Source organism: Camellia sinensis, chromosome 5 (genome assembly GCF_055761805.1).
Source record: "Camellia sinensis isolate YWXY chromosome 5, ASM5576180v1, whole genome shotgun sequence".
Taxonomy (NCBI): Eukaryota; Viridiplantae; Streptophyta; class Magnoliopsida; order Ericales; family Theaceae; genus Camellia; species Camellia sinensis.
In genome coordinates this window covers 156,505,398-156,577,486 of record NC_138965.1, presented here as the reverse complement: position 1 = coordinate 156,577,486, position 72,089 = coordinate 156,505,398, and the positions used below count along the sequence as shown (strand labels likewise).

The 72,089-nt window shown below is 36.8% G+C and overlaps 3 protein-coding genes across 4 annotated transcripts; 1 reads left to right on the top strand and 2 right to left on the bottom strand.

Annotated features, from left to right (window-relative positions):
- Nucleotides 1-37,308: 37,308 nt before the first annotated feature.
- LOC114304147 (protein ALP1-like) lies at nucleotides 37,309-38,877 on the bottom strand. The gene is made up of 3 exons (XM_082872250.1): nucleotides 38,815-38,877; nucleotides 38,018-38,249; nucleotides 37,309-37,922 (listed from the first exon to the last, which is right to left on the bottom strand). Exons 1-3 carry the CDS (start codon nucleotides 38,875-38,877, stop codon nucleotides 37,453-37,455), a joined length of 765 nt encoding a protein of 254 aa, XP_082728376.1. The 3' UTR covers nucleotides 37,309-37,452.
- A 115-nt stretch (nucleotides 38,878-38,992) lies between these two features.
- Nucleotides 38,993-42,514, bottom strand: LOC114304146 (uncharacterized). Of its 2 annotated transcripts, XM_082870242.1 has the most exons (3): nucleotides 41,916-42,514; nucleotides 39,943-40,269; nucleotides 38,993-39,852 (listed from the first exon to the last, which is right to left on the bottom strand). In XM_082870242.1, exons 2-3 carry the CDS (start codon nucleotides 40,267-40,269, stop codon nucleotides 39,238-39,240), a joined length of 942 nt encoding a protein of 313 aa, XP_082726368.1. In that variant the 5' UTR covers nucleotides 41,916-42,514; the 3' UTR covers nucleotides 38,993-39,237. The 2 variants fall into 2 exon arrangements, with proteins under 2 accessions (XP_082726368.1, XP_082726367.1); XM_082870241.1 differs by lacking the exon at nucleotides 41,916-42,514 and having other exon boundaries at nucleotides 39,943-40,899.
- Nucleotides 42,515-52,081: 9,567 nt separating this feature from the next.
- LOC114305714 (Cyclophilin-like peptidyl-prolyl cis-trans isomerase family protein) lies at nucleotides 52,082-58,070 on the top strand. The gene is made up of 2 exons (XM_028250850.2): nucleotides 52,082-52,866; nucleotides 57,746-58,070. The coding sequence occupies exons 1-2, from the start codon at nucleotides 52,194-52,196 to the stop codon at nucleotides 57,952-57,954; spliced, it is 882 nt and encodes a 293-aa protein (XP_028106651.1). The 5' UTR covers nucleotides 52,082-52,193; the 3' UTR covers nucleotides 57,955-58,070.
- Nucleotides 58,071-72,089: the final 14,019 nt, after the last annotated feature.

Below are 72,089 nucleotides of genomic sequence, written 5' to 3'. Positions count from 1 at the left end.
TAATATATAAAAAGTGACTTTGTTATTTTTTGTAAAATGAGAATTGAAAGATTCATTTCACCTCCAATTTCATGAAATTAGATTTGAATATCACCTTCTCCATAGGATTGCTAGTCTTCTCACCATATTTTACTCCTATCTCTAATTCCATGAAACACCAACCATTTCTCCAAACAAACATAATTATTATAGAACTCACATAACTATGAAAAAAACAAACAGGACCTAAGTACATAAGTTGATGGGTTTCTCACCTTTGATGGAAAGCGCTAATACTAATATTATGTGGAATCTATCTAGTCTGTACAATATATAAGACACCACAAAATATGATGCTCAACATACATTTTATTCATTCCTCGGAATATCCAAATTATAACAAAAGTGGCATGTCCTGAAGGTCATGTAATCGCTATATTTTTATTTTGCAAACAGAGTGAATGAGTTACCACACAATTACGTAAGCAGATTAGAAATGCCAAATAATTTTTCTGATTATATGGTCAGTTCCTTTTCATAAATAATGCCAAATTTACTAATCTTTCAACAGAAAAATAATAGAGAGGAAAACACATTTTCAGGCCGGCTTTCATTGTTCTCCGAATTGAGTATATATATGATGAAAGCTATGTTCATTTTATGGTATTCTATTTTCTTAATTTCTCTCTTAATTTTTCATGTTAGGGATATTCCGTGGACAGAAAAGAATGGGCCACAAACAATTACAAAATAGTGAGATTATAAAATACACTTTAATTTTACAAAATTTGATTTAACTAAATTAATTTTACATCGTGTAACTGCCCCAAAGGGCAGTTGGATTGTTATGCTAAAAAAACAAACTAAAAGTTCAAAAATCACGGGGATAAGTCCGATACTCCAAACTGAGAAATTGTAGCACACACATTTCCACAAGGTCCTCAATTTGACCATATTCCAAATCACGGTGTTTGGTTTGAGTTTTCTGGATTAAACTTTTTAAAAATTGACTTTTTTAATTTTTGTGTTTTTTTGTTTTTAGTAAATATTTTTTAAATTTTAAACATTTTTTTTACTTTTTTAGATGCACCTTACTTAGATGTATCTAAAAAGTAAAAAATTTGTGAAAAAATATTTTAAAAAATTAATAAATACATAAAAATATAAAAAATGTACTGAATTCTTGTATTTTTGGTATTTAGTGAATTTTTAAAAGATTTTTTTTACAATTTTTTTACTTTTTAAGTGTATTTATGTTAGGTGTGTCTACAAAGTAAAAAAATTACTTAAAATATTAAAAAAATTCAGTAAAAATAGAAAAAATGAAAAATAAGAAAGTAGAATTTTTTGAAAAATGTTTTGGAAAACTCTAAACCAAACAAGGTGAATAATATTGTTTCGAAATGATATCTTGGAGATATCTTTCGACATGCTTTAGTTGGTTTTTTTCCTAAGGTGGAGATGAACATGTCCCTACATATGCTAAATACTAATTATAAAATTATTTGAAAAAATAAAATAAAATAGTAGCGTACATAAAAACACTTGTATTTATAAAACAAACAAATTATAATTCTCTCCTCAAAAACTTGCATTTATATTAGTAAGAATCAGAGTACATAAAAATCCTTCGAAGCGGAGACACGAGTTGGAGCAGGAGATTCGTCATTGATTCCAAGACTAGCATACATAGGCATTTCCCAACCACTGTGGTTAGCTCAGTGGCTAGAAAAGAAAGAAAAAAATGGCATTTTCCAAGCAGCAGTTACACCTTACAATAGTCTCTCCCAAATTCTACATTTCAATTTCAACATAAAATTATAATCATAAGAGAAATGTACCACCACCAGACAAGCTACATGGATAATAAAAGCAATTTGTGTTATACATAAAACAGTTGATGCCTATTATAGGTTGGTAAGTAAGTATATAATCTGATATAAGTAAATCATAGCAACAACATGAACTGAGCTTTACATATAGAAAATTCCACTTCCTTCTTTTAAGAAGGTGACAATACCAATAGAAAGATAAAAATTTCGATTTTTATTTATTTATTTTTTTAAGTCATGGGCGTGTAATGGAACATAATAAACAGATGGCATGATAAGCAAATTAAAAAAAAGAAAAAAGAAAAAAAGAAAAGAAAAAAGATTTAACATTTAAACAAGAAATCAAGAAAATGATAGTGTAATGTCACACACTGATTCGGTTTCAGTGAACAATCAAGGATGCTATCAGTTCCTTATAATATGACATTCTCATAAATATGGACACGTAACAAGGTACATACATGTGTTTGAAACATATAATTTTTTGTATTTAACATGTGTGTGTCATATATTTGAATTTATTTTACGTTAAATATTTATTTTTATTAAATTCATTAACCTTAGATATGATATTTCAATTAAAAAATAAATAAATATGACACTTTGTGTCTAATTGAAAAATATACATATATTCCTCCAGATTATCCAACATGTGTCCAAAGTGTGTCTATGTCCAACACATGTCGAAGATCAATATATACGTGACCTCTGAAAAGGTATCTGTGCTTCATAAATTACAATGGCAAATAAAGTGAACCCCTAAAAAGTAGAATTTGAGGCTGATGAAATATACCAGGTTCCATACAGGTGTATGAGCTACCACAGATGCATGAGCTAACAATTGGATAAGTCCAATTATCCATGTCCTTTTTTTTTCTTTTCTTCTTTTCACTCTTGAATGCAGGTAAGAAACACCAAACATTCACAATATGAATTGGATAAAAATACTAGCTTTTTTTTTCAAAAGCCCTCTTTAAATTAATCATATCCCGTCTCTCTCTTTCTTTTTTTAAAAAAAATATGTATCATATGTCTATGTCATACCACTCGTCCATATTTATGCTTCATAAATGTACTTTTGCAGTACGCCTAAATCCCAAGTCTTACAAACAAACGGTGTGGTCTTATACCTTATTACGTTTATTTCTATTCAAGATTAAATAATTAGGGTATGAATAAATTTATTTTTCAAACTATGTTAAAGTGTGTTTGGAAGTCACATTTTTCTTGAAAAGTGCAGGCTTTTTACTTGAATGTAAGCATTTGAAAGAAAAATATAATTCAGATAGTGTTTTACAAGAAGTAAGAAACGTGTTTAATAATCACACTTTATAAAAAAATGATTAGAAATAATGCTTTTTAAAAAAAAACGTGAATGCTAATCATGCTTTAACATCGTATGGGAATTAAGTTGGTCTGCAATATCTTCCATTGAAGTAGAGTGAAACTATGGTAGGCAAAGGGGGGTGGACACCGGTGACCCGGAAGAGAAGACCAAGATTCCAACAGATTCACTATAGGGGTGCAGGATTCATCACGGTTTTCGTAGATAATCTGCCGGAATCTATGGTGCCACGAAGTCTATTCAATTTGTTTAGTAGCTATGGTGTGGTAAAGGACGTATTCATCCCAAATAAGAGGAGGAAAGCTACTGGTTCAAGATTTGGTTTTGTTCGGTATGACTGTATTATAGCAGCAAGGGTAGCAGTCCAGAAAGCGGATGGAATATGGTGTGATGACAAGGGTCTGAAAGTAAGATTGGCAGAGTTTGGAAGCGATGCTCAGTATCCGAAGAAGGCAGAGGTTAGGAAAAGGAAGAGCGTACAGGCGGAGCAGTGGATGCACGGTAAAGCAATAGCAGGGTCCCATGGTCAAAGATCTTACGCTGAGGTAGTACAAGGTACACGTAAGGAGAATACTGTGATAACCATAGATGTACAGGAAGTTGGAAATGGATGGCTTTATGAAAGTTTAGTTATTACGCTCAAATCCTTCTTCTCTTTTAATGCTTTCAAAGAAGAATGTAGCACACGAGGCTTGAAGGAGGTTTGTATAAAGGAGGGTGGCGGTCGTTTAGCACTTCTATCTTTCAAGTCAGTGGCACATCTGAAGGATTGGAAGAGTAGATTAGAGGAGTGGATATATGAGTGGTGTGACTCTATGGACGAATGGGCGAAGGGTAAAACCTTTCAACAAGAAAGGTGTGTCTGGTTGGTTTGTCAAGGCATTCCTTTTAATCTCTGGAATGACGGCACCTTCAAGGCGGTGGGTAACATTTGGGGAGAAGTCGTTCAACTGGATGAAGCCACGAGTTCTTTGGAATCTTTAGCGAGCGGCAAAGTGAGGATCATAACTCGTAGGTGTGAGTTCATTAATCAAGTGATCACGCTAAATTGCAACGGGCAGCAACACCCAGTAAGGGTGATTGAAGAGTCTTTTTTTCCAGATAGTCTAAGATCGGGGGAACGCAGGTATCAGCCTCCTGAGGGTTTACCTTCCAGTTCCGGCAGCCAGAGTGCCATGAATTCTGGCGAAAAAGATGGTAGGGTGGAGGTAGGCATGGAAGGTGGTAGTAGGTCTGACGAGGCAGAACCTAATGAGTTGGTAAGCATAGTGCAAGACACAGTTGAGGGGACTGCACACTGCATGGAAGAAAGGGACAGGAGGGTGTCTCCACCCAGGGTAGGCGTGTCAGGAGCTGGCTTGGAAAATTCAAAAAAAGGGGATGGTAGTCATGTCGAAGCTCTGAAGTGTGTTGGCGAAGTTTCAAAAGAGGTGGCAGTGCAGCCTCAATTTCTAGTCGGAAGCAATCACACGGATGGGTTTTTGATGAGCACTAGTGGGCCTGAAATTATAAGGCCCAAATTTAATTTGGAAGTAGTGATTCCCAGAGCCCAAGTTGAAGATGGCCCTTCTAGGCCAGCTGGGCTTTCTTTATCAAACTTAAGTGACTGTGTGGCAAGTTCACAGCTCCTTGCCGAGAGAGCCCAAGTATGCAAGCAGAAAGGTGAGGGCAGGGCAGATCAGGTTAGGGGGAAAACTGCACCTATCTGTAAAAGAAAAGTTGCAGTAAGGAAGAGTGGTACAGCCAAACAGGGTGGTTCGGCTCTCCAGCAAGGCAGAATTCTACCTCAAAGCTTCAGTAGGGGGGCCATTTTCAGAGCTACAGCTGCGGCAATTTCCAGCTCTCACTCGGCTTTACATGAATCAGGCAGGAAAAAGGGCAATCTGATGAAGGAGGCTGAAGCAACAATACAACTTGGGAAGACGTTAGGCATTGATTTCGGTGGAAAGGAGGATATCGTGGCAAAACAGATTGTACAGTTGGAAATTCGAGACTTGGAGAGGATTTCAGATGGGGCTCGGGCTGGTGAAGTCTGAACACCTAGTGTAGGAGTTTAGGTGCTTTGAAGTCTGTCTTATGAAGATATTGTCATGGAATGTGCGTGGTCTAAGTAGGCTAGAGAAAAGGAGCAAAGTTAGAAATACTTTAAAAGAAAGAGGGGTGGATGTGGTACTATTTCAAGAAACCAAGAGTAGTAATATGGAGGTAAAGTTCATCAAGTCTGTTTGGCCTTACGATAAAATGGAGTATATGGGAGTAGATGCGGATGGTAGGGCCGGAGGTTTACTGTGCATCTGGCACCCTGACAGATTCAAGGTTGTAGATTGTTGTGGCTCCAGAAATTTCATCATTTTATCAGGTATTTGTGGTCAGTCCTTTGAATGCTCGGTGGTGAATGTCTATGCTCCCAACGAAGTGGGTAAAAGAAGTCAATTGTGGGAATCTCTAAAGAGTATGAAAATCTCTTACCCGACTCCCTGGTGTTTGGGTGGGGATTTTAATGAGATTAGATTCCTCAGCGAAAGGAAGGGATGCTCCAGAAGGAAAGAGGTATGAATGCTTTTAATGAGTTGATTGATCAGTTGAATCTTGTTGACTTGCCCATGAAGGGTAGAAGATTCACGTGGTGTAATGCTCTTGACGGGGAAAGATGGAGTCGGATAGATAGGTTCCTCCTGGAAGGTAGATGGCTTGAGCAGTTCTCCTTCAAGCAATGGGGACTGCCCAGATCGGTTTCTGACCACTGTCCAGTCATGATAAAGGAGGATGAAAGGAATTGGGGCCCAAAACCTTTCAAATTCATCAATGCTTGGCTACTCCACCCTAATTTCACATCAGCAGTGAAGAGCTCTTGGGAGGTTCAAGTACAACAGGGTTGGGCAGGGTTTAGATTGTTGAGGAAGCTTGCCTCTCTCAAAGCCAGTCTTAGAAGATGGAATGTTGAGGTATTTGGTCATGTGGAAACAGATCTTAAGAAAGCGGAAGAGGATTTACACGCGTTGGATTTGGTGGCTGAAGAAAGAGCTTTGTCAGAAGCAGAAGCAAAGTCAAGGAGAGTAGTCAGGGGGCTAGTGTGGAATCTGCATAGAAGGAAGGAGAGTATGTGGCATCAAAAATCTAGAATGCTGTGGGCTAAGTGTGGGGACAAGAATACTAGGTTTTTCCACTTGATGGCCAGTTCTAGGCAAAGAAGAAACCTCCTTGATTCAGTGGTGGTTGATGGGGTTAGAGTGGTGGAACCTAACCCAATGAAGCTAGCTGTTCATAGACATTTCTTGAAATTATTCTCAGAGTCGTGGAGTTCTAGGCCTAAGCTGCGTGGCCCTTTCGCATCTATCTATTCTGCTGGGCAGGTAGAATTCTTAGAAGCAGGTTTTTCGGAACAGGAAATTTGGGCTGCAGTTAAAGATTGTGATGGTAACAAGGCCCCGGGCCCAGACGGCTTTAGTTTGACCTGTTTCCAGAAATGCTGGAAGATAATGAAGGGTGAAGTTCTTCAATTTATGGATGAGTTTCACTCTAATGGGAAGATTGTCTCAGGCCTTAATAGCTCTTTCATCACCCTCATTCCCAAACGGGAGGATCCTTGTGAGTTAAGCGACTTCAGGCCCATTAGTCTCGTTAATTCAGTTTACAAAATTCTTGCAAAAGTGCTATCAAAAAGGTTGAAAAGAGTGTTGCCAGGAATTATTAGTGAAGTTCAAACAGCTTTTTTGGGTGGCAGATCTATCCTTGATGGTGTTCTGATCGCGAACGAAGTAGTACATTGGTGGAAAGCTGCAAAAATGAGAGGCATCATTTTAAAGCTAGATTTCGAAAAGGCATATGATTCAGTTAATTGGGAGTTCCTATTATCTATGATGAGGAATTTCGGCTTTGGGGAGAAATGGTTGGGTTGGATCAAATCATGCCTCTCATCATCTAGAGTATCCGTCCTAGTTAATGGATCTCCAACAACAGAATTTGCTCCTCAGAAAGGGCTCAGGCAGGGAGACCCACTATCCCCTCTTTTGTTTAATATTGTAGCTGAAGGTTTGAACATTTTGATTGAAAGAGCAAAGGAGTTGGGGCTGGTTAAAGGAGTTACTGTGGGGCCTACCGAGGTGAAATTTTCTCATCTGCAATTTGCGGATGATTCAATAATATTCTGTGAGGCGGCCAGAGGTGAATTGGAGCACATCAAGAGAATTTTGCGCTGCTTTGAGGTGCTTTCCGGCTTAAAGATTAATTTCCACAAAAGCTTGTTGTGTGGTGTGGGTTTACCTGATGGTGAGGTTAACCAGTTTACCTCCATCTTCAATTGCCGTAGTCAAAAGCTTCCTTTTAGTTATTTGGGTCTACCTTTAGGGGCCAACCCCAGTAGAAAAAGTACATGGCAACCTGTGATTGAGAAGGTGAAAAAGAAGCTAGCTAACTGGAAGAGGAAAGTTTTGTCTTACGCTGGTCGTTTAACTCTGATCAGGTCAGTCCTCTCTTGTATGCCCATTTATTTTCTATCAATTTTTAAAATCCCTGTGGGAGTAGCTAAACAGATTGAAAAGATTCAGGCAGCATTCTTATGGGGCAAATCAGATCTTAAGAGGCAAGTCCACTTGGTGAAATGGGCGGATTTAACAGTGGATAAGTCACAAGGGGGTCTGGGGCTTAGAAGTCTAAGAGAAGTCAATGATTGCCTCCTGTTAAAATGGTGGTGGAGGTTTGGTGTGGAGGACAAAGCTTTATGGAAACAAGTAGTAAGGTGCAAATATGGACTGGGTGCTAGTGGCTGGGTACCTTCCATTCCAGAGTCTTGTTCAGTGTCAAGAATCTGGTCTGATGTTGTTCATCTTGGGGCATCTAATCCTGAACTGATGGAGCACTATTTATCTAATTTCAAAATTCTTGTAGGAAATGGGCAAAGACTTCTTTTTTGGGAGGATAAGTGGTTATCTAATCTATGCCTTAAGGCGGAATTTCCCAGACTATACAGGCTGTCAGTGGAAAAGGTTTGCTCACTTTCGCAGATGTATCATAATAGAGGGTCGGCACTTGAGTGGAAATTTCTGTTTAGTAGATCTCTGTTTGCTTGGGAGGAGGAGGAGGTAGCTAGGTTGCAAGGGGTTCTAAGGGGCACACTTGTTCTTACAGACCAAGCAGAGGACTCATGTTTATGGATGGCAAATCCTTCAGGATCCTACTCCGTGGGTGGGTCTTGGAAGTGGTGGAAGCTGTCTAAAGGTCCAGTCCTAAGTGTCACCGATATGTTGTGGAAGAACTCTGCTCCACCTAAGGTAAAATTCTGCAGCTGGTTAGCTTGGAAAGAAAGACTTAAAACTTCTGTGCTTTTGAAAAGGATTGGTGTGTTGAATCCTGAAGCGAACACAGTGTGCCTGCTGTGTAAAACAGAGGAGGAGTCTCTGAATCATCTGCTGCTGTCGTGTCCTGTGGTTTGGAAACTATGGTCAGCCATGGTTAAATGGTGGAATCTGGTCTGGGTGGTTCCAGGTACAGTCGAGGGTGTGCTGAATTGGTGGGCTGGTTATAAATTTAAGAAGGAGATCCAACCATTGTGGAAAGTTGTCCCCGTAGCAGTTGTGTGGTCGATTTGGAAAGCTAGGAACGATTGTCTTTTTCACCAAAAGAATGTTGAAGGTTATGATTTGGCTGAGTTGGTGAAGGTGAGGATAGCTTTATGGTGCAAGCATAGCGGTGGAGGGTTGCAGTACTCTGTAGAGGACATAATTTTTAATCTCGACAGCATCAAAGTCTGAGTGTGGTTCGCAGGTTTGCAGGTTTTGTGAGTTGCAGAGTTGTAGTTTGTAGGTTCAGTATCCTGTGTTTTGCTGTGTTCTGTGTATTCTGCAATACTGTGTCGTAGTTATGCTTGTATTTCAACAGCTCGTGGGTCTCAGAAGTATGTAGTTGGAGTCTGCAACTAGGAAGCTCCTTGCCGGACTGCTTCTGTTATGGTCTACTAAGCTGTGTTCTTGCTGGGTGTTTCATTGGGTCGAATGCCATTGTGTTTGGGTCTATGGGTTGCATGCACACCAGGATCCTACCTGGCTTTTGGTGGCAGCACCTTTTGTTTTTATAGCAGTACCTTTTGTTTCTCTTTTGTTGGTTCCTCACCAACGGGCGCTTAGAGCTTCGTGTTAGCTCTAAGCTCCTCTTTATTGATGTACCCAATCATACTTTGTATGCGTCATCAATAAATATTTATTTGCCGATCAAAAAAAAAAAAGTTGGTCTGTACACTTACTTGTTTAATTTTGAATATCAATAAACACTTGATTTCTGTGAAACAATGCCAAAACAAATATACTACAAGGGAATTGTAAAGCCTATCAAAGGTAAACAAAGCAAAAACCAAGCAAGATTATCCCCATTCAGTTAAATTCCCAAATATAGAGAAAGCAAAGGGGAGAAGGGAGACTTATCTCTCAAAACATATGTTTTCTGAAAAATGAAAACAGAGAACCAAAAAAAAAAACAAAACAAAAACAAAAATGATACCAAACCAGGCCCATTTTGTCTTAGATTTCTAATTTCAAGATGAATCACAATATTCCAAGCCCTCAAAAATATGATCAACTATGTAAACAATTCAGAAAACAAGCAAAAGACTAGAACTGAAATAAAAACAGAAAAGCAAGCCAGCCCATTGACGCACCCACCCAACTCAAACAAAGATACGACATTTGGTGGACTGGAGAGGAGCCATATCCGACGTATGCTTTTTTGTTCTCACCAGAATAACAGTCAAGAACTGCAATTCTGTCGCAGTTCATTAATCTGATATAAAAAAAAACAATAAAATTTTAAAACATGAACAGGTTTTGAAAAGTCCAAAATGCGTGAAAAGAAGTTTCATGTCCAAAGCATGTAGTTACAACAACCCACTTTGGAATTCCACATTTGCATAGAAATGACCTTTGGAATTCCACATTTGCATAGAAATGACCATCATTTCAAACAAAACAGTGGAAAATGTGGGCCAAACTAAGCAATTAAAAATGAGCAATGGTAGAGGGCCCAAATTTTGTGGCTCAAATGTGGCTCAAATGGCCAAAACGACGTCGTTTTGAGTACAAAACAACATCAAAATGGCCAAAACGACGTCGTTTTGGCCATTTGAGCCACATTTGAGCCACAGAATTAGGGCCCTCAAACATTTTTCATTAAAAATACTACTTAACAACTTAACCTCAAAGACCGATTCCCAACCTTAGGGAACACACTTATCAAAATGATCCGATCCATCCGTCTTTTAGGCTTTTGTGCGTAGATTTTCTGCTTCATAAAAAAAAATTAATTAATCCGATAATCGTAGTCACATAATTTTATTGCATTTGTTGTTAAAAAAATAAATGAATTATTTTTTAAATTTATTATATATTCTTTTTATAATACAAATGTGATGAAATCATATAATTACAATTATCAAATCAATTTAATTTTTTACATAAATAATTTACATACATAAAAAAAAAAAACCTAAAATAAAAATGATTTGAATCAGGGTGAGCGCTCCGGACTGGATGGTTCAGTCCATTCAAACAGAGACAATCTACCTTGAATATGAAAATGAATATTTCATGCAAACAAAACTTCCTCGACTACTATTCCAAAAAAATAAAAATTGAATATTATATCATTTATATTTTTTAGCACATAAACAGAGTACAAAAGAAATTATTGCCACACCAGTCAGGCACAGGCACTCACTTCCTGACAACACATGTAAGACAGAAAATTGTACAAGTTATTTTCTTCAAATCCTTTCCCTTGATTAGTTTCCATTCTTTCCAAGGTCAATTGTGAAAATTTTCTTGCCATGATTTTTTTGTGACCATCCCCAAGTTGAATGTTTACTTGTTCAGACATCTACTCCATTATCTGGTCGTATTTACATTGTGCTTGAACAAATAATTCCTTCATTTTTTCCAAAAAAATAAATAAATTTAGGTAATGTTTGGTTTGATTTTTAAAACATGATTTAGATAAAATAAAAAATAAAAAAGTTTGGTTGGTTAATGGCATCTCCAAGGTATAACTTTTTTTTTTCCCATCAAATTTGAGTAAAAAATTGAATAATGACATGGGTAGGCCCATAAAGGTTATAACCCACCATTTAGGGCCCAATACATATCCCAAATACTAGAGCCCAGCATTGCTGAAGCCTCATGTAACAATAAGAACCAATGATATCAAGACACATGGCAAGAGAAGGGCAAGCCACATCCGCAGACAAAGATTTGCAAAGTCATTGCCACGGCACATCGCCATTAATAAGGCCCCCTTACAGCATTTATTGTGATAACCCCTCTCCGTCGGGACGACACGACCTCACCTTGAACAAAGGAAGCTACAGCATAGACTTTCAGCCAAGGTGACAGGTCGGAAGGGACAACGAAATGATTACCAGAGGATATAAGCAGACGTTGAAGACAAGAAGAAGGTTAAGTTTTTCTATCTCTAATCTTTCTCTACAATCCACTTCTCTTTCTAACTTGCTCGTCAGAGGGTTCGTTGGGGGACAACCCGTTCCCCGTTGAACTCTTGTGCAGGTTCTCTGGTGGGCTTGATCATTCGGATACCGGTTGCAGAAGCGTGGATCAGTTCGACCTGTCCAAGTCTCTTGTAGTATCATCAGTTGGCGTCGTCTGTGGAAATCTCTTACTTTACGTGCCAATTGTGCTCATTGTCGCCGGAGGCCCTTCCTCAATAACCCCTTTCCTACCACCTGCCAAGGTGTATGGTCACGACTAGATCCATGGCTTCTCACCCCAATGTTCCCGATCATCAAGCCGACCCCCCAATCCAAATAACCCACCACCGTATTTCACCGAGCTCACCAACAGCATTAACTGCTTGGCTGAGCAAAACCAAGCCCTGATTAATGCTCTTCTCCAAAGAAACCTTCCTAGGCCTCTTCTACCACTTCCAGATATTCCCCTCAACCAAGAACGAGCCCCGAGCCACACTATCCTGCAGCCTAATCCACCCAACTTGGAAGGCTTACAACCCCTTCCCCCAGGTATAAACCTGCCACCTCGGGGCCCACAGCCATCGATCCCAGTACCGACCCCTGAAGGAGAGGCTAGCAGCGTCCAGCCCCCGCTGCCCTCCGGTGGTGACAACATCCCTCTCTAGGACGCAGAACTCCGAGCCATGAAGCTCCAACTCCAAGGGGTCATGCAGAACATACAGCATAAACCATCTACCACGGCCAACTCCCCATTTGTTGCTTCCATCAGGGACAAACCTCTACCCCCAAGTTCAAAATGCCCATCATCGACTCTTTTGACGGTACGACGGACCCAGTCGACCACTTGGAGACCTACAGAACCCTTATGATCCTCCATGCATTCCATGACGAAATTATGTGTCGCGCTTTTCCCGTGACACTCAAGGGGTCAGCTCGACTTTGGTTTAGTCAACTGCCGGCGGACTCTGTCTCCACCTTCCAACACCTCAGTGACTCTTTCCTCAGCTATTTCATTGGAGCTCAGCGCCAGCGACGTCCGACAACCCAACTCCTCAACATCTGTCAGACCGAGGGGGAGTCGCTGTGCAATTTCGTTACCCGCTTCAACACTGAAGTCTTGTAAGTAGCGGAAAACAATGACAAAGTCATCCTTACAGCTTTCATGGCCGGTCTGCAGTCATTTGACTTCCTCTTCTCCCTCTCAAAAAACCCCGTAACCTCCATGGCAGCCCTACTCTCCAAAGCCCAAAAATACATGAACGCCGAAGATTCCCTAGCCGCTCGCCAAGACCCTGCAGCCAAAAACCCCACCACCAGGGAGAAGAGAAAGGATTCAGACACTAGAAACACCCAATACAATAACCCAACACCTCATTATACCGACCGACCCCCCCGAGCCGACCGGTTAGCACCAGCCCTATCGCCCGGCCGGTTTGAGCGGTACACACCCCTCAATTCACCTATGGAACAAGTCCTCAATTAGATCCAGCGTGACTATCTCCTAAAATAGCCCTAACCATCACGGACTCCTTCCAATCGGAGAGACCAGTCCAAATACTGCCGTTTTCACCAGGACCACGACCATAACACCAAAGAGTGTGTTAACCTCAAAGATCAAGTCGAGGGCTTGATTCGTCAAGGTCATTTCAGTCGATTCACGGAAACCCGCCCTCAGCAGAGACAACGGACTGAACCCATCAGAAACAACCGCCGGTACACCCCTCCCCGACAACCAGCACAACCTAACCAAGGTCATGATCGCCCTCCACAGCAACCTCGGGCACAAGCTAACCCCGCCCCACCTGTTGGAGAAATCAGAGTTATTTCCGGCGGGCTTGCTTGTAGAGGACCATCCTGTTCGGCCCAGCGGGCAGAACTCAGAAAAATAAGGCAGGGCTCAGACAAAGAAGTTGCCACATTGGACCAACCCTCCAAATAGCCTAAGCAGTAGACCGAGCCTATCACCTTTACAGACGTCGACTGCACAGGCATCCGTTACCCCCATGACAACCCTCTCGTCATCTCCGCCTTCCTTTCCAATTACAAGGTTAGACGGGCTTTCGTCGACAATGGCAGTTCTTCAGACATCATCTTCCTCAATTGCTTCCACCAGCTCAAGATTGGAGAAGAAAGTCTGTCCCCTCTCTAAACCCCTTTGGTTGGTTTCACGGGCAATCGGGTGACCTCCATTGGCTCCATCGATCTTCCCATCACAATCGGCGAGTACCATCGACAAACCACCAAGTTGTTCACCTTTCTTGTGGTCGACTGTCCCTTTGCCTACAACATCATCCTTGGCCGCACCGCCCTAAATGCTTTCCAAGCTATCACATCCATTTTCCACCTTGCCATCAAGTTCCCCACCGATCTTGGGGTTGGCACAGTGAGGGGAGACAGACCCTGGCTAGAGATGTCGCTTCACTTAAAGAAGTCAAGCTTAGGGAGGCTATGATCATTGAAGGACTTGACGTCAGAGACGAGGACAAGCTGGTCAAAGGGGAACCAGTGGAAGAACTTGTCGAGGTCCTCATCGATCCCACCAACCCGGCCAAAACTTCCAAGATCAGCAGCCAACTATCCCCCCAGGCCAAGGCCGACTTTACTGCCCTCCTGATTGAGCACAACGATGTATTTGCATGGACCCACTCCGATATGCCGGGTATTGACCTCTTTTTCACCACACACCGTCTCAGCATTGAGCCCCATTTTTGACCTATCCGCCAGAAACAACGCATCTTTCACTCGGAGCGCAATAACCTTATTGCTTTTGAAGTAGATAAGCTCCTTGAAGCACAGTTCATCACAAATGTGGACTACCCCAGATGGCTGTCGAATGTGGTTCTGGTTCGTAAAAATAATGGTAAGTGGCGACTCTGTGTCGATTACTCCGACCTCAACCGAGCTTGCCCCAAACACAGTTATCCTCTCTCTCGCATAGATCTGCTGGTTGACGCCACGGCCGGTCGTCAAATACTCAGCTTCATGGATATCTTCTCTGGGTACAACCAAATTCTGATGCACCCGTCTAATCGGGAACATACCTCCTTCATCACTGACCGAGGTACCTGCCATTACTGTGTGATGCCGTTTGGGTTGAAAAATGCTGGGCCACCTACCAACGGTTAGTCAATGCTGTCTTTCATCACCAGATAGGCCGAAATATGGAAGTATATGTCGACGACATGCTAGTCAAGAGCAAGCTCTCCACTGATCATCTGGCCGACCTGCGAGAGACCTTCGCCACCCTACAAAAGTACCAAATGAAGCTCAATCTGGAGAAATGCGCCTTCGGCGTAGGATCTGGGAAATTTTTGGGTTTCATGGTCAGTCAGCGGGGCATTGAAGCTAACCCTGAAAAGATCAAGGCCTTGATTGAAATGCAGTCTCCCAGAACGGTTAAGGAGATTCAGAGGCTTACTAGTCGTGTGGACGCCCTCAACCACTTCATTTTCCGCGCAACGGATAAGTGCCTCCCCTTCTTCAAAGTTCTTCAGCAAACTTTTGAGTGGACGATCGAATCCGAAAAGGCCTTTCAACAGTTGAAGCAGTGCATGGCCAACCCCCCTCTCCTTTCTCAGGCAATCACGGGCGAACCTCTCTTCCTCTATTTAGCCGTGTCAAACACCGCAGTCAGTGCAGCTCTTATCAGGGAAGACAGCTCTGTCTAACGGCCAGTCTACTACATCAGTCGGGCTCTTAGAGGAGCGGAACAGAATTACCCACTGTTAGAAAAAATGTCCTTGGCTTTGGTCACCGCCTCCAGACGGCTCCGTCCTTACTTCCAAGCCCATTTCATAGTGGTCGTCACTGACCAACCATTAAAGAAGATAATGCAACAACCAGAACTTTCTAGTAGACTTATGCAGTGGTTGGTCGAACCAGCCAGTTTGACATCTTCTACCAGCCTCGGACAGCGATTAAGGGGCAGGCTGTTGCCGATTTCATTATGGAATTCACTAATCCCACTCTAACCACAGCTCCTCCGCCTCCACCAATCCCTACCGAGCTAGAAGACCCCCACTCTTGGACCCTTAACGTCGACGGATTATCCCGCAAGGAAGGCAGTAGGACTGACCTCATCCTCACCGCCCCCGACAGTAGATATTTCAAGTGTGCTCTCCAATTCCTATTTGATGCAAACAATAATGAGGCTGAATATGAGGCATTGATTGCAGGTCTTCGCCTCGCCAGAGACATTGATGTCAGCCATATCCAAGTGTTCAGTGATTCCCAGCTCATTGTCGGACAAATCACGGGGGAATTCGATGCCAAGGAAGATTCCATGCGGGCTTATAGGGATATTGCACTCCCCCTCGCTCGCTTCTTCAATAATTTCCACATCAAGCACATCCCTCGAGCGAAAAAATCCAAGGCAGATGAAATGGCTCAGTTGGCTTCGGCAGACCAGTCAGACCTCAGCCACGGTGTTCGCCTCGAGTACCTGGCCCACCCTGCCATTTTCCCAAACTAGCAGCAAGTCTACTTCCTCCAAAATGAACCTATCCCCTGGGAGTCCGACATCTTTCTATTTTTGACAACGGGGGAACTGCCAGATGACAAACAGCAGGCCGCAAAAGTCAGGGCCCGGTCATCCAATTACATTCTTGTCGATGGTCTTTTGTACAAAAAGAACTTTTCACGCCCATACATGAGATACCTTAATCCTGCTCAGGCGACCTACGTGATGAGAGAAGTCCATGAGGGTGTATGTGGCAATCATTCGGGTGGCAGGTCCCTAGCCCACAAAATATTTCGCACTGGTTATTTCTGGCCTACTCTTAATCAAGATGCGACAGACTTCGTGCTCAAATGTGATAAGTGCCAACGTTTTGCCAACATTTCCCATGCTCCTCCCATAGAATTGATCACACTCTGCAGCCCTTACGCATTCGCCAAATAGGGGATCGACTTGATTGGCCCGTTGCCCACTGGCCGAGGGCAAACCAAATTTGCCATTGTCACCATCGATTACTTCACTAAATGGGTGGAAGCAGAACCCCTTGCCACAATTACCGAGCGGAACACAACCAGATTCATCTGGCAGTCGATCGTCTGTAGATTTGACATCCCTCAAGCCATCGTCTCCGACAATGGTAAACAATTTGACAATGCCAAGTTCAGGAAATTTTGTGCTGAACTTCAAATCCAGCCATGTTTCTCCTCCCCAAGCCATCTCCAAGCCAATACACTACAACAAAAGTAACCTATAGTGACGAAAACTAGTGAAGAAAATAAAATTCGTCACTAAATGAAAATAATTCGTGAGGAATTTATAAATTTTGTCACATATAATAAAAAAAAAAAAAATGATAGGTGACAAAATTTATTTTTGTCAATAAATACTTCATTTTAAGTGAGGAAAAATTTAGTTTCGTCACCAAAAATTTTCCCGCTATTTTTTTTGGGTGGCGCCAAAATTTTGAGACTTTTGGTGACAAAAAAATTTGTCACTAATTATAAAATTATTTGTGATGAATATATTTTCGTCACCAAAACATTTTAATATTTCTGATATCTTTTGGTGAGAAAATAATATTGTCACCAATTTTGGTGGAAAATTTTTGATATATTGAGCAGCAATAAAAAAAAAAGGGTATTAATTTTTTTTACCCCTTTTTTATTTATCATCTCTCTCTCTCTCTCTCTTTCTCTCTTTCTCTCTCTCTCTCTCAAAATAGGGTATTAATTTTTCTTACCTCTTGCTCCTCCACTACACCGATTGCCATCGTTGCCTCTATTAGTCTTGCCGATCGTCACCGCCAGTAGTAGCCTTGCCGGTAACGGTCACATCTTCTTCGCTCGATGATTTGGTACATGGTTTCTCTTTGCTCTTTTTTTGGTGTCACTTTCTCTTATTCTCTGTTTTGGTATGGTGACGAAAATTAGTGAAGAAAACAAATTTCGTCATTAAATAAGAATAATCCATGAGGAATTATAAATACTGTCATGTATAATAAAAAAAGAAAAATAATAGGTGACGAAATTTATTTCCGTCAATAAATACTTACTTATAGGTCAGAAAAAAAATAAGTTTCCTCACCAAAAATTTTGAAAGTTTTGGTGAGAATTTTTTTTTTCGACAATTAAAAAATTATTAATGAGGAATCACTACTACAAAAACAGTTAAAGATTACACTTTAACAAAATGAAAATATCTCACTTTTATTAGAAGCGTGATAAAAAAAATTAGATTGATATTTTAATCACACTTAATTTGATTGAGTGTGATAATATTTATTTTTTATGTCACTTTTTAATTAAGTGTGATTATATATATATATATATATATTTTTTAATCTCACCTTTTAAATAAGTGTGATTATATGTAATTTTTTTAATCACAACTTCTAAATAAGTGTGATCAAAAAATTTTGAGGGCAATAATTACCACCTAATTTTATTTTATGTTTAATTTTATTTATTTATTATTTCTTTGATACATACAAAGGAAATACCAATCAACACTGTTTACCCCTCTTTTCCACTCTCTCATTGTCTTGAACCCTAACTCGTCAAACAGAGAGCGGTGAAGGTTGAGCAAAATCAGAGGCCAATGGCGAACGGAGGTTGACGGTGGATTGACGGGGTCAGCGACGACGAGAGGAGGCGGCTGTGAAATCTGGGTGCCTGCGACGAGGTTTGATAAATTAGCCTCTGACCTTCTCTTTCCCTTTCTCTCTCTCCCTCCCTCCTTTATCCATTGGATCCTATGTTTCTGAACCGGCGCTCCTCTTCGCGAACACCTTCTGGTTCATTCTCTGGATTTCTGAGGTACTTTCACATTTGGGGTTCTCTTAATTTGTTTGGTTTACTTTCAATCTCTTAAATTGAAGGTGATGATCACTAGTCCTATAGCAATCCGCTTATTGGTTATACACGATAATAGTTAGCTAGCAAAGGTATTGACAGTTCACCTTTATTAATTGATATGAATGAGGGTTTGAATTAAAGGTTGCTGGGTTGATGGTCCTCTGCTTCAGCATTATTGAGGCTGTTTGTAAATTTGTTTAGCATTTGATGCTAGAATTAGATATTAGCTGAATGTAAAAGCTTGAACATATTCAATTAGGAAATAAAAAGGGCTGATGATCTTGAAACCTACCACTCTAAAGCCTCTTCTTCTTTTTTTTCTAAGTAAAAATGATCTTACTGCAATTGTAACTGTAATTTGCTAAGTTTTAAAATTAATTTAATTAAAATTAGGTTGACATTTTATCAGTATTCATTAATATGCTTGTCCAGTTTAATTTCACTGATGTTAAAGGCTTTTATTTGTTTCTCTTTGCTTTCCTCATATGAATGGAAGTCTCTCTTTCTCTATTGGGAGTCAGGATAACTCTGGTAAAATCTCAACTTATGAAGACCGCACTTCTCGTTTCTTTCCTTCTGCACCAAGGGTTCCTCAAATGCCTGGGGTGGTACCTGGAGATACTGGCTTCATGGATAAAAGTGAAGATTCATTTCGGGAGCTATCAAATTCTTCACATCAACGATTTAATATCTTATGCAGTGAGGACAAAGATGGGAGCATCTGCTTTAGTATATTTGGCATATTTTTCCCATTGGAAAAGTTGTAAGTTAATTACTAGATTGAACCATAGAGGAAATAACTCTAAATGTGGTTCATTTGTATCCCTTTCATTAGTCTCTATTCTTTTTGGTATTCTTTTTATGAGTCTCCTTGTGGATTACAACCCTGGTATTATTTGCCAAAATATACACTAGTTTTCTCTCTCTAATCAACCAGTGGACAACCACATCATTTGTCGACTTTTGAATGCTTCAATTTGCAAGGTATGCTTATCCTTAATTTGGGTGGTTTTAAAATCCTTGATATTTATCTAATTATGTGATGCTTATGATTATGGAGAGCTAGTCTCTATTTCCTCATGAATATATATATATATATATACATTTATTGTTCTATGTTGTATAATTTGGGTAATTTCATTTCCAATTAGATTCATTGTTATTTTTGTTGCTTGAGCCAAGACACCTGGAAAGAATACTTACTATATTGAAGTAGAGACAAATCCCATGAATGGGACTACAAACAAAATTCTTATACAGGCCAAGCAAAAATAAAAATCACGAGGAATTCTTTCGAAAAGGCTCAAAAGCTAATATTCAGTGGTCTACGTTTGATGCAATCATAAATGATTATGACCTAAAATAAATTTCTTCTTTTTTTCCAAAAAAAAAAGTTAACTATTTTTGTTTTTAGTCTCTTTCTTCCTAAGAAAAAATAATATAAAATTTTATTTGTGCCTGTACAACAATATAACTTGTATGAAGTTGTCAATGGTCTTACATAATAGCTATTGAGAGTTAGAGGAAATTTATGACAAATGCAAGTGCATATGGAATAAATTTGGAAAATAAGTCGATTAGATATGTCAAGCAAGACATCTTATTGAATGGAAACCTGTTAGAAATACAGTTGTTGCATTTCATTAACTCATGTGTCTTGATTTATATGATTGTAGCAATCATGAATAAAATGGGTCCAAGTTGTTTGCAGATTTCTTTTATGTGGTTATTTTTCTTGTATACGTGTGTTCATAAATCTTTGATAGATATCTTATTTTTTGGGAAAATAATATCGGTAAGAAATGAATGCATACGTACATATGTTGTTAAATGAGATGAAACTAAGTATATTTAGTTTGTTGATGCTTTTAGAAGCTTTTCACATGTTAGTTTTCTGAAGTAACTCATTATCAAGTACCTTTCTGTCATAGGGCTTTGGCAAAAGATCTTTATCATTTGGTAGTCATTTGCTCTGGGGAGCTTTTAGAAGAACCAAGCAATAGTCCAATATCTGGACGTGATTTACTTGGTTTGCATTGCTTAGTGCTTGATACTTCAATATTTTGGAAGAGGTAATTTTAACATGTTGCAGAAGTTGTGATTATTGGAAGAATTAAAGAAGCTAATGAGTTCTGTAGTCCTGAAGTCGCATTCATTATTCTGTTATTTTTCTTGTTTACCATTTCATTGCTCAGGAATTGGTGCTTCATTTTGTCAGTCTTGCGAAGATTGAGTTCTTAGTATAATTATTTTGACTTGTCTTATTGGTTATCTGTATCATTGAGAGCTCCTTGGTTCAAATTTTTTTGTACAATTGTGCCGAACAATTATAATTTTTGCATTTTTGTGTATATTATATGCACCATTACACTTTCTGATTATCTATATGTTATTTCCCCTAGATTCATGATACTCTATATGGCAAATTATGGAGCCTATATTTCATCTACTAGGTAGGCTTTAATTTTTATATGTTGTGCTTAGTGTTTGAAATCATGTCTTTGTCAAATACCACAAGAGTACGAATTGCTTTAGTTGATATAAAGACCCTTCGTGTTTTTTAACTGGAACACATTTGAGATGGCGAAAGATCAACAAGGTTTTATATACTTTTAAACTTCTTAGTAATAACTGTTTATGTCATCTACTCTATATATAAAAAAAAATCAATATGATTAAAAGTAGATTTATTTTTTAATGCATTTTAATGCATTTTTGCATGAGCACCATTCCTTGAACTCTTTTAGATGTAGATTTTCCCTATTATTTACTGTTCTATGGACTTAATTGAGTTATTAGAATTTTTTTTTTTGGTAAACTAGTTATTAGACTTCAAGTGACCAAGCAGTGTAAGAATATTGAGATCAATGCTAACTCAAGAATGGCTATTTTAATTTTTTAAAAATATATATTGGGGGCTAGGGCACCCCTGAAACTTTATCTATGCCTCAATTATGCTTTTCTATGCATGTTGCACACTTATGTGTGTGCACAAGTGTAATGTTGGTTAAGTCTAAAAGTTGTTTAGTATTACATGAATGTAAAAGCTGGAATGAAAATTCTTGAATGATGTGGCTAGGTATCATTATATTTGCTTCATTATTGATGTCACTACAGGTTGTGAAGTTTACAACCTTGGAACTGGAAAATGAACATCAGTTTTGGAAATGGTAACAACATTCGAAAATGCATCTGGAAAGGTACTGAATTGTTGAACCTGTGTGTTAAATTTTCCCAATGTGCCAAATCTTAAAAAATGATCGAACTTCTTATGTTGGACATAATCTATATTCTATATCCTAGTTCTCCTTTTCATTTGATGTGAGTTTTTTAAATATATATATTTAAATTGTTCTACTAATTCCTGAGTAAGCAAGTGCTTGGAGATTGAATTGGAGTTCCTCTCAATAGTTCCTTGAATTAAACTTTGCAAAGTCTTAGATTCTGGGGCTATTATTTTCATATCCCAGACTTTTAAGAGCAGATGTGAAGTCTGGTGAAATCTAAACCAAACGAGGCTTTGGTTCATAGACCATTTATTCCTCTGTTACATTTTCGAATTCAGTGGATAACAACAGAATCGTATATGATGTGTGAATGTCATTTTAAATGTATATCAAGTGATTTCTCCCAAAGGTCACCCCGAGTCCAAGGTCAATGTACCACCCAGTATTGGGTCTTCATCAGGAAGAGAAAGGAAAACAAGATAAACAAAAGGTTACTCTAGGCATCATAAATGGACATTGAAAAAAAGGAAAACTGGCATTTTTGTTATTAAACATTGACATATTTTCGTTTATGTGGACAAGAGCCATAATTTTCTTTTCGTGCTTGTTCCAGATAATTCCCCTGACGTTTGCTGGGCGGCGACCTGGTGATGCTGAGGTTGTGTATGCATCAGCAGATAAAGCAGAACATCAGTTGATCTGGAAGTAAGTGTTATCCCCCTTACAAACCACTATGTTGATAATTACTCTGTAATTTGGCTTCTCATGAATGATTCAAGAAGTTTGCTTTGAGGAATTTTCATCTGAATTTGTGGTGATATTAAAAGATTCTAAGGGTGTGTTTGGTAACGTTTACGTTTTCAGTTTATATTTACAAAAATTTTATAAACTGGTTTTTGTTTATTTTTAGAAAAACATAAACTACAAACGCGTTTGGTAATTAGCAAAATGTTTAAAAAAATTTAAAAATATAAAAAAGAATGAGAAATGGCAAGTGGCGGCGGAAGACGGTGGTGGAAAGTGGTGATGGTGGGTGGTGGGTAGCTGGTGGTGGTGGGTGGTGGTGGTAGGTGGGTGGCGGATAGCGGGTGGTGGTGGTGGTGGGTGGGTGGGTGACGGTGACAGTGGCGGGTGGTGGTGGCAGGCGGGTGGCGGATGGCTGGTGGTGGCGGCTGGGTGGTGATGGTGGGTGGGTGGGTGGGTGACGGTGGCGAGTAGTGGGTGGTGGGTAGTGGTGGCAGGTGGGTGGCAGATGGCCGGTGGTGGTGGGTGGTGGGTGGTGATGGTGGGTGGGTGACGGTGACGGGTGGTGGGTGGTAGTGAGTGGGTGGTAGTGGTGGTGGCGGGTGGGTGGTAGTGGTGGTGGGTGGGTGACGATGGCGGGTGGTAAGTGGTAGCGAGTGGGTGGCGGTGGTGGGTGGTGAGTGGTGGGTGATGGTGGTGGTGGTGGTGGGTGGGTGACAGGTGGCTGGTGGTGGTGGGTGGCTGGTGGTGACAGGTGGTGGATGGTGGTGGCAGGTGGGTGGTGAGTGGTGGTGGCAAGTAGGTGGCGGGCGGTGGATGGTAGTGGCGGGTGGTAGGTAGTGGCGGGTGGATGGTAGGTGGGTGGTGGGTGGTGGTGGTGGTGGCGGCGGCGAGGGGTGGGTGGTGGTGGCGAGTGAGTGGCAGGTGGGTGGTGGTGGCGGCGAGTGGTAGCTGGTGGTGGCAGGTGGATGGTGGGTGGTGGTGGTAGGTGGTGGTGGTGGTGGGCGGTGGGTGGTGGTGGCGGAAGACGGTGGTGGAAAATGATGGCGAGTGGTGGCTAGTGTTGGGTGGTAAAAAAAAAAAAACTCAAAACTCAAAATGGAAACACATTTTTTGTGTTTTCATTTTTTGGCCAAATTTATAAACTGAGACCACTGATTTATAAATCAAAAATTTTAGCAAACAAGTTTTTATTTGAGTTTTTAAAATTTTTGTAAATATAAACAGAAAACTGAAAACGTAAGTGTTACCAAACGGCACCCAATATACTGCTCAAAGGAGTAAAATTTTAAAATGGCAGCCAGTGGAAATATAACTATATTTGTAATGACCGACTCAGCTAAGTTGCCCATCAGTTCCTAATATTTTTTATATTATTGGTTTTACTTATGTCAAATACAATATTGAAATATAGAAGTTGGAGAAAAGATGAGAGCATCTGCAATGGAGTGGCTAAAAATGTGTTTTATTGAGAATCTGTTTGACATGGTTGTGATTCATGTGATGATTGTCAACACTTATATTATCCTCCTTGTGGCAGGTCCTGATGAACTTAACAAATGACAACCCTGTCGGCTGTCAGCAAACTTTGCAACACATTAACTTAAAGAAAACTTGACATAAAACTTACTTGACTAAAATCTTAATTCCATTAGGTTCCATGTGGCACTAATATGTAATTCAGAATTTGCACATCAACAGTTAACAGGCTTTGCATAATCAAGTCAACAACTTTTTCCTTGGTAGATATTGACCTCATCTCAAGATTTATGAATGGCATTATTGTACTTTTATATATTATCATTACATTTTTTATTTGATAATTGTTTATCTATTATCATTACATGACCTTTGTCTGTGGTAAACTGACTATCACTATATGATTTCAATGTAACAAACTCATCTCTTGTTGCAGGGACAAATTGTTTTATGTGGTTTAAGAAATGGAGCAATTTGTTTTCTGCATGTTCATGTCTTGGAATAATTATCAATTTTTAAATGGAGATGACAACTGTCTTCTGGCTATTAATTTGAGGTGCGCTTAAACTAGTCCGGACATCGGTCATAAAAAAAAAAATATATATATATATATATATTGGCTTTATTAGGTGATAATGCTAGGACAGCACTCTAAAACTAAAGAGTCAAAAAAATCATGAGCATGTTTATAAATAAAAAATAAAAAATCACAATGTTTCCTTACCAAAGACGATTTGATCAAGGCTTTTGTTGGGTACAAATTCATAAACAAGAAGGCATTGAGGGGCTTCAATGGTACAACCCAAAGGTCTTACAAGGTTCTTGTGTTGAATTCCACTGATCAAATTTACCTTATTGAAGAAGTCATCGGCCCATTGTCGTGAATCAAATGTACCTCAATGCTACGTTATATTTTGGAGCTATTATATATATATATATATATATTCTGCCATTAGTGATAGTGATATATGGTATTTCTACAATATTTTGGCATCTTATGTTATCCGTGTTGCTTTATCATCAAGGATCACCTCAACTCTTTGAAGTTTTGGTTTGTTAGATGCATTTCTACTAAATTAGTTTATAAAATAAAATTATTTATATATGAGTTTAGATGTAATTGATAATATATTAATGTTTTCTTTGTTTATTTTCTTTGCAGATTGGTTTTTAATGACGTTTGGAAGTATACTTGCAAATGAAGATCAATTGTTGAATTTTGTTTCCTGAACTAATACTTAGTTGTAGTTGCAAATCAAGATTGAGTGTTGATTTTTTTTTGTGGATTTCACGTTAGTTCATTTTGGGATTTACTTTGATGGTTTTTTTTGTTACATTTAATGGTTTATATTATTAAAGTTGTTTGATGGATATATTTTGATTTATAATATAAATTGTTTACTGAATTTGTTTGTGGAGTGATGTATAATAGCTAATGGATTTCTTAGTATAATTAAAAGGCTATTGGAATATGAGCAAGGATATTTGTGAAATAATAATTGAAAATAAAATATAAAATATGGAACAGGTTTAGTGGCGAATTTGTTTCGTCATTTGTATTTGTTATTATGACAAAGTGATTATTCGTCGTTAATAAACATTTTTTGTGACAAAATTTATTGCAGCGCATATATGAAAGTTTTCATTGATTTTGTTGTTTGGTGACGAAATGTATTTCATCATGTATATAAATATATTTGCAAGGAAATATATTTCGTCACCCATGTATGACTTTTGGAGACGAAAAATTTCGTTACCTTTACATCTTACCGTGACGAAATTATTTCCTCATCAATGATCAACATTTGTGACAAATTTATTCGTTAACTAAAATTATAAATATGGTACTGAATAATTATTTGGTGACGAAAATGAGAATTTTTGGTGACAAAATCTTGTTTTATTGGTGACAAAAAATTTCGTCACTGAACTAATTTCATTGGTGACGAAATTATTTTTCGTCACGATAGTTTTTAGTGACAAACATTCAATGACGAAACTTGTGACGAAAATATTTCGTTACAAATATCTATAGTGACGAAATTAGCTCTTTCGAGACAAAAAAATTTCGTCATTCAAGACCCAACTTGTTGTAGTGATGGCCAAGTTGAGGTCACCAACCGTTCTCTTCTGAAGATCATCAAAACTAAGCTGGAAGCTGCTAAGGGACTTTGGGCTGAGAAATTACCAAATGTACTTTGGGCCTACCGCACTACCGCCCGAACTCCTACTGGGGAGATCCCTTTCGCTTAACATATGGCGCTGAGGCAGTCATCCCAATGGAAATTGGTCTGCCTACCCCAAGGGTTTTACATCCCAATACAGAACTAACTGAAGAGCTGTGTCAGGCAGACCTTGACCTAATTGAAGAGCTCCGAGAAACCACTGTAGTCAGACGCGCCTCATACCAACAGAAAATGAGAGCTCACTACAACCGCAGAGCCCGACGGAGGGAGTTTGCCGTGGGGGACCTTGTTTTACGCGAAGTAACCCTCGCCACCAAGAATCCGGCTGAGGGCAAGCTGGCACCCAAATGGGAAGGACCTTACATTGTTAAAGCCATACCTCGTCCGGGCACTTACCGACTTCAGGACATGAAGGGCCGAGATCTCCCCCACCTATGGAACGCCGAGCACTTGAAGCGTTACTTTCAATAATTTTCCATTCTTGTACTGATCAGTTATTGTATTTTCTTCTTGGCTATTTACACACTTGAATGTTCTTGTTCTTCTCTCATATGATGTAAATTTCTGATCACATGGGCTACACTTTAGTGACAACAAACTTATATCTCAGTTATCTGTGTGGTATTCCAATAACGCTTTGATCGCAGCCTCAACCAGACTGAGCATGCAAAGCCTCAGCCAGATTGAGCATGAAGAGCTCGGCCAGACCAAGTTACTTAATGCCTCAGCCAGACTGAGCATGAAGAGCTCGGCCAGACCGAGTTACTTAAAGCCTCAGACAGACCGAGCATGAAGAGCTCGGCCAGACTGAGTGACTTAAAGCCTCAGCCAGACCGAGTTACTTAAAGCCTCAGCTAGACTGAGCACGAAGAGCTCAGCCAGACTGAGTTACTTAAAGATACTAAATTACTTGAAGAATCAGTTAATCATAGCTTAACCCAAACTGAGCGCAAATGAGGAGCTCGGTCAAGGCCATCCATGTAAACTTCGTGGTTATGGCATAATGGCCATACTTAGTCAAATTCCAGGTCCATGTTTTTATAACACTCTTTACGTTTTTTCTTTTTGGCTTTCATTTCCCAACTTAATCTTTCATTTATCAACATCCTTACGCCGTAATTTAAAAATTTCACTCTTGGGGACCCTTACAAGCCAGACTGACTCCATCTTTGGGTCATGATTTGAACCTTCAAACTTTTTAACATTCTTACATTTTGAACTTCACAATGATTTGTACACAAGCAATTACATTTTTAACATCCTTACATTCTTACAGTTTGTGCAAGTCACCATTCTAATTCATTGCAAAAAATAGTATGCCAAACACAATTCATAATTTTATTTATTCACAAACTTGTACATAAGTTTATTACAACAATTCAAAAAAAAAAAAAAAAACCAAAAAACCAAAACTATGCGTACAACTTTTCTCCACCCCACTCACTTCTCTTCACTTGCGACGAGATCTTCTTCTTCTTCAACGCCCTCGTCTAGGGGGGTCTGGGCCACGTCGTCTTCGTTAATCTTGACACTACTAAAGTCTAAGTTTCGGAATAGCTCTTCAGCTTTACGCTTGAACATCTTCCACCCACTGTCCCAGAACTCAGTCATTTCGTGTTTGTAGAAGTCCGACCGTTGGAAGCTTTGGATTACTTCTTCTTCACTCCTTCCCCCAACAGTCGCCCCCGACGGGCCAGCCCCCCAAGACCCTTCTCTCGCCAGGTGGCTGGCGATCGCAACATCGATAGCCATCTGAAAGTCAGCAGACCCCTTTAACTACTCTACTGTTGCGATGCACAAATCGGGGTATGCTACCCTCTCTGAGGCTGACTTGGTTTTCTCCTCCCCTAACTCTTTCTCTAGCGCTGCCTTTTTTACCGCAGCCTTGACGCGTTCGTCCGCAAGATCTCGCTCTAACCCAGCGATCTTCAAGTCTGCTTCTTCCTTCTCTTTGATCCACTGGGCGCGCAGAACTTCATTGTTGGTCATGGCCTTTTTAAAATGCTCGTTGGTGACCGTGCAGGCATTTTGAGCATCTTCCAGCTTCTTCTGCTCGCCAGCCAGCTGGAACTCGAGTGACACCACCTTGCGACGTTCGTCCTCCAGCTCCACCTTGGCTGCGCACAGCTCAGCATGGGCACGATCGGCAACATTGCCCTGCATGATTGCCAAAACCTCCATCTTCTTTGCCTTCTAAGCCTCCTCCAACCCCCTGGCACACGTACTTCGTGCAGCCTTCCTCCAACCTACGCTCTCCTTCTTAAAACTTTCAAGTTGGGCCTTCGCCTCCTCCAACTTTGCCTTCACAGGTTTCACTTTACCCTTTGTAGCCGCCGCCTTTCTCAGCAGAGCCCCTGCCAAGGTGGTCGCCTCCATTTGGGCAGAGCACAGCCCCCTTAGCAGCTCAGCCTGATTGAACTTGGCTGCAGAGTGCACGGCTTCTTCGTCCATTACCCCCAAAAGAAGATCTGTAGCTGTCCTGGCTGGGCCTTTTTCTCCCTCCAGTCGCCCAGACACTGTGGGAGCATGGTAGATGGCATACTTCACCTTAACCCCCTCTCCTTGGGGCGCATGACCCCCCTTGGGCTGCTGCTCCATCACTTCCTCAGGGTCAGTTGACCCACTTTCCAAATGCATCTTGGGGCCTAGGGTGCTCACGCACTCTTCTCCCTCTTGGCCCCCTTGACTCTTCTTCCCCTATGCCTCTGGGACAACCACCCCTTCTGGTGTAGCCCCCACTCCCCTCTCCTCTGCCTTCTCTGCCATGGGGGTAACCTCTCCACCAACCCTCATCTTTTTCGACCCAGGCGCATCTGAAGCCCCCCCAGGGGCAACCCTCCTCCTCTTCTTCTTTTTCAAAGCCTCCCTCTCCTTGTTCGCCCTTTCTTTAACCGAATCAGCCAGGGGCGGTCGTGGCTTAAAACTGCCCAAGTCTTTTTCCCCCAGCAGCTTGGGGCGCAGTCGAATTCTCTCCCTCGTGACCGGTTTTGGTGGCTGGCCTAATTGCGCTTCTTTAAACTAATTGGCCTTGGCAAAAATGGTCCGATCCTCCGCCTCTTGCGCTTTTCTCCTCACCTTTAGCTCTGCCGGTGCCAGATCTTCACCGGTCGGCTGAGGGCCCAATCTTGCAGAAAACAAGGCTGACGACTGAACGAGATCGTCCCATTTGGCGCCCTCTTTCTCCCTCCATGCTTTCACTTTCTTCATCTTCTCCTCCGCTGCCGCCCCTAACCTTGGCCCCATAGACTTGGTGGGCACTCTCCACACCGTGCGCACTCCAACTCTCCCGTTTGCGGACACGTAGAACCACCGCGACCTCCACCCTTTGATTGATGACGGCAACCCCGCCACCAGTCCCCTCCCTGCCACCACCTGCAAAGTGACTCAAGTTTCTTGCTGGCCCGAGGCCTTGTAGCACGCAAAGAACTCATCCATCGTCATAGCCTCCCCTTCGTTCGCTCTCGGCCACGCACTTGCACAGGCCAGTACAATCTTCCACGTATTGGGCATTAGTTGACCCGGCGGTACCTCCAATCGGTTTAGGACATCCACTACTATCTGTGGAAGTGGCAACCTCAACCCTCCCTTAAGTGCCTCATCGTAGAGGGCAAACTCCCCCGGTCGGTCGTCAGATGGCCTCTCCATTGGCGTCGGCAGCATTAACTCTATTTCGGCAGGAACCTAGTATTTTTCGTGCATACCCTCCAACTCCTCCGCAGTAACAGTCGACTTGTCGGCCTTCGTATGCCAGTGATCTGGTTCCGCTTGGCTGATTGGCTTCGGAGCCGCTATCATAGTGGACAAACGAGATCGTCCAACCGGTTCCCCCCTCTCCCCACTCGGCCCGCCGTCCTGTATTGCTCCGCCAAATCCACCGCATCGTCGTCCCCTAACGGGTCAACCCTGATGGTTGCAGCTTCCTCTTAGGCCATTTCTGTGGTATGTTTGCGAATGGCTTCGGAAGTGGGCATGAGAAAATTTACAAAGTGTCGCAAGGGTGTATCACTAGCAACGAAGGAGTTTACACTTGAAATATTTTGGTTGCTTGCAAAGAGGTATGTAAAACGGATAATACCAAACGCCCAAGGTTTGCCCGTATTCTAAGGGTCACAATTAATTTTCGCCAGTTTGAAAATTTTCAAAAATTCGCCAAAACTGTCTTTTCAATACCCTATAATGACCTATCGTTTCATTTATTACCCAACGCCTAACCTCCCCTACTGCGCGATTTTGCCACGTGTACGACCACGATCCACTTCCCCTTTCCCCTTCCCTGTCTATTCCATTTTACTTCAACACGTGCCGCGTCGCCTTTCTAGCCCCGCGCCCCACCGCCTCACCCTTCACGGTCGCCCCTCCGCTCGAACACCCTTCGCGGTCGATGCTCCTTATGGTCGGTCTCCCCGCTCGGCCACCCTTCGCGGTCAGCCCCCCTCATGGTCAGTCTCTCCATTCGGCCACCCTTCGCGATCGGCCCTCCTCATGGTCGGTCACCCCTCTCGGTCGGCTTTCACCCTACCGGTCTCTCACATCCCTTATTCTCTTTATTATTCCCTTCATTGGACTAAAGCTGCACTTGGAAATGAGGGACTACTAACATGGGTAAGCCCATAAAAGTTATAGCCCACCATTTAGGGCCCAATACATATCCCAAATACTAGAGCCCAACACTGCTGAAGCCCTATGTAGCAATAAGAACCAATGACATCAAGACACATGGCAAGAGAAGGGCAAGCCACATCAGCAGACAAAGATCTGCAAAGTTATTGCCACGACACATCGCCATTAATAAGGCCCCCTTACAGCATTTATTGCAATAACCCCTCTCCGTCGGGACGGCACACCCTCATCCTGAATAAGGGAAGCTACAACATAGACTTTCGACCAAAGTGACAGATCGGAAGGGGTAACGAAATGATTACCAGAGGATATAAGCAGACGTTGAAGACAAGAAGAAGGTTAAGCTTTTCTATCTCTAATCTATCTCTATAATCCACTTCTCTTTCTAACTTGCTCGTCGGAGGGTTTGCTGGGGGACTTCCCGTTTCCCGTTAAACTCTTGTGCACGTTCTCTGGTAGGCTTGATCATTCGGATACCGGTTTGGAGAAGCGTGGATCAGTCCGACCCGTCCAAGTCTCTTGTAGTATCATCAAGTAAAAACTCCATCTGATATCTAGCGGTCTAACGGAAAGTCATCAAGTCACCGGTCGACCGGAAGGATGTCCGGCTGATCGATCGACTAGTGTAATTTTCACAAAAATCTGTAATATGTTGTGGGCAATTTTCACCCAAGTGGTCGTCCGAGGGGACATCCGACCAATCGTCCAGTGATGCTGTATTACCTGCAACTCCAACGGCTCTGAACAATAAATTGGTAAAAACTACAGCCATCTTTAATTTGATGAAAACTATAACATATCCTGAATTTGATATTGGTTTGGTAAAACCATTGGAGCAACAAAAAGGTACTTTTTTCATCAAATTCAAATTTAATGAAATAAAAAAGAGCAATTTGGGAACTTAGTTTGGCTTTTTACCAAGTTTTCCCAAAAAAGTCACAAAAAGTCATAAAAAAGTCAAATTTTTTTGCCAAAAAAGTCATAAAAAAAGTTAAAAAACTAAAAAGTTAACTTTTTACCAACTTTTCAAAACATCCCAAAGTGCTGGATTAGATATAGCCTAACAAAATTTTAAAATACGTCTCAAAACTCAATTTTCTCTCTCCTCTTTCCTTTTCCTTTTTTTATTAGTATTAATAAATCAATTAATCACTTTTTTCTCTCTCCTTTCCCATTCTCACATTTTATACATCAATCAATCAAATTTTTTTTCACACCCATCTTTTCAACTAAAAAAATACAAATTATCCCAAAATTATTTTTAAAACTCATAATAAAATAAATTTTTAACTTTCAAAACCTTTTTCAACAACTTATTTTTCAAAATATAACTCAAAACTCAAAACTTATTTCAAAAACTAAATCAAACAGAGCTTTAATTGTCATCATCTGCCTTAGAGGCTCAAAAATAGGACGAAACTAAAAAAGACTATAGGGGCCATGACCCTTCTGTTTCTGTGGAAAATACTGTTTGGCACAGAACTTGAAAATATATATATATATATATTATATTATACATAAAATGTCCCATAGTATAAAAAATATATACTTCATTCTTCTCCCATCTTGCATTCTCTTTCTATTTTCCTATTAGAAATTGCTTCTGTGGAATTTAATTTTTTTTCTATAAATATATATAATTTATATATCATATTATACATACATGTATATTTGTGTACTGATGAAAAAAATTAATTTTCTTTTGATCACTCTAATAATCAAATCCTAGTTCCGTCCTGACTTAAACATATGCTTACTTTTTGTTACATGGGAATTGTCAATGTCTAGATGGGGTAACAACAGATCTTATATATTCTCTCCGTACCAAAATATTAGTCTTTTATTTCATTTTTTATCATTCTAAAATATTAGTCTTTTTTCAAAAATCAAATACTAAAATAATATGAATTTCTTATTTTGGTTTTCTTTTAAATTCATTAACAACACAAAATATACAATTATGACAATTGATATTCCAAAAAAAAAAAAAGTACTATTAAAGGGTAATTTTGAAAAATTAATATTTTTAAAATATAATAATTGTATTATAAAAAAAAGTTAGCCTGCGTTTGGTTGTGTTTTGTAAATGTGATTTGAGAGTATGAATTGTATTTTGAGTTTATGGGTTGTAGAATTATGATTTGAGTGTAGAAAATTTGTTTGGTTATGATTTTTAAATAGAGTTTTGAATTGTGTTTTGAAGATGTATTTTGAATTATGTTTTGGAAGTTTGATGTGACATGTGAAAGGTGAAAATTTGTTTGGTGATGTGTTTTGAAAGTAATTTTCAAAACTTAATTCAATCAATAATTCATCATCAAACACACAACTCATATATCGATATCGATATCTATATTTTTTATCAACAATAATAACCAAACTATTTTTAAAATACTGAAATTAAACATTGATTTTTTTTGTCAATTATTTTTTTTTAGTAATTTTTTTGAATAATTGTGATTCCGAAATAATTTTTTCATTTTAAAATAAACCGATGTCAATTTTTTCTGCCAATTAATTTTTCTATCAATTCATTTATAAAATACGTTTTTAATTTTTTTCTAACATTTTGTTAAAGTCAACAACTTTTGAAAATACATATTAATAAATAAGGGATAAATATACTAACTTTCATATTTTAAAATACAAATCATAATATAAATCTTACAAAATATTATCAATTTATTTTTCATTTATTACATTTTTTGTAATTTAGTACAGATGTGTAACATAGATGCACTCTATTATTGTCCACGAAGAGCTCATATAATTGTAGGAATTGACATGTGAAATGACCATTATGCCCCTCTGAACTTAAATGAGAAGTGATGATATAAAACAAAATACAAAGGGTAAGATCGTAATTTCACTTACTTAATATATACTCCCTATTATATAATAGCTGTGTTGTAGCTGTGTTCTAACACTGATGGAAAGAAAAAGCAGAGGACGCATGTGATGAAGATTTGAAAAAAGTAATAATATTATATTTAACAAATAAAAAAAATATATATATATATATTCCTACAATTATATGAACCTGACCCTTCTGAACCTCACCCTTCCTATTAAATCTGAATCTCCTTCTATTTAACGCACCAACTTCACCTTCTCGGAAGCACTTTCTCCAGTTACATCACAGAATTAATTTAGACAAATAGAAGATATCCACCATCTGGTTAGGTCCTCCTTCTCCACTTCCATAATTTACAGGTGAGATTTTCATGCCAGTTCATCTTCATATTTGGTTCAAACATGAGCTTCAGAAATTCAGACATGAGCTTCAGAAATTAGCTTCACTGAAGGGGGAGGGGAGGACGACCGGCCGGTCATCCCGTGGGACTTCCGGCCGGTCATCCCGGCCCAGTCACTTTTCATTTCTGTTCCATTTTCATAAATCTGTTCCATTTTCATTTGTTATATTTTTTGATATCTGTTTTAAATTTTTCGCACTATCATTTATTTTTCTAAGTATCAGTTTCTAAGTTCTAATAAACTCTATGAATCAAACCCCAATGACAAATATTATTCCTTATGATATTTTTTTTTTATACAAATCTGTTTCTTTGGAATCTGCCTAATTAAATTTTGTCACCAAATTTTTTTATATTTATTTTTTTCATAAAAATAAGTTTGTATGCATAAAAAGATACTAATGTTTGATATATTTTTCATTCATTTTTCTTACCTCTCGTATATTTTAATATACATTTTTCTTTCACTTTTACAGTCATCATGCCAAGAACAATCATGCCAAGAACAAAACGAACCAGACCCGAAGTTGGTGAATCGTCAAACCCTGTACCACCACCACAGCAACAAGATGATGGCTATCCAACTAATGATTTTTATTCATATCATTATGAACAAGCCAATGAACATTTCATTCGTCGACCAATTGTTACGGGGAGAAACGTAAAACTACCTTCTCAATATGATTCACTCTTAATTGGCAAATTAGATACAATGGGATGGTTACCATTAAATAATTTACCAAGTAAGATATATCCTCGTCTTGTACAATTATTTTATGTTCACTTGACAGCGGGTGACCAACAAAATGAACCGTGGAGTCTTACCTCTTATGTTAAGGGGAAAAGAATCACACTCTCTCTGCGTCGTTTTGCACAAATTATTGGAGTCGAAACAGGAGATTTACAATGTTATTTTCAAAATGAGTCTGCCTTAGAAAAAATTGTTGATGATGTCACTCAGATTTATACCACAATTTGTGACAATCGATTTAGCGGCACTAATTTAAAAGTCAGCCATTTAAAACCTCACCTTCGTATTCTCCATCGATGGATAGTTGAAAATGTCACCCCCAAAAAAGGACATTATAATACTGTTGCATGTTTTCAAGTTTACTTGTTATATTGTTTTGAAATTGGACAAAAATTAGATTTATGCTTTATATTACTAAAAGAAATGATGGTTGCAAAATTGGATACTCTGAGTGGCCGGTCCCTACCTTTTGGAGCTTTACTAACCATAATTTTCAAAGCCCATGATGTGAACCTTGAAGATGAAGCATGGATCAGAATCACTTCACCAATTTCTGAATATACACTGACCCGAGCTGGTGGTTCTGACACGTTGATGGGCTCTCTTAATCTTCAAAATGAACCAATACCTGATGAGGAAGAACCCCATGACAGTGCCATGCCACCAAATGAACAACCCCGTTACTGGACAGATTATTTAGCCTTGGAACAAGAACGGTACAATCAGCGCCTACAATGGGAACAACAAATGGCTAATCAGCTCAATACACTGGGTACTCGGTTTGATGAATTTGGTACTCGATTCGATGAAATTGCCACCGCTCAGAACTCACTAATTCATCAATTTGGTGAGTTCCGCGTAGACTCCGAGAGGCGTGCTGAACTGACAAGGAACCGCATTGATCTGATTGACCATCGAGTCACTCAGCTGTACCATCAGCATTTCCCTCCACCTCCAACACCACCTGATAAGGATGCTTAACTTGTTTAAAAATCATACGGTTGTTATATTTTTTTCCCTTATTTTTGTTTTGCTTATTTATTTAGTGAGTTTTGTTGTGATTGTTTTACTTTTGTTATTTTGTTATAAACTTTCCTATTCACGTAATGAATAAGAACGAGGAGTTTTTTTTGGAAGCATTTAATTACACAGTTGTAATGTTAATAAATAGTATGTCATACATGTCTATGAAAACCTTCATTTCAATAAAAAAAAATAAAAATTACACAATTATTAAATAATTTGTGTGCATCAATTAATAGAAAAAATGAAATTAATGTTCTGAAATTAAATACAACAACTTATAATTTAATAATAAACATGTGTACTAAAAAAACAAATATTTAATAATAAACATTCTTTTTTTTAATGAAAAGGGAAAAAAAAAATTCATATAAGCAAAAAAATATATATTTAATAATAAACAATCGGGGGATATAAAAAAGTAAAATATAATAATTATTTTATGTTATTTAATTTATTATTATTATTATTCTTATTATTATTCGTTATTTGTTACACTTTTAAATGGTGAACTTATCACCACCACCACCTACCACCACTAACCATCCACCTGCCACCACCACCCATCACCACCCACCACCCACCTACCACCACCACCCACCACCCACCTACCACCACCACCCACCACCCACTTGCCACCACCACCCACCTGCCGCCACCACCCACCTGCCACCACCACCCACCGCCACCCACCACCCATCTGCCACCACTAGCCACCACCCACCACCCACCACCCACCTACCACCACCACCCACCACCACTACCCACCTACCACCACCACCCACATGCCACCACCACTCACCGCCACCCACCACCCACCTGCCACCACCACCCACCACCCACCACCACCCACCACCCACCACCCACCACCCACCTGCCACCACCACCCACCACCCACCGCCACCCACCACCCATCTGCCACCACCACCCACCACCCACCACCCACCACCACCCACCACCCACCACCCATCTGCCACCACCACCCAACACCCACCGCCACCCACCACTCATCTGCCACCACCACCCACCACCCACGTACCACCACCACCCACCACCACCCACAACCTACCTACCACCACCACCCATCACCCACCAGCCACCACCACCCACCACTACCCACCACCCACCACCCACCACCTACCTACCACCACCACCCATCACCCACCTACCACCACCACCCACCACCCACCACCCACCTGCCACCACCACCCACCACCCCCCTGCCACCCACCTACCACCACCACCACCCACCTGCCACCGCCACCCACCACCCATCTGCCACCACCACCTACCACCCACCACCCACCACCACCCACCTGCCACCACCACCCACCACCCACCGCCACCCACCACCCATCTGCTACCACCACCCACCACCCACCTACCACCACCACCCACCACCTACCTACCACCACCACTCATCACCCACCTACCACCACCACCCACCACCCACCACCCACCTGCCACCCACCACCCACCGCCACCCACCACCCACCTGCCACCACCACCCATCACCACCCACCACGTATCTGCCACCACCACCACCACCCACTACCCACCACCCACCACCACATTTAATTTAATGACAACATATTTATTTCTAAAAGTTATTAAGAAACACATTGCATATTAATAACATATTTAATTGTCTTTGGTAGACTATACATAAATTTGCATATTACACATTGCATGAACAGCATATTTAACTACACATGTACTAAGAAAACCATTATCTTCAGTGCCCATGGTGAACATGATTTTGCCACATAGCAGTAGCAATTGCATCCCTAACGTTCGATTGGGACGTTAACCCATGTTGTGACATGTCAACGTAGTCAGGTTGGTCTCCAGGAAGCCCGTCTGCTTCTGCTTCTGCGGCCATTTCATTATCAGCTTCCATAAATAATGGATCCATAACTGCATGCAAACGGATCCAATTGTGCACGACACAACATGCAATCACGAGAGGCCCTTGTCGTGTAGACTTGTAATTTGGCATGGACCGCAATATTGGGAAGCGCTTCTTCAAAACACCAAATGTTCTTTCTATGACGTTGCGTAATGACGAATGTCGATGGTTAAACAATTCCTTAGGTCCTGCATAACGATGGCCACGAAACTCTTGCAAGTGATATCGTTGAGACCGAAATGGAGCAAGAAATCCAGGCATGTTCGTGAAACCAGCATCAACTAAATAGTACTTGCCTACATGTAAATAATGAATACACAGTTCTGTCAATTAATATATATAAAAACAGCCAAGGAAAAAAATATACAATATGTTGTTCAGGGACAGTCACCATTGGGTGGGTGTGGGAATTGTAGATCAGCTCGTGTAATAGAGTCAACCAGAATAGCGTTGTCGTGAGCGCTACCTTCCCATCCAGAATTAATAAATGTGAACAACATATCGAAGTTGCAAGCTGCGAGTACATTTTGCGATACCGTTGCTTTTCGACAGCGGAATGTATGTTGTCTTGAAGCAGGGACCCATGCATCCACCAATGTGCCATCGATAGCACCGACACAATCCTAATTGACAGATATCAGCCTTTGATATTAAAAGAGAAACAAACTGATTGATTTTACTTTCATAATTAAAAAATAATAATATTTATTAACCCTTATGGATATGAACAAATTTACAGGACAGTCACACTGTTCGTACCTTGAACCAGAGAAAAAACCGCCTGTCATTTAAAATTTTTCCTGGGATGTCCTCTAGGTTACGTGGTTTGATAACCGATGATGAAAGCTTGCACAATGCCCGCATAACAATTTTTATGTGCCGACAAATTGTTTCCGTTGAGTGTTGAAATCTATCTGCCATTATTCGATGGCGATCATTTTGTGCAAAAGTGTATAAAAAAATTCCAAGCGATTCCTCCACACTTATATGCATATGTTCAGTATCCATAAAGCCATTATGGAGTAAAGTGTCTTTCAATAAAATGAATGTTTGTGCATCCATTCGCATAACGTTCATCATTGTTTATGGATGGCCATTTAATAGGCCGAAGATGTAATCATCACCTCTGAATGGACACGTTCGCTGCGGCCGGCGACTACTTGACGCGTTGATATGGTCATGCATTACAGCAATCATCAAGAAATCCATAAAATCATCAACAACCTCATCCTCCTCTGATGAGAGCTCCATTGTATTGTTTTCTCTGTCGGATGACATATGCCTTTGTCTACATCACAGTAAAAGCATACTTATAAAATATGTTATTCATGCAGTAACAGTTAGCGTTATTCGTGCAACAGTAAAATTCAGAGGATAACAAAATTTATTTAACACATGGTCATATTATAATAACTTCCATAGTTTTAATATAACAGAAAACACTTAAAAGTTAAAAAAAAAAAAAAAAAAAAACATACGAACATAGAAAAGGAAAGAGGATATGATGGAATGAAAAAAATAAGAATTAAAACCAAATCAGGGATAATGAAATGATCAAACAGTTCAGCCAAGAAGATTTGCTAACACAAGCAAAACAGGGATAATCTCAGTTCACTGCAAAGCGAGGATCATGGCTAGGCGCAAATGGGTAGGAGTGCGCATGAAAAACCTTCGCCATTCCTTGTCCTTGAACAGTGTCAGTGCCCTAACGTACTGCAACGGTGGTATGTCCCCAAGCTCAAGCAATGCATCTTGACATGCATCAAGGGAATAATCATCACCACCTGCACTTACAGCCTCAGTCTCATGTTCTCGTGCACGTGAATGTCCTGTTTTGGCTTGTACATAGGATGTGAAAGCAGCACACACATCATCAAACCCACTTGACCGTGACTTTTTGGAACAGCCACTGTCAGTCTGGCTGGTTGCAGGGCCTCTCTTGTGACTTTTGCCCTTTGCTGGATCTATATACTCATCCCCGAATAAGTCAACAGGAATGGTCTCAGCAGCATTACTCCCACCAGCGTTACTCCCACCAACGTTACTCCCACCAGCATCAACGTTCCAAAATTTATTTAACATGTCGTCTTCTTCTTCTGAGTCAAGGGGTCCTTGTGTGGATGCACGAGACAGGGCCCCTGTAGCACAACAATTTTCAACAATTTCTGTCATTTCCTGAAAATATTCAAACCCTTTTGTCCTAAACTTCTTCACATTTCTGCTAGCCTACAACAAGTACAAAACAAGAATTAAGCATTGTGTATATCATGAAACGTTTAAAATAAAATTAGAAAATAGTACAGATTAATGGAAAACCTTATCCCAAAATTCATCGGGTGCAACAACAGTGCCTATAATAGGATCCCATCCCAGACCAGTTTGTGCCTGGAGTCGCTTGAATGTCTGGTAATCAGCTTTCAAGCGCTGATATTTTTGGCGCACCTTAACACCTGTATACCGAAATCCATATATGTTGTGCAACTGATTTGCATAATGATTCCAATGCCTAATTGTCCATGAAGTAGTACGGCCCGTTGTTTGATTGTTTCTAACCTCATCTCTCAACATATTTATTAATTTCGTTTCAATTCTGGGCGTCCACATTTTGGTGTTCTCATTGTCATCGGAATTATTTCCATCCATCTATAAATATACAAATTATATTTAAACTAGTTTGGGATGAATATACAAGCAGAACAAAGTATTTTAAAGAACACTGCGATGGATATACAACAATAACAGTGCAAAATGATTTGAAGGAGAACACAGATAAAGGAAAAAGTACAGATTATTTTATTTCAAGGAAAAAAGTACGTAGCAGATTAATTGAATTTAAATAGCTGAAATATAATCACAAAAAAAAAAAAAAAATTCAGATAGCAGAAATATAACCACAAATAATAAATAAAAAAAAGTCGACTTTTATAAACCCAAAACCAACTTTTTTTCCTGTGTCCCAAACGACCCCTTGCAAGTAGTCATGGAAAAAACATTTTTTTGTTTTATCAAAAAAAATTTTGCATAAAAAAAATTTCGCTAAACCGTTTTTTTTTAATTCTATAAAATGTAATTTCAACCACTAGAAAGAAAAGGAGGGTAAAGTATGGTATGAACTCGATCAAAACAAAAGTATGGTATGAACATTTTATTTATTTATTTCTATAAATTAAAATATGACTCAAAATAATAAAAAATTAAAATACATACATAAATATTCTAATATGTTGAAAAATTATGAAAAAATATAATTAATTTTAACATAAGTATATTGACTTATCTTTTCATAACATCAAAATAAAAAATATTTTAATGTAAAAAAGATAACATTATTATTTTTTCGTTTTTAATTCATATTCATATGAATGATAAATTATTAATAAAAAATGAAATGCTACAAAAATTAAAAACTTTACTATATTTTGTATAAAGCTTATTTACCATATAAATAAATAAATATAGACATATATATGTCTAAATGGTAATGTAACAGTAGCTATCCCTGGTTTTAACCGTGTGTGCCAGCGCTAGGGGTGTCTTTGCTTTCAAAGCCTCAAAATTCAGTTAACATTGGGGTGTCTTTGCTCTCAAAGCCTCAAAATTCAGTTAACATTGTGTTTAAATAGTAGGAAAGAAATCAGTAATTTTTTTTAATTAACAATCAGATAAAAAAAAATTTAATATTGGTTGTTAACAATGTAAAAAAAAAAAAGCTTAATTAAAAAAAACACAATGTTAACAATGTTTTACAAAAAAAATTAGTTAACATTCAATGTTTAATAATGTGTTTAATATTGTGTTATATTGATTTGAATTCAAAACAAATTAGTATTGGTTGTTAATTGAAATTAAGGAAAAAAAATAGTAAAAAAGCCGGTGGGTTCAAACAGTTCAGGGAGGACCGGTGGTTCAAACCATTCAGGAATGGAAGGTGGAAGACAAAGCGGCAGAGAGGTGGGAAGACCGCGTGGTCGACCGGCCGGTCGACCGGTCGGATGACCCGGGGGACGACCGGCCGGGTGTGTATGTTCACTGCCACTATACATTTGATAGAAGAAAGGTTCAAACCGTTCATAATTTCAAATAACAACCGATCTGAAATGGAAAATACGACATACCAAATTCTGATAAACCATTTACGAACTGATTTCAACTTCTCCAAAATCATTTATACATAACAGATGAATGATTTACACTATTTTTGAAGAACAAAAAGTTGAAACAGTTGATCGACTCGTTTGAAATCATTTTCAGATAACAGATGAAGGATGAAGGATGAAGGATTTATTTACCAGATTAGTGGGAGTTGAATAATTATCGTCGGTGATGGAATGTGTATAATGATTGAACGAGCCACTGTTTGCTCGTCGAATTCGACAATAAATTTGATAAATTTGACCTGAAAAAAAAATTAGAATGAATTTTTCAAATAATTTCCCTATAACAAAATATGTGAATAATTTTGTGAATAATTTCACCTCGCAGTCGTCGTTGATTGGTTGCCCGTAATAAGAATCGTCCGCAACGCACAAATCGTAACTCAGTTGATTTCTGAAATATGATACGAGTATGAAGCGGGTTGGATAGATTCATTATTTATAAAATGAGTCTGACCTCTGAAACTCTCTGAAACTCATCCGTGATGAATCTGAACACTGAGAAGTCGCCCGTGATAAATCTGAAGGACAGGTGTAGATGAGGTTCACGTGAAAGTTGGGAGATGATGAACAAGGCAGAAATGTTGAAAAGGAGATATTTGCTACCAAACAGATTTTGAAAATGTAATTTGAATTAACACGCGGAATCAATTTTTGAACATCGTATCCAAACGTCATACGCGAGCCCACGTGTTGAAAATTGATTTCAATTCACAACCAAACAGAGCCTTAGATTCTCCCAAATGAATTATTATTTTGGGAGAGAGGGAATAATTCATTCTATAAAGTTAGGCTTTGTTTGAGAAGATGATTGGATTTTTTTTTTATAATTGGATGTGATATTTGTGAGAGAAAAAAGTAAAAAATAATGGTTTTGATGTGACATTTTATCTTATTGACTATTTTAATTTATTTTATCTTTTTGAGGATTTGAATAAAAAAACAACCTAAAACCCACTTGTCAAACAGGGCCGTAGACAAATAAAAAGAATTAAAGACAAATGCAAAAAGAATATAATAACATTAGTCAAAAACGCTTTATTTCAGACAAAAATGACGCAAGACTGTCCTAAGAAGATGATGGAAAGGGAATCGAACTCCACCCTCTGCGATGGCCAAAAGAGAAAAATTAATAGTGCTAGTGTTAGCCCTCTCCATGTCCACTACGTTGTCTGGGACGAGGGATAAATGAACGTTGTCTGGGATGAAAAAATGACGACGGAAAGCTGCAACTCGATCCTCAGAAAGAAGGGCTTTCAAATGCCTCACCATTCGAGACGAAACGAAAATAGCGTATACAAAAAACGAAAGCAAAAATATTGAGGAAAATTGGAATGAGGTATAGAATGAGAAGAGAGAGAGGACTTACAGGACAAGGAAAGAGATGAATAATAAGAGGCAAGGTTGCAGAGGTCCGAAAGGAAGTTGATACGAAGGATGCTCGAAGGTTAACAGTGACTTTCCAATTCGAGAGTATACGGGTGTGAAAAATGTCAATGGCTTTTCGATTCAAAAGTATACGGAGGTACAGATTTCAAAACGCATTAAATGAATGTCAAATACGAAGGGGCGAGAGCTGTAATGATTTAAGTTGCGCGTCTACTCTAACGGTTTTGACAAATCAGTACGAAAAGGAGTGCAACCGTCATATCTGCTTTTCGAGAGCTCTTACTTTGGTTGGCCGAGAAACCAAACACGTCAAGTAAATGTTTTATTCGCGTGTTTGGGAGACAATTGTGGGAGCCGAATAAATATGTGCTCAAGAGGATCAATTAGAGTGCCGAGAACGATAGTAAGGCTAGCTCAGTGTAATCAAAGCTTTTGAATAAGAACAAGGCCGAGTAAAATTCAGCCCATGGGCCAAATTTGCCGAATAGACTTCTAACGTACTTGGGAGTCCCAGATATGATAATGAAAGGGCGGGCCCCAGGGGAGCAATATAAAAAGAAAAGGATCAACCAAAAAAAGGTATGTGTGAATATAGAAGATAACTTGAAATAGAAGTAAACAAGAGAGAATATTGATTTGTTCATCGGAGTGCTAATTTCGACACCTCCAATCGAAATGTTCATTCTTTTTTAAGTAGCAATCAGAGAATAAAAAAGTTTAAATGACTTCTAGAGTATTTTCAAACCTCTTCACCACAGGAGCCATATCCAAAGTATGCTTTTTTGTTCTCACCAGAATAACAGTCAAGAACTGCAATTTTGTCGTAGTTCATCAATCTGATATAAAAAACCAAAAAACTTTTAAAACATGAACAGGTTTTGAAAAGTCCAAAATGCGTGAAAAGAAGTTTCATGTCCACATTTGCATCACTTCAAACAAAACAGTGGAAAATGTGGGCCAAATTAAGCAATTAAAAATACTACTAAACAACTTAACCTCAAAGACCAATTTCCAACCTTAGGCAGCACACTTATCAAAATGATCCGATTCATCCATCTTTTAGGCTTTTGTGCGTAGACTTTTTGCTTCATAAAAAAAAATTAATTAATTCAACAATCGTACTCACGTAATTTTTTTACATTTATTGTTAAAAAAATAGATGAATTATTTTTTAAATTTATTATCTATTTTTTTATAATAAAAATATAATGAAATCATATAATTATAATTATCAGATTAATTTAATTTTTTATATAAATAATTTACATACACAAAAAAAAAATTTAAATATAAATGATTTGAATCATTAAAGTGAGGCCGGTGGTGGGGTGAGCTCTCCGGACTGGATGGTTCAGTCCCGTCAAACAAAGACAATCTACCTTGAATATGAAAATGAATATTTCATGCAAACTAGGGGTGGGCGCAAGTCGGTTGCGGTCACGAAATCTCCAATCCGCCATCCGTCTGCCAGATTGGCGGATTGGAGAAAATTAATCCGCATCCGTCCGCCAATCCGGCGGATGCGGATTGAGTGGATTGGCGGTTGGATGCGAATCGGTTTAGCGGTTTGAAATTTTATAAATTTTCAATATAGTTTGACTTGTGCACTTCCTCAAAAAAAAAAAAAAGTATTACAGTCAATGACTTAAAAAAGTATTACACTTACTGCATGCCTCATCTAAAGAAAGAAAGTTTGAAACTTTAGAATATCACAATCACTGCATGCCTCATCCACATATTACAATCACAGCATGCCTCATCCACATAAAGTATTACAATTTGTGGTTCTTCAAATATAAAAACAATTCAAACCACAAAAACCATGAACAGAGCAATAGTCGAGATTGTATGTCTCTGTATTGTTACATTTATATATGTTTTGAAAACTAAAACCAACCAGCATATTTCATATTTTCTATTTATTACTTTTAGAGTTAGATTTAAAAATCAAAAAATATAGATAAATAATACTTTTATTTTTTTCAATTCAAAAAATATATTCAAGTTGAAAACTTTTTTTCAACAGAATATTTGAACTCTTTTTCAATTGAAAACACAAACAAAATATTTAAACAAATTGAAAACACAAAATCTTATAAATTACTAAGGGTACTCGCGGTTTGGTGGTTCGGTTGCGGCCAAAGGAACCTCAAATCAGCCATCCGTCCGCCAAATTGGCGGATTGGAGAAAATCAATCCGCAACCGTCCGCTCGTCATCACGCATCCATCTAAAATGCGGCGTATCGGTTCGGTTCGGTCCGTTTTGATGGATCAGTATATCCGTTGTCCACCCCTAATGCAAACAAAACTTCCTTGACTACTATTCCAAAAAAATAAAAACTCAATATTATATCATTTAGAGCATCTCCAACGGTTACTCAGATTTTTCACCAAATTTGAGTAAAAAATGACTCATTTTACCAATTTGATACCACTCGCTCCAACGGTGTACTTTCATCAAATTTGTACCAGGGCAACCGGTTGGTCGACCGGCCGGTCGACCGGTTGGTCGACCGGTTAAGCGAAATTTTTTTTTTTTTTTTTTTTTTGATTTTTTTTTTTTGAACTTTTTGAACCTTTTAGTGGTCGACCGGCTGGTCAATCGGCTGGTCGACCGGTTAGGCAAAAATTTTTTTTTTTTTTTTTTTTACTGTTTGAACCTTTTTCTTCGAACCGTTTGAACCTTTAGGCGGTCAACCGGTTGGTCAACCGGCCGGGCAACCGGCCGGTTGACCGGTTGGTCTCTCCCAACGGTTAGGAACAGTGATTTGGTAAAATGCTTCGCCTGTTCTCATTTTGGTACAAGATTTGCTGAATTCTGGATTTGATATCGATTTGGTGAAACCGTTGGAGCTCAAAAAAGTGACTTTTTCATCAAATTTTGAATTTGATATCAGGTTTGCTGAAGCGTTGGAGATGGTCTTATATTTTTTAGCACATAAACAGAGTACAAAAGAAATATTGCCACACCAGTCAGGCACAGGCACTCACTTCCTGACAACACATGTACGACAGAAAATTATACAAGTTATTTTCTTCAAATCCTTCCCATTGATTAGTTTCCATTCTTTCCGAGGTCAATTGTGAAATTTTTCTTGCTATGATTTTTTTGTGACCATCCCCAAGTTGAATGTTTACTTGTTGAGACATCTACTCCATTATCTGGTCATATTTACATTGTGCTTGAACAAATAATTCCTTCATTTTTTCCAAAAAAAACAAATTTAGGTAATGTTTGGTTTGGTTTTTTTAAAACATGATTTGGATCAAAAAATAAAAAGGTTTGTTTGGTTAAGGGCATCTCCAACGTATAACTTTTTTTTCCATTAAATTTGAGTAAAAAATTAAGTAAAAACTCCATCTGATATCTAGTGGTCCAACGGAGAGTCATCAAGTCACCGGTCGACTAGGAAGATATCCGGTCAATCGACCGGCTAGTATAACTTTCACAAAAACCTGTAATATGTTGTGGGCAATTTTCACCCAAGTCGTCATTCGAGGAGACGTCCGACCAGTCGTCCGGTGATGTTGTATTACCTGTAACTCCAACAGTTCTGAACAATAAATTGATAAAAACTACAGTCATCTTTAATTTGATGAAAACTGTAACATATCTTGAATTTGATATTGGTTTGGTAAAACTATTGGAGCAACAAAAATGAACTTTTTTTTAATCAAATTCAAATTTGATGAAATAAAAAGTGCTAAATTTGAGATAGTCTAACAAATTTTTAAAATAAGTCTCAAAACTCAATTTTCTCTCTTCTCTTTCCTTTGCCTTTTTTTATTAGTATTAATAAATTAATAAATCATTTTTTTTCTCTCCTTTCCTATTCTTACATTCTATACATCAATCAATCAAATTTTCTTTCACATCTATCTTTTCAACTAAAAAAATTACAAATTATCCCAAAAACTATTTTCAAACTTATAATCAAACAAATTTTTAACTTTCAAAACTCTTTTCAACAACTTATTTTTCGAAATATAATTCAAAACTCAAAACTCATTTCAAAAACTAAACCAAACGGAGCCTTAATTGTCATCATCTGCCTTAGAGGCTCAAAACTAGGACGAAACTAGGGAAAGACTATGGGGGGCCATGGCACTCCTGTTTCTGTGAAAAATATTGTTTGGCACAGAACTTGAAAAAAAAAAATATATATATATATATATTATTTTATACATAAAATGACCCCTATTATAAAAAAAAATATATATTTCATTCTTCTCCTATTTTGCATTCTCTTTCTATTTTGCATTAAAAAAAATTTATTCATCCTATTAGAAATTGTTTCTGTAGTATTTAATTTTTTTCTTCTATACATATATATAATTTATATATCATATTATACATACTTGCATATTTGTGTATTGATAAAAAAAAATTAATTTTCTTTGGACCACTCTAATAATGAAATCTTAATTTCATCCCTACTCAAACATATGCTTACTTTTTGTTACATGGGAATTGTCAATGTCTAGGTGGGATAACAACAGATCTTATATATTCTCCGTTTCAAAATATTAGTCTTTTATTCTATTTTTTATTGTTCCAAAATATTAGTCTCTTTTCAAAAATCAAAAACTAAAATAATATGAATTTCTTATTTTGGCTTTCTTTTAAATTTATTAACAACACAAAATATACAATTATGACAATTGATATTTCAAAAAAAAAAGTACTATTAAAAGGTAATTTTAAAAAATTAATATTTTTAAAATATAATAATTGTATTATAAAAAAAAGTTAGATTCTCCCAAATGAACTATTATTTTGAGAGAGAGAGAGAGAGTAATTCATTCTATAAATTTAGGTTTTATTTGGAAAGATGATTGGATTTTTTTTTATAGTTGAATGTAATGTTTGTGAGAAAAAAAATGAAATAATTATGACTTTGATGTGACATTTTATCTTATTAACTATTTTAATCTATTTTATCTTTTTATAGATTTTAACCAAAAAATAACCTAAAATCCACTTGTCAAACAGGGCCTTAGACAAACAGAAAGAATTAAAGAAATAGACGCAAAGAGAATATAAAAACGTTAGTCAAAAACGCTTTATTTCGGACAAAACAATGAACGAGTCCTAATTGTACATGGAATTTGCAAAAGACAAAGGTTTGTCAAAACAGACCAAGCCAAGCCACCTACTCTACCAATAGTTAGGGTATGCATTATTAGGTAGCCAACTACTTGGGCAGAAAACCTCCCATTCAAATTAACTTCCTTGAATTCTACCATGGATTACACACCTTTGAACATTATCCCAAGGTTACTACTAAATAACATTATTCACTATTCTATATAAACACCATGAAAATGCTTAAGTTTCAACCAAATTCAAATCCACACGTACACACAAATACACAAGAGAGAGAGAGAGAGAGAGAGAGAGAGAGAGAGATGGCCGCTGGAGCGGCTAAGATGGTGCTCCAGTGCATCTTTGATGGAAGGATATTAACTTACAACACGGAGATTGAGAGGAGGCCATACCATCGAAACTGCAGCTGTATGCTGCACAAGTCAAGAGATGACTACTCCAATGCCTGTTGTTCTCATTGCAAGAATATTTACTTCACCAAGAAAAGATCATGGAGTGAGAGCTCCTTATCTGTAGAATGTTCGAATATCTCTTCTTCTCATTCTTTTATCAAGGGATCTTCAGTTAGTAATAGAGTGCATTGAAACAGAGTTCTAGAAATGAAGATGACAAAGATTGAAAGAAGAATTGTTCAGCTGAGTTATTATTAAGCAAAAGGGCTATGTTTAAGTTATTTATTTATTTATTTATTTCTCTATTTCTGGTCTTCTAATGTCCTAATGTCATCAATTAAGGAAATGATAAATGACTGAGAGCACAATGTTATTTCTGTCTCCATCTCTATAACTTCTGCTAAGTTTCCCAGCAAGTGTTGCATGTAATCCTTTAAATCTAAATACAATAGCGAATCCATGTCCTCAAATTTTAGGATTACAAGCACAAAATTTTAAAGGTCACTCTTTAACGGCTCTTCGACGTAAAGGACTTTCTTTTTTTAATTCAGAAATTCAATAACTAGGTAAAAATTTAAACTATTTCCCAATCTATGATAAAACGTGTTTAGCAGTAACAGTTTTAAAACGCATTTTAAATCATATACACATTTTTATAAGAGAATATATATAATTTTTTTTTCTTTTTCTAATGAGGTTCACCTAAATAAACACGTAAATTACTCTACAAAATCCCATTTTGAGTTTTGTTGAGTTTGGCAAGTTCACATATGCTCGAAGGGAACGTGTATACCTGGTTTTGTTAAAACTGGAATAAAAATAAATATGGATTCTTACGATTCTCAAAATAATAAATACAGGTTTTGGACATTTTTCTGATTATATAACATGCACGAATAATTAAGTTCATACAGGCAAAGACTTGTTCAATAATTCTCTAAACTTGGTGAGTATAATATTTATGTAAAAAATTAAATAATAAGATATTGACGGTTATATGTTTAAATCATATTTTTAATACAACAAAATAAATGATTATTCGTAAAATTATATTTGTGATTCATTTTTTTAAAACAAATATAATTTAAATATATAATTATCAATATTTGATCATTTTAATTTTTTTATATAAATATTTAACTCATTGAGTATTAAAAAGTAAATGACTCAAATTGCCAAAATCAATCCCCAAATAAATGCACAAAACCCAAATGTCATCTCCAAAAAACCAAAACAACCAATCACATTACTTTATCTACTAATTTACATTTCTTTTCATAAAAAAATTTAAAAAATTAACTAAATTAGCCACCATCCAAACACTTCCAAAAAAATGAATTTCAAAAAATGTAAACCTAATATCTAAGAGCATCTCCAACATATATATATATATATATATATTTTCTCTCATCAAGTTTGAATAAAAATTTAATCGAATATTGAGTGTTTCAATAGAAAATTTACATTTTTATCAAAGAACTAGTCAATCAGGACGATGACCGAGTGGATGTTTAGCCGGTCGACTGATTTGACCAACACTTTTATGAGCAATTTTACAAGGAAAAGATTGTTTGAGAGAATGTTCGAAAGAACGTTCGATCCAATAATCACCTAAAAATTTGATAGAAGGATAAATTTCTTTAATTTAATAAAAAAAAACTCTTTATCTTTTTACTTTTGAACTGATAAAGGCTTGCAAACAGTAACTCTCTCTATTAATATTAACTAATGAAAAGATTAAAACTCTCATTTTCAATATATTTTACCAAACTTAAATTTAGGCCTAGTTTGGGAAGACTAAATAAGTGCACTTTTTGACTTTTTATGAAATATGGGTTGGGTTTGGATTGGGTTTGAAGTGATGTGTTAGAGAGGTGATGTGACTTAAATAAGATGATGTGACTTAAATAGGATAGTGATTTTTTAACTTTTTGTCTTTTTTCAATTATGCCAAACTTGACCTTAATGAGAAATTTGATAATGCGTTCGAGACGCTATGGCTCGTTTGGTTTGATTTTCTAAAAAAAATTTGGGAAATTTTCTCTACAAATAAGTTTTCAAAAATAACCAAACCAAACAAATTTTCCCAAAAAAATTTCCCAAAACTTGTAAACCAAACAAGTTTTCCAAACAAATCTCTCTCTCACACACATCAAATCAATCACTTTTTCCAAAACTCTATCTCAAAATAATTTTCCAAAACATCTTTTAAAAAAAACCAAACCAAACATGTTTTCGTACTTTTTATCTCTAAAACACATCTCTCAAACACAAACCAAACATACCCTATATATATATATATATATTTTTTTTTTTTTTTGTTACAGGGAAATCCTCCCACCCTCCCGCAGGTCCAAGGCAGCGCCCCATGAGGAGATCACCAGGGTGTCCTGTTGTCCGTTCCGAGTAAGAGACTATAACCTGGAAGCTTGTCCCGACCTCCCAAGGCAAGCTCCGATTAAGTCAGGACTCGCACAGCGGGGGAGCATTAAACCCACACCAAGTAACTGATTAGCAGGGGTGTCCTGTTGTCCGTTCCGAGTAAGAGACTATAACCTGGAAGCTTGTCCCGACCTCCCAAGGCAAGCTCCGATTAAGTCAGGACTCGCACAGCGGGGGAGCATTAAACCCACACCAAGTAACTGATTAGCAGGTCCAAGGCAGCGCCCCATGAGGAGATCACCAGGGTGTCCTGTTGTCCGTTCCGAGTAAGAGACTATAACCTGGAAGCTTGTCCCGACCTCCCAAGGCAAGCTCCGATTAAGTCAGGACTCGCACAGCGGGGGAGCATTAAACCCACACCAAGTAACTGATTAGGCATCCTTGAGGTCCAACCTCCTAACCAACAGTGCTTCGCCCAGGAGATTGACCCAAGAGGGGAATTGAACTTGTGACCTTGGTGCTTAAACCCCAAGGCTTTACCACAATGCCACAACCCCTTGGGTTACATACCCTATAATTCGTCTCACACAAGTACGCACCACGTCCCTAGGCGCTTATCCATAAGTTGATCGCATCAGATCAGATCACACGTTGACCCCACCTCGTTCACTGAGTGGTACCAAAAAAACACGAGTGAGGATCCTCTCCTTGCACCTTTCGTGTTTGCGCCCGTCCTTACAGGTCTTCGGGTCTACTTTTAGGCCCAATTTTAATAATTCGAACCGTTCATATTTTATAATTTATTCAGTATATCATACCTGTAAAAAATAAAGTTGATCGGATATCAGAAAACATATGTTCAGAAAACTGTTTATTAAATTCTTTAAAAAATAGTGTTTAGTTCAATTTTTCAAACACATACTTTCTGATATCCGATCAACTTGATTTTTTACAGGTATGATATACTGAATAAATCATAAAATATAAACGGTTCAGATTATCAAAATTGAGCCTAAAAATAAACCCGAAAGCCTGCAGAGACGGACGCAACACAAGCTTGCAAGGAGAGGCTCTTGACTCAACACGCCTCCTCTTTACTCTCTCTCTCCTGCGCTCTCCTCTCTCCACCATGCACCGTCGCCATGTTCTCCTCCTGCCGCTGCTCCACCACCCTCCCCTCCTCCCCCCTCCTCCCTAACCTCCACTTCATCAACCGCCGCTCCCTCCTCCTCCTCTCCACCACCACCACCACCACTCTCTCCCTCTCCTCCCCCCTCTCCGCCGCCCCACCACCACCGCCAGACACCACCATCACCGACCGCATCTTCATGGACTTCAGCGTCTGCCCCACCTACTTCCAAAACCGAACCCTAGGCGACGAACTCTCCCAATGCGCCGACTCCGAACCGCTAGGCCGACTCGTCCTCGGCCTCTACGGCAATCTCGTCCCCCTCACTGTCTCCAATTTCAAGTCCATGTGCACCGGTTCCTCTGCTTCCTCCTACAGGGGCACTTTGGTCCATAAATTATTCCCCGGCCAGTTCTTCGTCGCCGGCCGCCAAGGTCGCCGTGATAAGGGGGAGGTCAAGCCGCCGACTGACTTGGTTCGAAACACTGAGTCCGTTGATCCTAGGGCTTTTTTGCTAGGTCATTCGAGAGCTGGTGTTGTTTCTCTGTGTTTATCCGAGAATGATGATGATGATGAGATTAAGCTCGATCCGAATTATCGGAATGTCGAGTTTTTGATTACTACTGGGCCTGGTCCTTGTCCTCAGCTTGATAACAAGAACATTGTTTTTGGAACAGTGCTTGAAGGTTAGGGTTAACTTCTACCCCCCCCCCCCCCCCTTTCTAATGTTCTTCTTGTTAATTGCTAGTAGTTTTCAATTTCAATTCATCTTACTAATTCATTTTTATGATATAAAATTGCAAATGTATCCTGTGTGCACCTGCTGCTAATATACATAATATACATACATAGGGATTAGGGACCAATTTGTTGGTTTATGTTAATTTACTTAGTCGTTTGCTTTGATTTGTTATTTTCGTATACAAATTCAAGGAGAATAAGACTCACTCAGATGTAATTAGGAGAGTTGAATTTTGATCTCCTATTAAGCAAGTTGGACAATTGAACTCTTGACCTCCTAGTGAGATATTAGGGCTCTGGACAATTATCTAACCATTGATTATTTTATGGTTCTTGATCAACTATTAATTGGTAGGTACTGTCATTCTGGCTATGGGTTCTTTGTTATGTAATACTAATGCTCAGTAGATTTATAGTTGGGACTTCTCAGTTAGTGTTTGCTCTGAACAGTTTGTGGCTTGTAATATGTTTCAAACCTTTAATTTTGTGTTCAGTATGCTGTCGTGTCAGTCTAAACTAGGAAATATTCAAATTTTATAATGATAGATGATTATGCCCTTTTCCATACGGCGACTCATATAGCGATCGATTACCTGCACAAGACAAATATTTATCGGAGTGGTACCAGTATGATGTCAGCCTAAAGCTCTCCAATGGTTAAGTCAGGAGTCTAGTATTCAAAGGGAGAGAGATGAGAAAGAATGAAAGAGATAGAGCCTCCTTACCTTGTGCTCTATATCCATTTGTATAGGAGTTGTTGCTTATGGGAGTCAAGGGAAACTTTCATTTGATTTTAGCCATCAACGCATTGTGTGGCACAATCCTAGGTTCATTTGTCAGCTTGATTTTAAGAGTATTTATAGTCCACATAAGTCAACTCTCTGTAGTGAGATTGGCCACTCTGCACTGATTGCCTTGGCACACTTTGGGTGGCTCAGCCTACTCTGCTCAACCACTTCTACTAAGCACGACATACTCATCCGGAGTTCGGGTGGGGATGTCCCCATAGGTATATAATGTTCCTAGCTATTCTAATTTGGAGTTTTAATTGTAAATTCTATATGTGTTTTCTAGTGTCAAGTTCTAATTTCCATGCCTTGATCAGAGCATAAGATTTTATGTTATTTAGCTCAATACAAACCCAAAGGGCAACAACCACATGAGGCATGCAACCTCCATGCACAATAGGCAAACAAAGAAGAACAAAAGCAACTAGAGATAAAATATAGGCTTAAAGAATAAGACTAATAGCACAAAGCTTAGGACAAAAAAATAACACTACAAATTTCTCCAACTAGGGATAAATAATGCAAACTTTAGAGCTCTTGGCTTGACTTCTTCAACACGGTTGCTTGAATTGAAGGGGATTGTCATGATCCATCTATAAGTAGTCAATTTTCCCTTTAATTTATCTTTGCTCAACACTTTTAGGGAAGTTGGAAACTTGCCCTATGGCAATTTTTGTCCCCTCATTCTTTCCTACATTTCTCTTGGCTGGGACCTCAACCCAATCATTTGAAGGGATGGCCTTCACTACACCTTTTTTTCTCCACATGTTTTTTTGTATTTGTGATATTATTGGAGGAGGGACAAGCAAATTGAGAATGCCCCAAAGTTTTGCAGCTTGCATATCTCTTGGGCCTCCAAATAGTTTCCTCCTAAATCTCATTAATGCTGTGTTTGGTTAGGGGATTTGGGGAGGGATTTGGAAAGGGAAAGGGAAAAGGTGTGTGAAACTAGGTGAAATATAGACATATTTTATTCACATTCCACCTACCTTTTCCATTTTCCTTTCCAAATCGCTCTCCAAATCTTCCAACCAAACACAGCATAAGGCCCGTCATAACCAAAAACAAGGTTAAAGGATTTTGGGATATCATACGATACTTTGATTTCATTACATATGAAGGCAAAGGAGGGTTTATTCCCAGATTGTGCAGCGTAATCCATAAATAATGGTTTGCCAATATTGCTTGCAACAAAACTCAAATCCTCTACAGTCCATAACTCTCTTTAGAGGCACTTTGTAGAAATTAACCCAAATTGGAACACTTGAAAACTCCTGCGCCCTTTAATAATCAAATGTTTTCCCCTCAAAGTGATGAGGGCCATTGTCAAGAATTTGTTAACTGTCTTCTCATCTTTAAAGATAAAAAACTCATTATCAAGAGTTAACATTTCCACTTTCACATTGTTCCACACTTCTGGCAGATTGTTTAACATAACAAATGATAGTGTAGCCAACTAAAGCACCTATTGTCCAAATCCTTTCTGAGAGATATTGTAAAGGAAATTTACATCATCCCCTTATTTATCAAAAAAAAAAAAAAAAAAAAAAAAATTTACATCATCCCCTTGTTTAGCAAGTTACAAGATCATTGGAGTGGTTTTGGAGACTTGGGATCCAAATCAGGTTGTAAAAATAAATTAGTACAGGGCAGGCAAAAGAGTTACCAGTGGCTCACTTAAATTGGACTTTGGTCAGCCAGTAAACCCCATATCTGGCTTTGCTGCACTAATTGTTGATGGTCCATCTTCCACTAAAGTAGAAGGCCCGAGAGGGTCACTTGGCATAGTATCCTGCACCCCTGGCCTCAATTGCATCCGGTTGCAAAGGGTAAAATTACTAACACTAACAAGTGTACCGAATGCGAGATGGGAATGTATACCTGGTTACTGGTTAGCATTAGTAGCATCATTCGGTTGCAAATGGCTTGCATCAGCACTGGCCACAGTGGATTTTTGGGTGCCAGAGAAAAAGCCTTTTCCTTCAACATGGTCTGAATGTAGACACACACTCACAATGGCATGCTCATGTGCCTCAACCTTCTCCTCACTCTCAACAGCCTTGGGTGAATTGCTTGTTGGCTCATCTAGTTGCTTCTATCTCAATTGTAGTAGTTAATTCTTCTTTCTACATGTGTAAACCATCTTAATTAGTTCCCTCCTTACTATATTACTGGCGGGTGCTTCTCGTGGCAACTCGCTTATTATGGGCAAGTACAGATTCACTAATTCAGACCATGAGTTTTTTGATTCACTCATTGTACCATTATGTTTGAATGATCTTGTGATTCATTGCATGTGCGGTATGATTTTTCATGGTTCATGAGTTTACCCCTGTGAAACTCTTTGTAATTATAATTAAGTACCATAATCTAAACTGATAGTCCATCTCTCTACTGATGTGATGATGATGATGAAAATACGATTGTTCAATTGAATTACATTCATCCTTTATGTTTAACTGACCAATATATGTTAGAGGCAGCATATATGTGGCAGTGATCATTGTTACTGAACCATAACCATACACTTCTCTAATCATTAAAGGCACCGCTGATTGTTCTCCCACTCTGTTGCCTGACCATGGTGTGTGGCAAGTACTCCATGTTTTACTAATCACAGCATAGTGTTTGCAACTTTGACATTTGTGCTTAAGTTGAACTTGGAAATGTGGTTCAACTTGCCCTCTGGAGTTTCTACCTTTCATGGATATCTCTTCTGATTTTATGCACGGTTTCTAACAATTTATTTGATAATATTAAGCAAAGTAAGCCAGGTCCTATTTCAGAAACATGGCATAGAGTTAGATGATGAAAGTTTAACCTTTTGTTAGTTGTTTAGGATGTGGCACATACCCAATCTTGCTAACCTAAATCCTCTTATGGTTCACTATCAATGGTGGGTATTTGCAGCTAAAGGTTAAAAACACATCCTATATTTTAATTGTGCATGTCAATTGTGAGAATTTTATTGCTATGATACCAATTTATGAGGGGAGATGTGGGATCAAAATTATACAAGAATCAATCACAAAACAGAATACGCCAAACTGGATATTATTCACTCACTTCTTAAGCATTACAAAGCTTTCTCTGTCACTTTATTATGCTTTCGTATGAGGCTACGAACTGTGGGATTTCATTACTTGGATTTGTTCCATTTTGCTATGAATACAAGGTGTGTTTATAGAGAAGCTAGCCTTATGTCAATGCATCTGCCAGAACCAATGTCTCTGCATTTCACTAGGAGATTTGAGGTTCCAATCTCCCCATCTATGTGTGGTCTTTATCCCATTGTATTTTTTAGGGGGTCTTTCTTATTTAATTGTTGGGTTGTTCAGTTTGTTGTATGATTGCTGTATTGTGTTGTTGGACTTTGAATGTAAGTTTCATGATACTGATTGAAAGGAAAAGAATGCATCAGCTATTTCATTCTGATTTTGATGACTTTGCAACACATAATTCTTCATGCTTCATCATCATTCTCCCATCTTCCATAATCTTATAGGTAGTATCAAGCTCACATTTCCATCAAATTGTCCGTGCTCATGAATATGTGCTCTTTGTCAATCCCACTTGCCTTATGGTTTCCAAAATTTGCTGATCTTTTCTGGCCGTACTACTTGTAATAGTCTTCTTGTGTTTTCACCAAGAGTTTAGTGTTAAATCATTGTCCACGAACTCATCTAAAAGTTTAAACTATTAAAGAGGGGACAACTTTATATTGATTTCCTCTCATGTGTGGTTAGACTCTCCGTGACTGGATCAAACATGTACAAGGATTATAACTATTGGGTAGGTAGTGAATTTTGAACCCATGGTCTATTGTTTGCTCTAATGCCATGTTAAATTGATCACCAAGCTTTTAGATGAGATGGTGATCAACAATTTATTATTGAGGAACTTGAATATTTTATATTATTTTGTTTTCACTGCAATTGCAATTGATCTAGGAACTGAAATGTAACCATTCGTTTTTTCTTCGTACTATTTTACATGAAATTAATCCATTTCCTCTCCTTGTTGGATTGGAAATCAGGGTTGGATGTTGTGACAACAATAGCTTCAATCCCCACGTACAGACCCGGGGAAAGGATCCGCCAATACAATGATTTGGCACAGTTTCTTGGAGATGAAAGAGCCAAAACTGCCCGTGCAATCTGGAACAAGCCTCTCAAGACTGTTTATATTAGTGACTGTGGAGAGCTCAAGGTGGCAAAACCTACTCTTTCTCCTAGTCTACCTTAATTTAGTACTGTGATTCATTTGTTCTGTATTTTATATCACATGTTATTGTTTTCATAGGAAACAAAATTTTTGCCATAAGTTTGAAGTAAGAAAGAAAAGGAGGACTCATCACTCAATATCTCTATGTTCATGAATTCTTTTAGTTTAGAAGTTGAATATGAAAAAAAAAAAAAAAAAAAAATCAAAAAAAATCATTTAATAGTTTAATGGAGCTTTAAGTAACATTCATGAGAAATTTCTTCCAGGCTTCAAAATTTATTTGAGAAGAGTAGGAACCATGTGAGTTTAAATTATTTCTCATGTTCATCATTGTACTTCTGGCTCCGATAAGCCCTAAATGTGAAAAGCACACCTAGTTTAGTCTCTTCTCTCTATTGATTGTGGATTTGAACGTGAAGGTAGAGATAACCTTGTGCAATTTATGCCTAACGTTAGGTCTGCACCCAATTTATCACTCCCAAATCTCCATCCAATGGGACCAAACTGTACATACTTTTTTAAAATTCTTTTTAACTTCAATTTTATATTTTGAAATTTTCTTTTCAACCATGAATTTGAATTGTGTTTAGGTATGGTTTTATATGGATGTGGAATGGTGTCAAATGCAAAGCTTTGTGAGTTAGGAATGGTGAAAGCCCATAATATAAAATGGAGGCCCAAGAGTCTTAGCACAACTATGTCTCAAACTATTTGGGCCTAGAGCTTGTTGGTCAAGACTTTCTTATTAAGGTACAAGTGCTACAATGCATTGGTGGATATAGTGAGAAATTTAAGATGTGTATTTAGAAGCTACCCTAGTATAAAAGTTAGAATTCCATGGTTTTTAATTTTATTTTTTGGGTTTAGAAAATTCCTTGACCTATCAAAAAGCCTATGTATGCCACTATGCCCTTTGTTGCACATCTTTAGCCCATGTTGGTAAAGGCTCATGCATTACTTATTTTTCAATATATATGCATAATATCCATTTCAATAATACCATCAAATTTTGAATATCATCTGATTAAGTTATCAATACATTAGTTTGATATACTTCAGAAGCATTATGGATCCATAGCCCCTTACTAATCTCACCATGAAACATCCAATTTTGATGTTCCAAATTTTCAAATATTGTCGTTCATGTACTTTTCTCAATATTTCCTAGAACTCCAAAGCTAATGTGGAAAATATCTCATACTACATTGTTTTACATAGCTATGCTTAGTCTTCAAGTTCGACATTACCATGATGGATGTTATATCATGATCTTATAATATTCCCAAAGTACAATATTCCTTGCAAAAAAAAGTTCTTAGCATAATCAAGAAGTAGATAGTTTGGTGTGACATTACATGTTTGTAGAGGGAATGCAAACAATTCCAATGCCTTTGTATAGTATCTCTTTCCATGTGCCATGTCCTCCACAGACCCCATTTGGCTATAGTTAGTGTGTTTTTAGTACATTTAAGGTTGTGTTTCAATATTAAAATTTGAAAACAATTTGTGGAGATAAAAAAGAAAAGGGAAATGTAATGAACCAGAAGCTGATTTGTTTTCACAAATTTATTATATATATTTTTTCCTACTTTATAAATCTGGGATTATGCATCTTGTTATGCAGTTTTTTGATATATGTTACGTATTTTTGTGATAAATGTTATGTAATTTGTTGGTAGCGTTACGATAATTGGGAGTTCAGAAATGATGTTACATATTTTTGTGTTAGTGTTATGCATTTTGTAGTTCAAAAATTTTTCGATAAAAAAATATGTAATATTATCCAAAAAATGCGTAATTTTATTTTTGAATCACAAATTATCATAATAATGCCAAAAAATTCGTAACATGTACTTAAAAAAAAAAAATTAATATGGGCATTTCTTTTATTTCTCTTTATAAATTTAAAATCTAAACACAATTTTTAATTCTCTTTAATTAACTATGGTAAGCACTATTACTTTAAATAGGTAAATAGGTAGACAGTCTTCTTTTTTTTTTTTTTTTTTTTAAGAGAAGGCATCCACTTGCTTTAATTAATTTGTGCTTTGTTTTGATCTAGGATTTGTCATGGGAAAATAAACCAAAGAGAAATAAAATTACTTATTCATATTTTATGGATAATCAAACAAGATAAAAATATTTTGACAAATATTTATTATTTTTTTTTTCTCATTTCTCATGTATAGATCCAATTTTTTTTTTTTTTTTTTTTTTTACTTGAAGCCAAAAGGACAACAATATTCCGAAAAACTGCAGTAGTCTTTTGCTTCAATAGATGGCAACCTATTCTTTTGGGTAAATGACACTTGGTCTCTTTTAAGTTTAATATATATTTTTTTTACCATGGGCCTTAAATTTTGATAATTAATGTTTTTAAATTTCGTTTTAGTTTGCTCTGACAACTAACATTAGTTCAAAATTGAATGAAAAATGTCGCATTAATAGTAGCATTACACCACGTGACATCATAACACTTAGTACACAAATATGAGTAAATTATACTTTGTCCTTTTTAAATTGTAATATTTTTTCATTTTGATCGTTAAAGTGTTTTTTTTTTTTTCTCCATTTATTTAGGTTCTTGATGGTTATTTATTTATTTGTTTATTTTTGATTTGCTCCAATAGCTAATATTCATTCAAAATTGGATAGAAACTTACCCATTGACAGTTACATATTTGTATAATAATGTGTTCACATTATTGTTAATGCGACATTTTTATCTAATTTTGGATGTAAGTTGACCATTGCAGAAACTTTTTTTTTTTTAACAAATGTTAGGACCTAAGTGAAGAATTTTTTTTCAAAGACGAAAGTAAGAAAATATATTAACTTTAAAAAATAAAATATAATTTATCTCATTTTGCGCCATGTGACCAACCTCACATTTTTTTGTCAAATTTTAAACTGATGTTGGTTGTTTGAGCAAATAAGAAAAATTGAAAACAGTAAGTATTTTCTGATGTACCCAAAAAAAAAAGAAAACAGTAAGACCAAAGTGAGAACAAAAAACTAAAGGTCCATATAAGAAAAGTCTTCCAAACCTGTCTTTTTGCTTTGGATTCTTATGCTAAAAATAAATAAATAAATTATATTAAACTTTTTTAAAAATTAGAAAAAAAAAATAGTAAATTCCATAAATTTGACATTATAATATTGGGATCCCTTAACAAAACACTTAACTCTATTTTCACTAGTAATTTGTGAGTCATATCCATGAAAAAAAATATGATTCACTAATAATTTATTAGTCTTATCGATAAAAGATAATATTATCATATATTTTACATACAAAATACATATTATGATATCTTTTTTTGTGTCTTCATTTAATTTACATTAGTTTTTAGTCTTTTTAATTTTTTTAAAATAAAAATCAATATAATTATATTAGAATTACGGAACTTATTATATTTTTTTCAAATATAAGAGAAAACTAATCTAATATATCAATATAAAATTTAATAATAAAAAAAGAAGAAAAAGAAGAAGAGAGAAGTGTGAGAAAAAAGCCCATTTCGTTGCATTTTGTTCTGATTGTGAAGAAATTGTGGGGGGTCCACTGACCTTTAAAGGACTGATGTTGATGAAGGGATAGAGATCTCATAGTAAAAACAGAAAAGGGACCACTTTCACTGTTGCCAAACATGTCCTTTAAAGAAAAGGCCTTGAAGGGTGAGCTCTCAGCTTCTCAAGTTTACCAATGAATATGAACACAAAAAAGAAGTCATCACACAGAGTCTCATCACAAATTTACTATGAGAAAAACTATATATATAATGTAAAAAACTGATTTTAAAGTTGATGAGAGGTTTTGAAGAGAATCCAAAAGGGGACCACTTATGTTAGAGCCAAACAAGTCCTATAATGGGTTGGGGATATACCTAGAAGCAAGAGCTACAAACACACACAAGGGACCAAAATCAGAATTGCCATAGCAATAAGAGGACTCTTGCATTGTAATTTTACTACTATGTGGAAAGTACAAAAAGGGCCCACTGACATTTTCATTGGTAATAATAATGACCACTTGCAATTTTGGCCAAACAGGTCCTTGTAAAATGGGCTCAGGGTGGGATGAATTGAATACTGAAAGAGTAGTGTCAGTGTAAGAAGTTAAAGAGTTTTGACACTACGCAACATTTTTTTCAACTTTTGGTGGTCCAACGATTCTGTTGGATTGTTGAAATGAATAAAGCTTTGGACCCCAGTGGGGGTACTGGGGTCCCTTCCCATTGGTTCAAAAAAACAATTTTTTTTTTTTTTTTTTGAGTTTCCAGTCACCCCAGGCCGACACGTGACACTGGGGGGTCACTGGGGGTCACCCCAACTGGGGGTCTGTAGCATTACTGTTGTTGAAATAGCCTATACAATAATGATTCAGAATATTAATTTTAGTACTTTAATGAAGTATTAATAACATGATAAGGCAAAAAAAAAAAAAAAAAAAAAAGAGAGAAACCAAAACATCACTTTATAATGGGTGGGGGCTTACTATCAACTCATTAGAGTTAGCTCCAGAATTCAAAAATTAGAACTCCAAAGCATTTTTCACGACCTATAATGGGGTTGTTTGGTGTTTATTTGAGTTGTTTAATTTTAATTTTAATTTTTAAAAAGTTAAGTTAGATTGTTTGATATAATTTTTATTTATAATTTATTAGATAAAAATAACTTAAATTAGTTAAAAAAATTAATTTAAAAAAATTGGGTGATTTTAGATTATCATCTTTTAAGTTGTACCAAACAACACCAAAGTGGGTTTTTTATTTGTTTTGTTTTGATTTTTTAGTTTTCTTAATTTTTTATTTAATGCGTTTGAGAAGTTAAAAAAATTATTCTTTTAAGAGTGAAATTGATGTAATATTTAATTTTTTTAAGCTGATGACAAATAATTTATTAGTTTTTTTATTTTTTTTATAAGCTAAAGTTGACTTTTTTAGGGTGCGTTTGTTTGGACGGACTGGATAAGGGGGGATTGTAATCCATCGGACTGTTAGTCCCAGGATACATTGTCCCGAGACTATTTGGTTGGATTGGATTTGTATCCTATGTTTGTTTAGTCATGGGATTAGATGTCTGGATTGGACTATTTTTAATAAATCCAATGTTTGGTTAGACGGACTGGATAAGGATAAATGCTCAAAAGACTATTTTACCCTTATAATCTATAATTTATAATTTAAAAACACTAAAAAAATTTAATTTATAAGGTCACAATTTTTAATTTATTATTTTCAATTAAATTAAATTTATATTTTATATTTTATATTTTTATTTAATATATAATTTTAAATAACGACATTAAAAAAATAATTTTATTTAATAAATAAATTAAATTTTCAACAACACTAAAAAAATTTAATTTATAAGGCCATAATTTATAATTTATTATTTATTATTTTTAAATAAATTTAATTTATAATTTATATTTTTTATTTAATATATAATTTTAAATTAACAATACTAAAAAAAAATTATTTAATATGTAAATTTAATTTTTTAACAACACTAAAAAAATTTAATTTATAAGGCCATAATTTATAATTTATTATTTTTAATTAAATTTAATTTATAATTTATAATTTAAATTTTTATTTAATATATAGTTTTAAATTAACAACACTAAAAAAATAATTTATAAATGTTCAAAAGACTATTTTACCATTTTCTAATTGTTCACTAAGTAATAGCATGGAAGGTAAAATGGACATTTCACAAAATAATCCCATGAGATACCAATCCCATGATTTCTATCCCACACCCCCCCATGAGATAGGATAGTCTCATGTTTGTAGGACTAATAGTCCGGGGGACTATTAGTCCGGAGCAAAATTTTTCAAACAAATAATGGACTATTAGTCCGGTGGAACTAATAGTCCAATCTCACCCTCTTATCCCTCAAAACAAACATGCTCTTAAAGGATTGGTCAAAGTTATGTAATATCTAAATTTTGATAATGAAATATAATATATTAAAAATATGAGATTAAATATATAGAGTGCAGAGTTATTATTATTACTATGTGTGGTTAATGTATGATATAGTCTGAGATTAAAAAAAAAAATATATATATATATATATATATTTTTGTTCATTGAATGAATGAATGATGACTTTATACCAAAAAAATGAATGATGGCTTTATATCTTGTAGTGAAGAATATGCAATATTATGGAGGTAGTATTATTACATATTCCATTCTTCTGTTTGGTGTAATTTATATATATATATATATATATTAAAATTTGGATCAAAGAATTTGACACATTTTTTTCCACAAATTTTTGAAAAAAATAATGTAAATTAATTATTAAAAAATTGAAAGGAATGCTTTAACTATTATTTTGTTATTATACAATAACTTTCATGTTACAAAAATTGCATCAAATGTAACCTTTATCAACTCAACTTTTCATCACGATGGACAGTCAAAATGTAGATGAGAAGATTCCATATATATATATAAATATCAGAGCTGATACGTAACTCGAAAAATACTTGGCCCAAAATGAATCGAATCCAAAACAACATTGTTTAGGATTTTCTTTCTTTCTTTCTCTTTTCTCATATATTTCTTCTTCTTCCCTCTATTCATCTCTTTTTCTCCCTCTGTTCACAATCACCAAACTGAAATCAAAATCATCAAAACAAATATTTCTTCTGACCGACATCATCAACATCAGATCGGCATGATCATCATCGTCAACAACACATCATCATCATCATCATCATCATCAACAACATTTTGTTGGACCATTTTAATATTATTTATTTATTTATTTATATATTTTGTTCACGAATTTTCTTTTGTCTTGTTCATGAATCTCATATTGTTCATGAATGGAGATTCACTGTTTTGGTGACTTTTTGTCTTATTCATGAATGAAGATTAATTAGAGTTTATGAACTTGGTAGTGAGTTAATGTTTGGATACACTCTCCATTTTCTCTAGGTTCATGGTTATAATTATTTTTTGATATATTTTGTAAAGTCCTAGTAGCCTATAAATAGTTCCTCTCATCTATTCTTTTCTACACCAACACACCAACTATTTTCTATACAAGAGAAATTACTAACAAAGAAGAGTGTTTTTCTTGGTGGAGCTTTGGGTTCACCATTTTGTGCAGAGTTAGCTTGAACCATACGACAAGTGGTCGGGCTGTTGTATCTTGGAAGGGACAAGTCATAGTTTTGTGACTGCTGTATTGGTATTTGGGTTCTTCCTACCACAGTGTGCTTAATCTCCTTAAAGAAAACGAGATATCCGTACCTCAACCTGATCTATTTGTATCTAATTTTCTTTACATTATTTATCAATAAAATATAAATTTTTATGGTATTTTCACCAATAATTTTAAGGAGATCAACCATGAAACAAGTACCAGAAAAAACCAAAAATATATATTTTTTTGTTCGTTGAATGAATGAATGATGACTTCATACCCAAAAAAATAAATAAATGAATGATGATTTTATATCTGGTAGTGAAGAATATGCAATATTATGGAGGTAGTATTATTACATATTCCATCCTTCTGTTTGGTGCAATTTATATATATATATATATATTCAAATTTGGATCAAAGAATTTGGCACATTTTTTTTCACAAATTTTTGAAAAAAATAATGTAAATTAATTATTAAAAAATTGAAAGGAATGCTTTAACTATTATTTTGTTATTCTAAAATAACTTTCATGTTACAAAAATTACATCAAATGTAACCTTTATCCTCTCCACTTTTCATCATGATGGACAGTCAAAATGCAGATGCGAAGATTCCACACATATATAAATATGAGAGCTGCTACGTAGCTCGAAAAATACTTGGCCCGAAATGGCTCGAATCTAAAACAATGGCCCTGTTTGGTAGAGTTATAGGAAAGTGTTTATAACTTATGCCTTGACAGCTTATAGCTTATAACTATTAACATAAGCTGATTTCTGACTTATAAATTAAGCTTTTCCTGCCTCACTCAAAAAATAAGCAGATTTCTGACTTACAAAAAGTTATAAGCTGCATTGTTAAGCTAAACCAAACACATCAAAATAGCTTAAATTAAGCTGAAAGCTGAAATAAGCTGAAAAAAAAGCTGTACCAAACAGGGCCAATATCGTTTTGGATTTTCTTTCTTTCTTTCTCTTTTCTCATCTATTTCTTCTTCTTCCCTCTATTCATCTCTTTTTCTCCCTCTATTCACAATCACCAAACTGAAATCAAAATCATCAAAAAAAAATATTTCTTCCAACCGACATCATCAACATCAGATCGGCATGATCATCATCGTCAACAACACATCATCATCATCATCATCATCATCAACAACACTTTGTTGGACCATTTTAATATTATTTATTTATTTATTTATATATTTTGTTCACGAATCTTCTTTTGTCTTGTTCATGAATCTCATATTGTTCATGAATGGAGATTCATTGTTTTGGTGACTTTTTGTCTTATTCATGAATGAAGATTAATTAGAGTTTATGAACTTGGTAGTGAGTTAATATTTGGATACACTCTCCATTTTCTCTAGGTTCATGGTTATTATTATTTTTTGATATATTTTGTAAAGTCCTAGTAACCTATAAATGGTTCCTCTCATCTACTCTTTTCTACACCAATGCACCAACTATTTTCTATACAAGAGAAATTACTAGCAAAGAAGAGTGTTTTTCTTGGTAGAGCTTTGGGTTCACCATTTTGTGCAGAGTTGGCCTGAACCATATGACAAGTGGTTGGGCTGTTGTATCTTAGAGGGGACAAGTCATAGTTTTGTGATTGCTGTATCGGTATTTGGGTTCTTCCTACTGCAGTGGGCTTGATCTCCTTAGAGAAAACGAGATATCCGTGCCTCAACCTGATCTATTTGTATCTCATTTTATTTACATTATTTATCAATAAAATATAATTTTTTCTAGTATTTTCACCAACAATTTTAAGGAGATCAACCATGAAATAAGTACTAGAAAAAACCAATGATGGAATTGGAGATCTCAACAAGCCTTTCAAGTTCAAGGGAGTTCATTTTAAGAGGTGGAAAGGAAAAGTTCTTTTTTACTTCAGCCTTTTGAAAGTTGTATATGTTTTTACCAAGAAGAACCCAAACAAAATCCCAACCGAGGAGATGAATGATGAAGACTACAAGGCACATGAAGCAAAAGTGGCTTCCTATAATACAAATGAGTATAAATGTCGTTTTTATTTCTTAAATTTCCTTGCTAATTAATTTTATGATTATTACTATGACACCACTTACACTTTGTCTTCTATTAATTTTTAGCATGCTTGTTTGTGTCATATTAACAGTAAATATGTGAGAATCATGAGTAGTTTAGGATTAATTCCTAAAGTGACAAAAAAATTTGAGAAATGTGAAGTTTGCAGTAAAACGAAAATTACCAAGAGGCCTCATAAAAGTGTTGAAAAAAACACCAAATTGCTAGAACTATTTCATACTAATTTGTGTGAGTTTGAAGGAATTTTAATTCGGGGTGGTAACCGATATTTTATCACTTTTATTGATGATTTTTCAAAATACACAAACGTATATTTATTAAAAAATAAAAGTGATGCTTTTGAGAAATTTAAAGAATTCCTTCTTGAAGTGGAAAATCAAATCGGTAAAAAGATTAAGAGAATTAGAAGTGATAGAGGCCGGGAGTATGAATCTCTTGGATTCAACTCTTTTGTTCAGTCATTGAGAATTATTCACGAGACTACTCCACCATATTCACCTTCATCGAATGGCGTAACTGAAAGAAAAAATAGAACATTAATTGATTTGACGAATGCTATGCTTATTGATTCAGGTGCTCCCTCAAATTTTTTGAGCGAGGTTATTTTGACAGCTTGTCATGTGATAAATAGAGTACCACACAAAAAGATTAAAATTGTACCTTATAAGTTGTGGCGGGGGTATAAACCAAATCTAGGTTATTTGAGGGTTTGGGGTTGTTTATTTTCTGTGAGACTTGTAGGTCTTAAACGATCTAAATTGGGTGAACGAGCTAACACCTGTGCTTTTCTTGGGTATGCACTGCATAGTATAGCTTATAGATTTTTTGATATGGAAAATAATATTATTTTTAAATTAGGTGATACTATTTTTCATGAAAATAAATTTCCTTTCAAATCTAGAAATAGTGGAGGTCAAATAATTTCTAAAAATATTTTATCCGTGCCTAGCTCTTCTACTCCATCTCAAGTTTTTCAAGAACAAGAAAATTCTCAAATCCAACCAAGGAGGAGTAAACGAGCTAGTGTTGAAAAAGATTTTAGCCCTGACTATTATTTTTACAATGTGGAAGAAATTCTTCTTACAATGCAAAAAGTTTTATCATTACCTGATGCTATTTTCTGGAGAGAGGCTGTAAATAATGAGATAGATTCACTACCTTCAAATAAAACATGGAAGCTAGTGCATTTACCTCCAGATTGTAAAACTATTGGGTGTAAATGAGTCATTCGTAAAAAACTTAAACCGGATGGAACTATAGATAAATATAAAGCGAGGCTTATTGTTAAAGGTTTTAAGTAACAAGTTGATCTTGATTTCTTTGATACTTTTTCTCCGGTTACTAAAGTTATATCCATTAGACTGTTGATAGCAGTGGCTGCAATTCATGATTCAAAAATTCATCAAATGGATGTAAAAACAACATTTCTGAATGGAGATTTAGATGAGGAGATTTACATGGACCAACCCGAAGGTTTTATGGAGCCTGGCCAAGAAAGCAAGGTGTAGAAGCTAACTAAATCCCTTTATGGTTTAAAACAAACTCCTAAATAGTGGCATGAGAAATTTGATTCTTGTATGCTTGAGAATGACTATAAGACTAATGAATGTGATAAGTGCATATATTATAAAACTTGTGAGAATGCACATATGATTATTGACCTATATATGGATGATCTACTTAGCTTTGGCTCTAATTTGCATATTGTAAATGTGATTAAAAATATGCTTAATAGCCACTTTGATATGAAAGATCTTGGTGAAGCCAATTTTATTTTGGGAATTAAAATTACCAATACCAAGGATGGCATTTTTTTTTGATCAATCGCATTATGTTGAGAAAATTTTAAAGAAATATAACTTTCTAGACTGTAAACATGTTGCTATCCCTTTTGATGCAAGCATACATCCATTTGTTGTAACAAATGAAAAAGAAGTGATTAATCAAAAGAAATATGCTAGCATAATTGGTAGTTTCAAATGTGCTATTGACTGTACTAGACCTGACATTGCATATGCTGTTAAAGTACTTAGCAGGTTTACTAGCAAGCCAAGACAAGATCATTGGCTAGCCATGGGAAGAATTATGAGATATTTATCTGGTACCAAAAATTATAGTTTGTTTTATAACAAGTATCCTGCAGTACTTGAGGGATATAATGATGTCGATTGGAACACTTTGTCAAGTGATTCTCTCTCTATCTCGAGTTTTATTTTTACCTTGGGCGGTGGTGCTATATGTTGAAAGTCTAAAAAACAGACTATAATTGCTAATTTTACTGTGGAAGCTGGGCTTATAGCATTAGCTTCAGCATGTGAGGAAGCAAATTGGTTGAAAGATTTGTTACATGAAATCCCTTTTTGGGAAAAACCAATTCCTCCTGTGTTAATTCGTTGTGATAGCACTGCTGCTATTGGTAGAGTGAACAACCTTTTTTATAATGGTAAATCCAGACCTATTTGAAGGAAACACAGTAATGTGAGATCCTATTCGAGTAATGACATCATAACTGTGAATTATGTAAAATCTTGTGATAATCTTGCGAATCCGTTAACCAAGGCCTTGGCGAGAGATAGGATCTAGAATACATTGAGGGGGATGGGTTTGAAGCCTATAAAATCATAAACCATGTATGAGGATACCCAACCTAGGGACCAAAGATCCTGTAACTAGGTTCAATAGGAAGAACGAATCATATGGCGGTTGTAGAAATGCGTTCTTTAATATTTTGTTATTCATCTCTATTCAATAGGAGGATTGAGTTTTTATACTCTTAATGAAATTCTGTACCTCTTGTTGAGTGAGGTGTGTCAATTACAGGAATATCTTTGATAGATTTCACCTATGTAAGCATGAATGTAGGGCCGCTTTCTATAAGAACAAAGTTTATTCTCAAATATGCTCATGAAAACTGGGATAAGCACAAGGCCGCAATGTGTTGGCTATTAAAAGCTCATGCCAACACCTGGATTATTATGTGTGAGCAGTAAAACTTTATTTCTCCTAAGAAGTCATAGTTCAAGTCTGAGACCACTATTGACTCTAGAGTAGAGGTTGTTGTTTCACTAATGAAGGTTCAATGCAGAGCACATCTTCATGATGCATACTAGTTTATCTTTGTTTGGTCATCTCTCTTGTTCTTGTTGATATTAAAATGAGTGGAGGGTTGTTGGACCATTTTAATATCTTTTATTTATTTATTTATATATTTTGTTCATGAATCTTCTCTTGTCTTGTTCATGAATCTTATCTTATTCATGAATGGAGATTTATTGCTTTGGTGACATTTTGTCTTGTTCATAAATGAAGATTAATTAGAGTTCATGAACTTGGTGGTGAGTTAATATTTGGATACACTCTCCATTTTCTATAGGTTCATGGCCATCATTATTTTTTGGTGTATTTTGTAAAGTCCTAGTAGCTTATAAATAGTTTCTCTTATCTACTATTTTCTACACCAACGCACTAACTATTTTCTATACAAGAGAGATTACTAGTAAAGAAGGGTGTTTTTCTTGGTGGAGCTTTGGGTTCACCATCTTGTGCAGAGTTGGCTTGAACCATACGACAAGTGGTCGGGCTGTTGTATCCTGGAGGGGTCATGTCATAGTTTTGTGACTGCTGTATTGGTATTTGGGTTCTTCCTACCGCAGTAGGCTTGATTTCCTTAAAGAAAACGAGATATCTGTGCCTCAGCGTGATCTATTTGTATCTCATTTTCTTTACATTATTTATTAATAAAATATAATTTTTTTTGGTATTTTCACCAACACACTTCATCATCATCATCATCATCAACATCAACACATCAGAACAGAGAGAGAGAGGTATAGATCTGTGTATACACACATAAATACAGAGAGAGGTACATAGATCTATATAGATTTGTGTATACACACACAGATCTATGTATATACACAGAGGATGGCGGTGCCGGTGATGGGTGCTTTCTCTCTTCTCCCTCCCTCTTCTCTCTTCCTCACTCTTTTTGTTTTTGTTTCTCTTCCTCTCTCTTCTCTCTCTTTGTCTCTCCGTTTGTTTCAGAGATATAAGAGGAAAAGAAAGGAGAAAAAAAAAAAAAATCCAAAACGACGTCATTTTGGACAATCGAATCATTCGGGATAAAAAAATTTCGAGCTACGAAGGATATGTGTGTGTGTGTGTGTGTGTGTGTGTTTGTCTGTCTATAATTCTCTAGAAGCGGGGATGTTGATAAACAAGCTTTATATTTTTGTCTTTTTTTAATGTTTTTTAATATGCCAAAAAACATCATACCTGGGATAGTAAGTATGTTAAAACATGATTTAAAATGGTGGGCTCTATTACTCTTTTATATCTTTATTAATGTAGGATCACGGGCATTTTTTAGATTATTTTTTTTCTTAATTCTTTGTTTTTATATTAAATTATTCTGTGAATTATTAATATGGAATCAGAGTAAAGAAAGGCATATATTATCCAAAAGATATAATAATCCACAACTAATGCCCTTGAATACTAGCAGCAGAACTGTTGGACCACTGAATTATTGGTCGTTTGTTTTTACTTGCAAGCCATGCAACTATACCAAATGACTTTTTCATTATAAAAAAAAATAAATAAAAAATTCAATTGGAAAGAGTTTAAGTTTTGTCTAGTTAGGCTAGTGAACTTCATCACGGATATGATTATGGTGGTCTTAATTATTCATTTTTATAAAAGCTTATATGTAGATTATTCAATAAAAAAATTCTATTGATTCGATAATTATAACCATGTTATTTTGTTGGATTTCTCTTTGAACAAATGGACGATTAATATTGTTTTGAAAATAGTTTTATTTTTTAAGACAAACTAATAAAATCATATATCTATGATTATCAGATAAATTAAAATTATTTTTTTCATAAATTGATCTAAAACAAGACTT

What these genes read in the sequence shown, in the direction of transcription:
- LOC114304147 (XM_082872250.1), bottom strand. Translation starts at nt 38,877, where the DNA reads ATGGAGCTCTCATCAGAGGAGGATGAGGTTGTTGATGATTTTATGGAT. An exon ending in TGGATTTCTTGATGATTGCT is followed by an intron (nt 38,250 to 38,814) that starts GTAATGCATGAC and finishes TCTGTCAATTAG; the next exon opens with GATTGTGTCGGTGCTATCGA. An exon ending in ATTCCCACACCCACCCAATG is followed by an intron (nt 37,923 to 38,017) that starts GTGACTGTCCCT and finishes ATTTACATGTAG; the next exon opens with GCAAGTACTATTTAGTTGAT.
- LOC114305714 (XM_028250850.2), top strand. Translation starts at nt 52,194, where the DNA reads ATGTTCTCCTCCTGCCGCTGCTCCACCACCCTCCCCTCCTCCCCCCTC. An exon ending in TTTTGGAACAGTGCTTGAAG is followed by an intron (nt 52,867 to 57,745) that starts GTTAGGGTTAAC and finishes ATTGGAAATCAG; the next exon opens with GGTTGGATGTTGTGACAACA.
- LOC114304146 (XM_082870242.1), bottom strand. Translation starts at nt 40,269, where the DNA reads ATGGATGGAAATAATTCCGATGACAATGAGAACACCAAAATGTGGACG. An exon ending in CCGATGAATTTTGGGATAAG is followed by an intron (nt 39,853 to 39,942) that starts GTTTTCCATTAA and finishes TACTTGTTGTAG; the next exon opens with GCTAGCAGAAATGTGAAGAA.